The sequence below is a fragment of the Miscanthus floridulus genome, chromosome 9, assembly GCF_019320115.1.
Source record: "Miscanthus floridulus cultivar M001 chromosome 9, ASM1932011v1, whole genome shotgun sequence".
NCBI classification, from domain to species: domain Eukaryota; kingdom Viridiplantae; phylum Streptophyta; class Magnoliopsida; order Poales; family Poaceae; genus Miscanthus; species Miscanthus floridulus.
In genome coordinates, this window is record NC_089588.1 from 26,540,020 (window position 1) to 26,609,345 (window position 69,326).

The 69,326-nt window shown below is 46.5% G+C and overlaps 7 protein-coding genes, 1 long non-coding RNA gene and 2 pseudogenes across 18 annotated transcripts in view; 5 read left to right on the forward strand and 5 right to left on the reverse strand.

Moving 5' to 3' along the window:
* Positions 1-3,640: 3,640 nt before the first annotated feature.
* LOC136483560 (putative receptor-like protein kinase At3g47110) lies at positions 3,641-13,726 on the forward strand. 11 transcript variants are annotated; one of them, XM_066480668.1, is made up of 5 exons: positions 3,641-4,113; positions 6,068-6,173; positions 6,279-12,881; positions 12,998-13,369; positions 13,457-13,726. In XM_066480668.1, the coding sequence occupies exon 3, from the start codon at positions 6,498-6,500 to the stop codon at positions 7,437-7,439; it is 942 nt and encodes a 313-aa protein (XP_066336765.1). In that variant the 5' UTR covers positions 3,641-4,113; positions 6,068-6,173; positions 6,279-6,497; the 3' UTR covers positions 7,440-12,881; positions 12,998-13,369; positions 13,457-13,726. The 11 variants fall into 11 exon arrangements, with proteins under 11 accessions (XP_066336765.1, XP_066336768.1, XP_066336772.1 ...); XM_066480671.1 differs by lacking the exon at positions 3,641-4,113 and having other exon boundaries at positions 5,945-6,173; positions 6,279-12,466; positions 12,672-12,881; XM_066480675.1 differs by lacking the exon at positions 3,641-4,113 and having other exon boundaries at positions 5,945-6,173; positions 6,279-6,394; positions 6,554-12,881.
* Positions 7,727-8,422, reverse strand: LOC136479529 (secreted RxLR effector protein 161-like). The gene has a single exon (XM_066477370.1). It carries the CDS (start codon positions 8,420-8,422, stop codon positions 7,727-7,729), a length of 696 nt encoding a protein of 231 aa, XP_066333467.1.
* Positions 8,675-9,901, reverse strand: LOC136479530 (uncharacterized). The gene is made up of 3 exons (XM_066477371.1): positions 9,629-9,901; positions 9,274-9,415; positions 8,675-8,931 (listed from the first exon to the last, which is right to left on the reverse strand). Exons 1-3 carry the CDS (start codon positions 9,899-9,901, stop codon positions 8,675-8,677), a joined length of 672 nt encoding a protein of 223 aa, XP_066333468.1.
* LOC136479531 (receptor kinase-like protein Xa21) lies at positions 12,758-13,368 on the forward strand. Its single transcript, XM_066477372.1, has 2 exons — positions 12,758-12,881; positions 12,998-13,368. Exons 1-2 carry the CDS (start codon positions 12,758-12,760, stop codon positions 13,366-13,368), a joined length of 495 nt encoding a protein of 164 aa, XP_066333469.1.
* A 3,007-nt stretch (positions 13,727-16,733) lies between the features above and the next one.
* Positions 16,734-20,666, forward strand: LOC136481602 (putative receptor-like protein kinase At3g47110). Its single transcript, XM_066478941.1, has 5 exons — positions 16,734-16,775; positions 16,873-17,040; positions 17,161-19,916; positions 19,997-20,341; positions 20,432-20,666. The coding sequence occupies exons 3-4, from the start codon at positions 17,237-17,239 to the stop codon at positions 20,338-20,340; spliced, it is 3,024 nt and encodes a 1,007-aa protein (XP_066335038.1). The 5' UTR covers positions 16,734-16,775; positions 16,873-17,040; positions 17,161-17,236; the 3' UTR covers position 20,341; positions 20,432-20,666.
* Positions 20,667-20,986: 320 nt separating this feature from the next.
* LOC136481603 (CBS domain-containing protein CBSCBSPB3-like) lies at positions 20,987-26,095 on the reverse strand. The gene is made up of 14 exons (XM_066478942.1): positions 25,808-26,095; positions 25,558-25,717; positions 24,919-25,051; positions 24,312-24,482; positions 23,907-23,985; positions 23,695-23,808; positions 23,541-23,607; positions 23,342-23,447; positions 23,206-23,264; positions 23,011-23,120; positions 22,800-22,927; positions 22,639-22,721; positions 22,290-22,379; positions 20,987-21,635 (listed from the first exon to the last, which is right to left on the reverse strand). The coding sequence occupies exons 1-14, from the start codon at positions 25,963-25,965 to the stop codon at positions 21,456-21,458; spliced, it is 1,638 nt and encodes a 545-aa protein (XP_066335039.1). The 5' UTR covers positions 25,966-26,095; the 3' UTR covers positions 20,987-21,455.
* Positions 26,096-45,930: 19,835 nt separating this feature from the next.
* Positions 45,931-48,946, forward strand: LOC136479532 (uncharacterized; annotated as a pseudogene).
* An 8,272-nt stretch (positions 48,947-57,218) lies between these two features.
* Positions 57,219-57,872, reverse strand: LOC136479533 (uncharacterized). Its single transcript, XM_066477373.1, has one exon. The coding sequence runs from the start codon at positions 57,870-57,872 to the stop codon at positions 57,219-57,221; it is 654 nt and encodes a 217-aa protein (XP_066333470.1).
* A 3,362-nt stretch (positions 57,873-61,234) lies between these two features.
* LOC136479534 (disease resistance protein RGA4-like) lies at positions 61,235-64,426 on the forward strand (annotated as a pseudogene).
* A 4,381-nt stretch (positions 64,427-68,807) lies between these two features.
* LOC136483563 (uncharacterized) overlaps positions 68,808-69,326 on the reverse strand; it is an 8,271-nt gene continuing 7,752 nt past the window's right edge. The window contains exon 3 of the long non-coding RNA XR_010765516.1: positions 68,808-69,239. This is a non-coding gene — a long non-coding RNA (uncharacterized lncRNA). The remainder of the gene's footprint in view (positions 69,240-69,326) is intronic.

Here is a 69,326-nt window from a genome sequence, read left to right on the forward strand (position 1 = left end):
TTTAATTTCCAACATCCTCTTATTATGATCGATAATTTACGTAACTCAGTTTTCATCTCATTACTAGAAAAAAATAAATACCCCTCAAATCTACATCTAATTTGTCAACATATCCTATTACAAAAAATGTTTAGGTAAAGAATAGAGCATATATATATTTCTATATTACCCCACCTCTATCAATATTAATATATTATAAGATTTGATTAAACTAAATATAGGCGTCATGCCAACATGCATGAACAATAAAATACACATGTTATGCTTCATCACATAAAAATATTTTCCTAATAACTCAAACACTAATGATACTAACAAATCATTTAAAACCATATTAGTGGCCATAACATATACTTTATATAGATTGATATTTTAGATATATTTATCTATTTTAACTTAAATGTTTGACATGTATATATTGGTAGTATAACCATAACTGCAAATATAATTCCTTAATAAGAAAATTCAATCATCTTGAGAAGTGTGAAAGATTAGTGGTGACTATATTTTTCTGGCCCTTTAAAAATACTTTGGAGTAAAAAAAATTGATTATCATAAGGTTTATGTATTAAAATTCTCTTGAGGTTAGCAATGCTACCGGTGTCCGAGATCTCACTTCAAGCTTATGACTTACCTTAAGTGATATGGCGCATGTTTCAAACATAGTTATTAGGGGCCATCGGTTCAATAGTTCATTGGTCCAACCATTTAGAACCGGTTGAACTGCCGGTTCAATTGTTTTGGACCGGTTAAATCGAACCGGTCTCAAATACTTTGAACCGGTATATATAAATATGATATAATTAATAATTGAGCATTATATATATATATATATATATATATATATATATATATATATATATATATGATATAATTTAATAATTGACGAATGGAACAATATAATTTAATTGCACAGCCGTAAAGTACATACATCATGCAAATATAGGATGACATGGTGGAGCAGAGCAGCTCGTTCACCGTCTTCGTGGAGCAGAGCAGTAGCCGTCCTCGTGGAGCAGAGCAGCACCAGCAGCCGTCCACGTGCTCGTGGAACAGAGGCGCAGAGCAGCAGCCGTGGAGGAGCCGCTCGCCCGCAGCAGCCTCCCCCGTCGGCGCCCGCCCGCAGCAGGAGCAAAGCAGCAGCCGCGCCGCCCGCTCGCCCGTAGGCCACAGCAGCCGCCACCGCCGGCGCCTGCCAGCAGCAGGAGCAGAGCAGCAGCCGCCGACCCGTCGCCCGCTCACTGCAGCAGCCGCCCCCCGCCCGCAGCAGCCGCTCGCCCGCTCCCCGCCGGCCGCCGGGCCTGATGCGCCGCCAGCCCGCCCCTGCTCGCGATTTCGCGAATGCATGCGCCGCAAGCCAAAAAGGGATTATTTCCCTCTCTCACGCGCCCAGTAACCTAAAGGGGCACATTGAGACACTTTCCCAATAATACCCCCTGAAAAGATGACCTTCTCTCGAGCACACAGAGGGCATTTTTGGCTAAGTTAAAAAACCGCCCTGGTTCATATGGAACAGGCTGGTTCACCGGTTTCATAAAAAACCGGCTGGTTCAACCGGTTTTTAGCGGTTCGATTGCACGGACGGTCTTTTAAGTGAATCGGACCAGTGTAGGCTCTGATTCGATCTTTTACAGGCCTGACCGCCGGTCCGGTCCAGTTCAAATAACTATGGTTTCAAATAATGGCTTATGCTATTATAGTACTTAGGAACGTACTCTCTATGACCTATTTTAGAAAAATGCAAAAAAGAGAGTTAATGAAAGATACAATAAGCACGAGACTTTCAACTTAACTTGAGGAGAGAAAAATTCCGTAGCAGATGGTAAGAATCAAATTTGAAAAATCAAAATTTAGATTAATGACTTCATAAGATACATGATGCAACAAGATCCGCCATGATTAATGGTAAGGTTTTAAAACTATATAAAGGTGCCATGCAAAGGAAAAATATGGATGTGGATAAAAAAAATATTAGTTCCTCGAAAAAATAGTTATTATTAAGTTTATGATAACTAGATATTAGCTAAGAGTATCTATTATGTTAGAAATAAAAGCAAGTAGTTTAATATAAGTAATTCTTTATTAGTCAGATGTACTCCCTCCATTCCAAATTATAAGATGTTTCGAATTTTGTAAATGCATAGCTTTTGGTTTACACTTAGATGTATTTATCTAGAAACATAGTAAAAACAATATATCTAGAAAAGCCAAAACATCTTATAATTCGAAATGAAGGAATTATTAAATGAAAACTAATAGTTATATGTCCTAAAATTCTAGTCCAGCACGGGTTGATGGACTAGTACCCTTAATCAATATGCATGTAGCGGTCCCTAATAACCAGCGTGCTACTGCAATCCTAATTGGTATGGGTGCTATGGCCCCTAATTAGTATAGATTTTGCAACCCTAACAGATATGCATGAGCATACGAGACCCCTTTTTTTTGGGAATTCTAAAAAATAGTAACATGAGCAAATGGCAAAAACCCTGTAATCCTAATCGATATGCATGTTGTAGGCTTGTAGCCCTAATCGATATGTGTAGTGCGACCTGCAACCATAATCATCAGTACGCGAGTATACATGACCCGTATTTAAAATTTTTACAAAGTAGCAACCTGAACAAGCTGGGGCAAAAGCCATAACTCTAATTAGTATGGCATGGCTTCTAATCAGTATGGGCTCGTTCGGCTGGTTGAGAAACCAGCCGGATTTCACTATACGCGGATGAAAACACTTTACTCTCTCACAAATTTCTACAGATTCATTCAGATTCCTCCAAATTTCTCTCAGCGAACAAGCCCTATGTCTGCTGCAACCCTAATTAGTATGGGGTATTGTGACATCTAACTAGCATGAATTCTAACCCATGTCTGAGAATTCTAATCAGTATGCACGAGTATACGAACCCATGTCTGAGAATTCTAAAATGTACTAGCAACCTGAACAGACGATAAGAAGAATCCTATATCCCAAATTTGTATGCCTATTAATTGCAGCCCTTAATCATGAATCCTGCACGACCATAAATAAAAGGGTGTGTTGTATGTCATCATGATGTAGAAAACAAAAATTGATATTGTCAACATAGTTGCTACAAGTTAAATTACCAGGTTATTTAACGTGTCGACTTAGTCGACTTATGTGCATAATAAATATAAGTTACTATATATTTAATATGTAAGTAGTTGCTATAGATACAGCCTAATAAGTTGCTACAATGAATATATTTTGAAACTTCTACATTATAGGTTTAGTTTTACAAATCGATCTCATTGCAAATAGCAAACTGGTGCAAACCAAATTAGCAACGAACACTTATCACATTTAAAATCTAGGGTGATGAATAGGAGTGAACAACGGACACTCTAGTTATTGGAAACAGTCACAACCCATACCGCAGAAAAAAGAATATGATGCAGCCCACGTAGGCACCAGGCCTGGCGGTAGCGTGTTATATGGGCCAAACCGATGCACACACCCAACCAAGTCGCAGGACAGTCCTTGCCCCCATGGGCAAAAGGCCCAAGAACAAAATAACATTTTCGAACAACTCCCGTTTACTGAATCGCAGTGTCTAATTAGCGACCCGTCGCGCTCAGTTGCGGCCTATTCTACACCCGTGGCAACCACCGGCATCCCAACAGCAACGCCTGCCCGCAAGCCAGTGGTGGAGTCCCGGCAACGGCGGCCGCGTCCCCTACCAGTGCTCCCGCCCGTACGTGCTCGGATCCGGCGCCAGTCACTACGGCCACGGGAGCATCATGCGCAGTGCCGGCATGGCCCCCGCCAGGAGCAGCATTGACTCCTCGTCGTTCCTCGGGCACTCCTCGAGGTCGCCGGCGAGCTTTCCGGCAAGCAATTGGAGCCTCCAGGAGGTGACCCGCTTGGGGAACGAGTGGTACAAAAAGGGATAGTACGGGGAGGCGCTGCGCCACTACGAGCACGCCGTGGTGCTGTGTCCCGAGAGCGCCGCATATGCCACGGCAACCGAGCCGCCGCGCTCATAGGACTCGGCCGCCTTGCCGACACGCTTCGTGAATGCGTGGCTGCTGTCCGCTCGACCCGGTGAGCGGCCGTGCCCACAGCCTCGTCGCAGGCGTTTGTCTCCGGTGAGCTTACTGCAATCTTCCTACCTCCACCATTGTGCTATATCCTGTACTAGAGTTTAGAATTGATGTGCATGCGCCTTTCACTTTTTCCTTTCCATTGAGGCTGTGAAATTTAGTTCTGCGATTGCTCCATCTTCACACTCAATATTCATTTTGTTCGCATCCTCAGGATGCAAGATATTGATGTTTTTTGCAATTCAAAATGATTTGTTTTCTTCTGAATTATCTGTATGTAAGTAAAGCTATAATATTGTCTTGCTTTGATTGTGGGTAAAATTGGCGTTAAACCTTCCCATCACGTAACGCTGATAGAAGGGGGGTGTCTGCTTGCGGTACTATGTAAGGTTGCTTGATGACGATTTCGGTTAGGTTCATTGGATTTAGACCACACAATGCTGATGCATCCTGAATTTCTGTTCCTAATATTGTTTATACTGTATATTGTCCTTACTCTCCAATGGAATTAGGTGTCGAAGACTGATGACATGCTGCAATTATTTGCATTTCTGCTGATATGCTGTGAGAGTTGTTAGGGATGAAAACGATCGGAATCGATTGATAGGAGGCTAAATCACTTTCATTTTCACATTGTTTCTCGAAAACGAAATCGATACGATATTGTCGGAAACAAATACTCCGGCGATATTCCGGTACTTTCGAAAACGATAGTAGTCGATCGAAAAATACATCGATAACGATCGGAATCCATGAGAACGATATCCTCAGAAATGATAAATACGCCAAACCATAGAACATGAGAAGATCTATATAACTCGACCTATCTCACGTGACAATAATAAATAAAACCACAATGGACAAAGACCACACAAGCTGAAATTAAACCACACAGTTCACACCAGAGTCCGTTCATGTACACGGTGACTGGCTAGAGTTACATGTGCAGTAAGTGATTGTTGGCTGATTGCCTTCTTGTTCCTATATGCATGAAATACTTGCCATATAGTTCCTTTCCAAAAAAAATATTTACCTTATGTGCTTGCATGTGCAGTTGGATGGGCATGCTTAGATGTGGGCCAACTGGATCTAAAGTATGTGTTGTATCGGTAATTACCGACGATAAATTATCGGTTAAATACGGTAATCTTCGAAAACGATCGGAAGAGGGTAAAATCGTTTTCATTTTCGTTTCCGATTATTTTTACCATTATCGTTCGACTCATCATGTAGAACACAACGGTGCAAACGGAATTGAAAACGTATCCAACATTGAAAATTTATAGCAACTCAAAGAAAATGTTTTTGTTTTTGTTTTTTGCCTTTGCTTTGCTTCAGCATGACATCAGGGGTGGCATGGCTGGTGGGGCGCATGCACTGCCATCTTGTATGTGGAAGTAGGTTTGTGCGGGGCCGAGTCACTAGTGCCGTAGTGCGGAGGGCTGGGGTTGCCATGTTGAACGTGGAAAGTGGGTCGCTTGTGCGGGTCTGAATCGCGCGTGCGGAAGCCTGGGGTCACGCGCTATCCCAATGCACGACGGGTCGTGCTATAACCACGTCCTTACTGAATTGCCTCTTTGTCTGTCCCTGTCGTCCCCAGCAACGAGCAGACTAGTTGACTGCAAAACAATAGAAGAAAACATGCTACATGGCGGCGTCTAGTTTGGTTGATGTGACCCACCAATTTTGGACCATCCATCCTGTCATGCTCATGGCGCAAGTTGCCATGCTGGGGATCAGTATCTGTCGATTTGGCATGCGTACGTACAAGCACTGATCGATCATCTGTAGAAGAAAGCACCGTGGATGAAAAAATAAAATGGCTGATCGCTGATCATCCACAGAAAAAAATAAACGTTAGTCTGCAGTCCACAAGTCAGAAAAAAATGGCCGATATGGCTGAACCACAGAAAAAAAAATACAGTCTGCAGTCCACATGCCATTCAAGAAGGATCATCATCATCGTCTCTCTCTCTCACTCTTTATAACCAATCATCAGGTATCTCAGCTCTAGCTGCCCTCTAGCTCGATGTGCCGGTGACTTCTTCCTCGCCGGCGATGCCTGCATGTCGATTTTTGTAATCAGGTGTCCCCTTCTTTCTCTGGTATGTGAGTCACGCGGGGCCTTTGTTTTTTCCTCCATATTGTGATCCCCTGTACGCAGCAAGGTTTTGATTTCTGAAGCAGACATTCTCACCTCTGAATGGCAGGATAATAGGATATAATTGATCGTTATCCTGATTTATTCACATTTCCGATAACAGCTGAACAGAAGACCACAAGATCCGTTCTGAGAAGGGAAATGCATGCTGGGGTAGAGGAAAAGGTATTATTTTAATGTTAGGCACAACACAAGCAAACAAATTTCAGACACTAGTGCATTATTATTTTCTGAAATTTTAATTTTAGGAGTATTTAAAGTTTCCATCATGGTTACTACTTTGCTCGGAATTGGTGTTCATCTTCAGCTCCTTGCATGTAACAGAACAGAAAGCCGAAGAAGCTGGAATTCCGCCTCGCTTCTAAATTTTTCACCCCCCTTGCTTATTATTATCAACATGAAGGTTACCGCACCTGGACAGTTTCTGCTTGTGCTCATGGCTTGCAGTGTCCATGTTGTCACCTGCAGCAGCACACCTGAAAATCAAATAGATCAACTGTCTCTTCTTGAATTCAAGAAGGCGATCAGTTTGGATCCACAACAAGCATTGGCTTCTTGGAATGACAGCACTCATTTCTGCAACTGGGAAGGTGTCATGTGCAGGACGAGGAGCCATCGTGTCACTAATCTTGACCTTGCAAATCGAGGTTTAGTCGGACAAATATTTCCTTCACTTGGAAACCTGACATTGCTGAAACACCTGTCCCTAGAAACAAACAGATTAAGTGCAGATATCCCAGCATCCCTTGGCGAGTTGCATCACCTCCAGACCCCCTACTTGAGTAACAACACGTTACATGGAGTTATACCAACCTTCCAAAACTGCTCTAGTCTGCAAAAACTCTGGCTCAACGGGAACAATCTCGTTGGAGGATTTCCAGATCTGCCTCTTGGACTTAAACATCTGAAGCTTCGATATAACAATCTTTCTGGAACCATTCTTATTTCTGTTGCCAATATCACAAAACTACAACTGCTAGACTTAAGTTTCAATAATATTGCGGGGAACATCCCATATGAGTTTGCCAAGTTGCCGGAGCTACAGGGTCTGGACGCTATTGGTCCAGAGATCTCCGGCACGGGTGAACCGACCGCTCACCGTCGTTGCCGACCACAAACATTACGGCTGGAGGTAGAAGGGAGGGAGAACAGAGCGCGCACGCACACAACACAAGCATCAGCGTTGGCTGGAGCTCTGCAGAGGAGATGACAAAACTGAACTCGCTCTCCTTTACTGAGTTGCAGTGGGAAGCTATATATATAACTTTACCCATCTAATCCTAGTACATAGACATACCAGGTGCCAGGCTGCTACAGTGACTAGATGTAACAGCAGGGCTGACTTTGGCGTCTGCCCTTACTGTGGCTACAGGGCGCAGAGAGCCTTTCGACGCCTGCCCCTGCCGCGGCTACAGTGCAGCAGCAGGGGAGCCCTTTCGGCGTCTGCCCCTGCTGCGCGTACAGGCGAGAAGCAGTAGATTACTTTACATTTCTTCTTCAGCTCCGTGAACCGAAGACGGCCGCGCGGCTTGGTGAGGACGTCCGCGAGTTGCCGACCAGTTTCGACGAACTCGATGATGATCTGCTCTTCATCGACAGTCCCTGAGGAAGTGGAACTTGACGTCGATGTGCTTGCTCCGGTCGTGGAGAACCGAATTCTTCGCGAAGGCGGTGGCGGGCTGGTTGTCCACAATCAGTGCTGGTGGGTGAGCTTCCACACCGATCAACTCGCCCCAGCAGCCGGCGCAGCCACACAACTTGGCACGCTGCTGTGGTTGCCGCCACGTACTTTGCCTTGCACGTGGACAGCGCCACCACCTTCTGTTTCAGCGACAGCCATGAGATTGGAGCCGACCCGAGGAAGACGAGCACGCCAGAGGTGCTCCACCGTCCGTCGATGTCACCCGCCATGTCTGCATCGCTGAACACAGTGAGCTGCAGCCCACTTCCGTCGGTCTTGGGGAAGACGATCACCTGATCCACCGTCTCCTTGACGTAGCGCAACAGCCGCTTCACCACGGCCCAGTCATCCTCTTGGAGATCCTCCATGAAGCAGTTGACGTAGCCCATGACGAACGCAATGTCCGGCCTGGTATGGACTAGGTAGCGTAGACTACCGATGATGCTCCGGCAGAGTGTTGCATCTACCTTCGCTGCGGTACTAGCCTTCGTCAGCTTCAGCCGCTCATCCATCGGAGTCATGCACGGCTTGCACTTAGCCATGCTGCTCCGCTCCAACAGCTTTGAGGCCTACGCGCTCTGACCGACCGTGAGCTCCTCCTTCTCCTGTCTCACCTCGATGCTGAGGTAGTAGGAGAGCGCGCCGAGATCGCCTATTCGAAAATGAGTCGCCATCTAGCGCTTGAAGCTACCGATGTCCTCTACACACGTGCCGATGATGATCAAGTCGTCCATATACACGCCGACAACAAGATCCTCCTTTCCCTATTGCCGCGTGTAGAGCGCGTGCCTGGTTGCGCACCACGTGAACCCAAGCTCACCCAGCGTGGCATTAAGCTTGGCGTTCCACGCTCGTGGGGCCTGTTGCAGCTCATAGAGCGCCTTGCGTAGTCGGAGCATCCTGTGCTCCACTCCCTTGATAGTGAAACCCGAAGGTTGCCTGACGAAGACCGTCTCTGCCAGCTCGTCGTAGAGGAAGGCCGATTTTATGTCCAGGTGATGGACGCGCCAGTCCTTCACTGCTGCCAAAGCCAGCAGCAGTCGGATAGACTCCATGCGCGCTACCGGCGCAAAGACTTTCTCGAAGTCGATGCCCTCACGCTGGACAAAGCCTCGGGCGACGAGGTGCGCCTTGTGCTTGACAATGGCACTGCGCTCGTCCCGCTTGACCTTGTACACCCACTTCAGGCCGATCGGACGGCATCCTGGAGGTGGATCGACGAGCTCCCAAGTCTCGTTTTCCTCGATCGCCTTCGTCTCCTCCGGCATCACCCGTCACCAATTTGCATCGCGCTTGGCCAGTGCGAACATGGGTGGTTCCTCTGCACTGACGAGAAGCAGCTCTGGGTCATTGAGCAGCCGACCCGCTAGGCCTAAGGACCCTGTGCCGCCGACGATGTCGTCCAGCCTGCGGAACCGCACCTTCTCACCGTCGTGGAAGGCATCCACAAACTCAGTGATGTCCCTTGGTGGTGAGACGAACTCGATCGACGTCGATGGAGTCCTCTGTTCCGCCAGAGTGGTCGGCACAGCACCTGGAGTGCTCGGCACCCCGGTTGAAGTGCATGGTACTATTCCTAGACCGCTCGTCGCCACTCCTGGAGTGGTTGGCACCACTGCAGGAGTGCTTGGCACCAGTCTTGGAGTGGTCGGCACCACTTCAAGACCTCTCGTCTCCGCTACGGGAGCGTTTGGCACCCATCATGGAGTGGTCGTCACCATTGCAGGACTGCTCGGCACCGCCTCAGGAGTGCTCAGCTCTGTTGTTGGAGTGGTCGGCACCTCCTCTCCAGCGTCTCCACCACCGTGGATGACCAAATGCTCGACAACGAAGGTGCTGGTGAAGCTGCCAGCTTTCGCCGTGCCCGGACTATCCCAGTCCCAAGCCGCCTTCTCGTTGAACACGATGTCGCGTGAGACAACCACCTTACCTTCGCGTGGGTCGTAGAGCTGGTACGCCTTGGTACCTTCCTCGTAGCCCAGGAGCACCATCGGTGTGCTCCTGTCCTCCAGCTTGGTGAGGACCGGCTTCGTCTTCCTGACGTGGCCGATGCAGCCGAATGTCCGGAGGAAGGACACGCTCGGCTTGGGCCCATACCAAGCTTCAAACGGCATCTTGCCCTTTAGGGCCTTGGTGGGTGCGTGGTTGAGGATGAACACCGCCGTGGTCACCGCCTCACCCCAGAACCTTGCTGGCATGCTCTTGGCCTTCATCATGGATCGAGCCATGCCGACCACCGTCTGGTTCCGCCGCTCCACCACACCATTCTACTGTGGCGAGTACGGTGCGGTGTGGTGTCGCAGCACACCCTGATCCGCGCAATACGTATTGAACTCCACCGAAGTGAATTCGCCAGCGCGATCAGTCCACAGCATGCGTAGCTTCTTGCCGCTCTTCGCCTCTGCGTGTGCCTTGAACTTCTTGATCGCCTCCGCTGCCTCATCCTTGCTCGTCAGGAGTTGTAGCCACATATAGCGACTGCAATCATCCATGAGCAGGAGGAAGTACCGCCGACCACCGTTTGTGGCTGGCGTGATTGGCCCGCAGAGATCACCGTGGACGAGCTCCAGAGCGTCCGCCGTGCGATACTTGGCCGCCTTTGGGAACGACAGCCAGCCTTCTCTGCTTCCCGGCCAGGCAGCTGTCACACAGCTCGCCTCCGTGTTTGATGTGGGGCAGCCCTCGGACCATCTTCTCTAGCTGACCGAGCACGTCGAAGCTGAGATGGCCAAACCGGGCATGCCACAACCATGGCTTCTCGGTGTGCCGTGTTGCCAGGCACACCGGCTGCTCCACCTTCAAGTCGAGCAGGTACAATCAATTACATGAGCAATTTACCTTCGCGAGAAGACGCCGCTCCTGATCCCGAATCTTCAGGATCTCGCTCTCGATCAGTACCTCGCATCCGCGCTCGTCCAGCTGCCCGAGGCTGACGATGCTTGAACGCAGCTGTGGGATGTAGTACACATCCGTCAGCGCGCGGTGTTCACCGTTCTGGTACCTGAAGATGATGGTGTCGCGCCCTCGGATCGCCACCCTTGAGCCGTCATCGAACTTCACCGTGCCGGTCACGTTGCCGTCGAGCTCAAAGAAGGTTTCCTTGGAGCCCGTCATGTGGTTGCTGGCGCCGGAGTCCAGGTACCACCGCTGCTCCTGTTCGCCGTTCACACGTCCGAGGTGGACTTGGGCGCGCGGTTCATCGAGGTTGACAGCCTTCAGAGCCTTGCCGTGCCCTTCCACCACCATCACCTCTCCCTTCTTCTTGGCCTCAACGTTGTGCAGTGCACAGAATGTCGCCATCAGGAGAGTGGCCTCATCATTCTCATCAGCCTACGGTAAATGAGCCTCAGCCTTCTTCTCCTGCTTAAGATTTGGACACTCCTTTGCCCAATGGCTCGTCTTCCCACAGCGCCGGCATGCGTTGGGGTCGACCTTCTTCTTCTTCTTCTCCGAAAAAGCCTTGCCGCGGTGCTTGCCATCACCCCCGCGGCTGAAGGAGGCTTCCCCGGACTTCTTCCAGGTAGCCCACTCCTCCTCTGTCGGCAGTAGCTTACCACTGTCCGTCGTTGTTGTGGCCTACTCCATGCGCTTGTCCACCGCCCGCAAACGGCCTGTCACATTCTCAATGGTGAGGGTGGACAAGTACAACATCGTCTCTATGGAGAGAGCGATCTAGATGTACTTCACCGGAGGTACTTGGAGACCACCTCTTCTTCGTCGATGGTGACACCGTGGCTCCTCAGCTTGCTGATGAGCGACTGTAGGCGGAGGGAGAAGTCCTCCACCGACTCACCATCCTTGAACTTGAGGGTGGCGTACTCCTGTTTTAGCAGCTGGGCCGTCGCCTTCTTTGTGCGGTCGAAGCCGACGCGCATCGCTGCAATGGCCTCTCACGCCTCCTTGGCAGAGTTCTTCACCCCCAATGGCTCCTTGTACTCCGCTGACATAGCAGTGAGGACAACCTCCAACGCTGACATGTCGTCTTCTTCGTTGTCGGTGCCCTTGTCAATAGCATTCCAGAGCCGTCGGGCTCTGAGCTTGACCTTCATGGTCACCGCCCACTTGCCATAGTTGGTGCGAGTCAGCGTCGGCCAACTGGTGCCGCTAACCTCCCGCACCGTGCGCACGATGACCTCCTGTCGTAGCTAGACAGCCACAACAACGCCGTCGCCGGACTAACTGCTGGCAATGTCGTGCTTGTTAATTCAAGTAAGCAGAGGCATTCCATTGTACAAAGAGTGGTCATCCCCTTATCCAGCATTTTGTTACTTGCTATAGTTATAACTGTAATGCTTGTCTGGAGAGGGAAACCAAAGAGAAACCTATTATCTTTGCCCTCATTTGGTAGAAAATTTCCCAAAGTTTCTTACAACGATCTAGCCAGAGCAACATGTGGGTTCTCATCATCCAATTTGATTGGCAAAGGAACATATTCTTCTGTGTATAAAGGAAAACTCTTCCAAGGTAGAACCATGGTTGCTGTCAAAGTTTTTTGCCTAGAGACGAGGGGAGCACATCAAAAGAGCTTCATTGCAGAATGCAACGCTCTACAAAAGGTGCGGCATAGAAATCTAGTTCCTATAGTCACTGCATGCTCCAGTATTGATTCCAATGGAAATGATTTCAAAGCCTTAGTCTATGAGTTCATGGCACAAGGTGACTTGCACGAGCTACTGTACTCAACTAGATGTGATGGTAACAGTTGAACTCAAATCCACATCACAATGGCTCAAAGGTTAAGTATTGAAGTGGATGTCGCAGATGCATTGGAGTAGCTTCACCATGGCAACCAAGGAACTATCGTCCATTGTGATCTGAAGCCTAGCAATATTCTTTTGGATGACAATATGACAGCACATGTTGGAGACTTTGGTCTTGCAAGGTTCAAATTTGACTCAGCAGCAACATCGTCCACTCACTCGATCTCGACTTCAGACTCTATTCTGGGAACAATAGGGTATATTGCTCCAGGTAATACGAAGTTTCATAGTACTTCATTTTTTCATGTATGTTCAGGTAATACAAAGTTTCATACTGCGTCATTTTTTCATGTTTGCAGTAAACGATTATTTTGTGCAAATATGCAGAGTGTGCTGAGGGTGGAGCAGTTTCGAGTGCTGCCGATGTTTACAGCGTTGGGATTGTTCTACTTGAAATATTTTTGAGGAGGAGGCCAACTGACGATATGTTCAATGGCGGGATGAACATTACAAAATTTGTTGAGATGAACTTTCCTGACATGATACCACGGATTATTGATGCTGAACTACTAGAAGAGCAACAAGATTTATCTCAAGAAACTTCATTTGCCATGAAGGAGAAAAGCTTAGAGTGTTTGCTTTCAGTTCTAAACATTGGGCTTCTCTGCACTAAGCCATCCCCGAATGAGCGCATCAGCATGCAGGAAGTGGCTGCAAGGTTGCACGAAATCAAGAAGGCATATCCAAGAGAAAACTGAGGTATTGCAAGCAACGGCCTCTATACTTTGATATAGTATAGTTTAAAAATTCTTCTAGCTGAACCTCACCCTTTTTTTCGTCTTCCAGGTTGTGTCACTTTTACCCTAGTGGCTACTGCTGACATAATAAAGTTTATCTCCTTGCACCATAACGGCAGTTTAAGGAGAAAAAAAAAGTGTATTTGCACTTCCCGTCTTCACTGCACGCCACACTAGCATGCAAGTCATTGAATTTTCTCACGTTTGCTTTCTGAAAACAAGGGATTTGTTGTACTGTTGCCAGTTGTGATTCTGACATTTGGTGAATTTTCTCCTGTTTGCTTTTGCTTTCTGAAAAGGAGGGATTTGTTGTACTGTTGCCATGCATAGCAATACCAGTTGTGTTCATTTGGCACGTTAGAATTGAAAAACCGTTGTGTGATAAAGCTTCTACCCATGGAGTTTAAAGTTTCGTGAATCTATCACGACCTTAATGTGAACTGGCTGTCTGAAAAGATCACTCCAGAGTCCAGAATTCTGAGGCGATCCAGTTCAATTGTTCAGCAGCAAGCTGACATGGAATAAACAGGGGCAACATAGGGGAGATTCACTATAGGTTTCACAGTCACAGCATTCCAGATGATATTTTACTTGCGGCACCGCCACTGAATACGTGATGATAAAAAATGAGTCTGTCTACTGCACAACCATGTGTTTTATATAATTCTAACACATGAATTTTTTTGCACCATAAGATTAAGATCCAACAGCCTCCATCCTTCTTCTACCTCTAGCCTTCTTCTACCTATAGACAATCACAAGATCACAGATCCACATATCACAAATCACATATTAGAGAAAACAATTTTTTTCTATGGAAGGACAAATTACAGTAGGGTTGGTTTCATTGCTGCCCGTTCGTCATGGGTCGTCAGATTCGCGTTCGCGTCATGCGTCGTAGGGCCCTGGCCATCGCGTCATGGGTCGTCAGATTCGCGTTCGCGTCAGATTCGCGTTCGCATACGCGCATACCTGGAAGTCTCTGGCTTGGCAGATCTGACGGACGCAAACAAACCCATGCAACGATCCAGTTGACTAAAATCCATGTGTTTTTTTTGTGCTAAAACACACGTGTGTTGTATAGCATTTCTGTAAAAAAAAATAGTATTAACAACCTCATGTTTCACAAAATTAGTGAAAACTGCAAATTCTCATGAAAAGTCAAAGAACAAAGATTGCAATTGGCCCTTTTTTTAGCCCACATGAGAGCTACGCACCTTCTGGCGCGTGCACCAGCGACAGTTCCCTTCTCTGTAATCCTTTTGTCCTCTTAATGAAACACGTTTAAAACGCTTGTTTGCAAAAAAGAGAGAGAGAGAGAGAGAGAGGGGGAGGGAGTCCATACAAAGTTCATATCAGACATGTTGATCATTGATGTTTTATAGGCAATATAAGATCACATAGAGTACGACAAGATTTTAAAAAAAAAAACTAGATTATCTATTTTTTTTATCTATCATCGGTTACTGTGTATGTTTCATGACATCTTATATTTTGCTTAACGGGTACATGACTAGTTAAAACTCGGTGGCCATGATGTATGTCGACTGTGTTTAACTAGCTATGATGGGCTAGTAATAGATAGAATATAGCCGGCCGCCGGCCGCCGGCAGCCGCCTGGTGAGGTGAGACCATGACAGCGCAACGACGGAACAGAAGCGCAAAAGACATTTGGCGGATCGGACGGAAGCCGCCTTCATGGACGACATGGCCCGCGAAAAGGAAAAGGCATCCATCTATTCTATCTACGCCCTGTGGCTGTGTATAACCGTCACCACCATCAGATATATATATGCAGGCTCAGCCAGCTGCCCATCAGTACATGCGTGTGTCGTCCCGTGGTGGTGGCTGCTTCCTCGATCACCGGCGATCTCTCCGACACCTTGGCCGTCGACGATCAGGCAAGCACCTCCATTTCTGTAACCTGATGCCCCCCCTTATCCCTCTTCTTTCTTATTTACGATACTAGTCTATCAACCCGTGCTCTCGCACGGGCGAGAGTTTTAGAAGATATAAGTATTAGACTATTAGTTATTGTTTAATATAAAAGATGGATAAAAAAATATTTACATTAAATTGTATGTTTTTCTTTTTGTTTATTTTCTAACATAATAGATACTTGTAATCTATATCCACTTATCATAAACTTATTAATTTTTTTGCATGAGGTCGATCTCTAATTTTTTCATTCATATTCATACTTTTTTACACGGCACTTTTGTATATTTAAATATAAATTAGTTTAAAACCTTACCATTAGTTATGGCGGTTATTATTGCATCATATATCTTACGAAGTCATGAATCTAAATTTTGATTCAAATTTTATTCTTATGGACTACTATAAATTCTTTTTATAATCAAATTAAGTTAAAACTCTTGTGGTTGTTGTAACCTTACCATTAGTTGAGGGGACATATATTTTTTCTAATAATGAAATGAAAATTAGGTTACATAAACTATATATCTTTCGTAATAGGAGGACACAGGTAATTAGATGTAATTTTAGGGCCACTTTAGATCATATTTCTTAATAACATAGGCGGGTAATTGAAACATAGAGTCATTGGTTACTTTATGTTGTTTTTCGCAATAGCAAGTAGTTAATTATTTAGAAATATATATATGTTCCATACTTTATGAATATTAATTTCTTTTCTATAATAACATATATTAGTATTTAAATGTAAATTTGATAAATATTTTTGTTTTTTTTATAATGGCTAAGGTACATACAAATATTTGTCTTCCATAATGATACATATGGGTAGGTTAAATGCACACTTAGGAGGTTATTATGAATAATCCTTTGTAATGACAAAGATGGGTAACTTATAAAATCATTAGGAGTATTTTAAATTATCTTTCATAACAGTAGATTTGGATAATTTAGATAGAAAGTTAGATGGTTATTTGAAATTATCTTTCATAATAATAAAGATGGGCAATTTATTTTTTAAAACGTAAAGTGGTGTAATTTAGATGCAATGTTATGAGGTTATTTGGAATTATGTTTCATAATGACAAAATTGTGTAATTTAGATGCAAATTTAGGGGGTTATTTGTGTGGATAATTTATATACAAATTTAGGAGGTTATTTTGAATTATCTTGCATAATGGCAGATGTGGGTAATTTATATGCAAAAATTAGGGGGTTCTTTACGTATTTCCATACTGGCAGTGGTGGTTAATTTTTATTCTAAATTACAATAGATCCAATGGCTATTATCAGTGATGATGATTCGAGTCTACCAAAATAATCTACCAAAATAAATGCTAGATGTTTCTGATTATTCTGACAATTTATAGGATTTATCTTTTTTCCTAGCGCATCTGGTGTAAATTAACGTGGTGCCTCCGTTGGGGCAGTAAGATAAAATAGTTTCTTGAAATATTTCTTTCTTATTATTTACCATATCTTCAGTTCCATCGTCATCCTTTATATGCAACATCAACTTTATGCAGAAGAACCGCAAGGTTTTTGAAGTTGAAGCAAACGTTCTTATCATACGTCTGTATGGAAGTACATACTTGACAGTTATACTGCTGTTCAAATCACTTGCGGTTCAGATCACTGCTGCACACAGAAGAACACTGGGGGTAGAGAAAGAGACATCATCATTTTAGTTCCAGGTACTCCATGCACTTGACTACATTATTTTCAGATATTTTGACTTAAGAAGTAATATTTCATGATTTTTCTCCGTTAGTATTTTGATTGCAACACTTGTCTTGGTGCCCATGCCTCTGCAGTTCCTTACATTGAAACAGAACAGAAAGCTGAAGACGCTGTAGTTCCTCACTTCTTCTGAATCTCTCAATCAATCCCATGCTTATCACCATGAAGGCTGCTGCAACTGGTCAGCTTCTGCTGGTGCTCATGGCTTGCAGCCTGCATGCTGTCACCTGCACCTCCACACCTGAAAATCAAATAGATCGACTGTCTCTTCTTGAATTCAAGAAGGCGATCAGTTTGGATCCACAGCAAGCATTGGCCTCTTGGAATGACAGCAATCATTTCTGCAATTGGGAAGGTGTCAAGTGCAGGATGACGAGCAATCGTGTCACTCATCTCGACCTTGCAAACCGAGGTTTAGTCAGCCAAATATCTCCTTCGCTCGGAAACCTGACATTCCTGAAACACCTGTCCCTAGCAACAAACAGATTCAGTGGACAAATCCCTGCATCCCTTGGCCACTTGCATCGCCTCCAAACCCTCCAATTGAGTAACAACACGTTGCATGGAGTTATCCCAACTTTCCAAAACTGTTCTCGTCTGCAGAAACTAGCGCTCGACAGGAACAATCTCGTTGGAGGATTGCCTGATCTGCCACTTGGACTTCAACTGCTGGAGATTGGATCTAACAATCTCTCTGGAAACATTCCTTCTTCTCTTGGCAATACCACAACATTAGAAGGGCTTGACTTGACGTTCAATAACATTGCCGGAAACATCCCAGATGAGTTTGCCAAGTTGCTGAAGCTACAGTCTCTGCTCGCTAGTAGCAACCATTTGGCAGGAACTTTTCCACTTGCCGTCCTTAATCTTTCAACTCTTGTTTCCTTTTGTATTGCAATAAATCAGTTTAGCGGCGAGGTGCCACCTGGTGTCGGTACCTCTCTTCCCAACCTCCAAATGCTTGCGATAGGCTCCAATTTTTTTCATGGCCACATCCCTTCCTCATTGGTCAATGCGTCGGATTTGAGCTTGATTGACGTCCCAAACAACAATTTCACGGGGGCGGTGCCTAGATACATTGGCAAACTTAGCAAACTCTACTGGTTGAATCTTGGGTATAATAAACTTGAAGCTCGTAACAAGCAAGACTGGGAGTTTGTTTACAGCTTAGGCAACTGTAGTAAGCTGCGATTTTTGGCGGTACAGTCGAATCAGCTACAAGGAAATGTACCAACTTCATTAGGTAACCTTTCTGTTGAACTGCAGGCATTATATCTGGGGCAAAATCAACTATCAGGTGGTTTCCCTTCTGGCATTGCAAACCTTCACAACCTGGTAGAGCTAGGACTAGATTGGAACCAATTTACAGGCCAGGTTCCAGAATGGCTTGGGACTCTAAAAAGTTTACAAGCAATGACTTTAGCTAACAACAGTTTCTCCGGGTTTATTCCATCATCCCTTTCGAACTTGTCTCAGTTATTAGAACTTTCTGTAAAATCCAACAAATTCGAAGGGCATTTACCTGCAAGCATAGGAAATCTTCAGAATCTTGAGCAGTGCAGCTTTTCAAATAATCTTCTTCATGGCGGTGTTCCCAAAGAGATGTTTGGAATTCTATCGATCATCTATATTGATTTATCTGCAAACCACCTTCACGGGCAACTTCCTTATGAAGTAGGCAATGCCAAGGCGCTCGTACATCTGAACATTTCCTCAAACATGCTGTTTGGAGACATTCCAATCACTATAGGTAATTGTGAAAACTTGGAATACATTGGGCTTCAACGTAATAGTTTCGGAGGAAGCATCCCCACTACACTAGGCAACATAAGTAACCTACAAGTTCTGGACTTGTCTCGCAATAATTTGACCGGGTCAATACCAATGTCCCTCAGCAACCTCCAATACCTTGAGCAACTAGATCTGTCATTCAACAACATCAGTGGTGAGGTCCCAGTGAAAGGAATATTCAGTAACAAAACTGCTGTGCAGATTGATGGAAATCCAGGGCTTTGTGGTGGGCCATTGGAATTACACCTACTCGCATGCCATGTCGTGCCTGTTAATTCAAGTAAGCAGAGGCATTCCGTTGTACAAAGAGTGGTCATCCCCTTATCCAGCATTTTGTTACTTGCTATAGTCATAACTGTAATGCTTGTCTGGAGAGGGAAACCAAAGAGAAACCTATTATCTTTGCCCTCATTTGGTAGAAATTTTCCCAAAGTTTCTTACAACGATCTAGCCAGAGCAACATGTGGGCTCTCATCATCCAATTTGATTGGCAAAGGAACATATTCTTCCGTGTATAAAGGAAAACTCTTCCAAGGTAGAACCATGGTTGCTGTCAAAGTTTTTTGCCTAGAGACGAGGGGAGCACAAAAGAGCTTCATTGCAGAATGCAACGCTCTACGAAAGGTGCGGCATAGAAATCTAGTTCCTATAGTCACTGCATGCTCCAGTATTGATTCCAATGGAAATGATTTCAAAGCCTTAGTCTATGAGTTCATGGCACAAGGTGACTTGCATGAGCTACTGTACTCAACTAGATGTGATGGTAACACTTCAACTCAAATCCACATCACAATGGCTCAAAGGTTAAGTATTGCAGTGGATGTCGCAGATGCATTGGAGTACCTTCACCATGGCAACCAAGGAACCATTGTCCATTGTGATCTGAAGCCTAGCAACATTCTTTTGGATGACAATATGACAGCACATGTTGGAGACTTTGGTCTTGCAAGGTTCAAATTTGACTCAGCAGCATCATCGTCCACTCACTCGATCTCGACTTCGGCCGCTATTATGGGAACAATAGGGTATATTGCTCCAGGTAATACAGAGTTTCATACTGCGTAATTGTTTCAAGTATGTTTACCTTTGGAGTACACAATTCTTTTGTGCAATCTGCAGAGTGTGCTGCGGGTGGAGCAGTGTCAAGTGCTGCCGATGTTTACAGCTTCGGGATTGTTCTAACTGATGATATGTTCAATGGCGGGATGAACATTACAAATTTTGTTGAGATGAACATTCCTGACATGATACCGCAGATTATAGATCCTGAACTACTAGAAGAGCAACAAGATTTATCTCAAGAAACTTCATTTGCCATGAAGGAGAAAAGCTTAGAGTGTTTGCTTTCAGTTCTAAACATTGGGCTTCTCTGCACTAAGGCATCCCCAAATGAGCGCATCTGCATGCAGGAAGTGGCTGCAAGGTTGCACGAAATCAAGAAGGCATTTCTAAGAGAAACCTAAGGTAATATAAACAACGTCCTCTATACCTTGATAAGGTATATACTTTAAAAATTGTTCTAGATGTACCTCACTCTTTTTTTCCCTCTTCCAGGTTTTGTCACTTTTACCCTAGTGGCTACTGCTGACACAATAAAGCTTATCTTCTTGCACCATAACGGCAGTTCAAGAAGGAAAAAAAAAACGTCACACTAGCATGCAAGTTCTTGAATTTCTCGTGTTTGATTTCTGAAAAGAAGGGATTTGTTGTACTGTTGCCAGATGTGATTCTGACATTTGGTGAATTTTCTCGTGTTTACTTTCTGAAAAGAAGGGACTTGTACTCTTGCCATAGCAATACCAGTTGTTTTGTGACAGTTTGCACGTTAGAATTGAAACCGTTATGCGATAAAGCTTCTACCCATGGAGTTAAGTTTCATGAATCTATCACCACCTTAATATGAACTGGCTGCCTGAAAAGATCACTCCAGAATTTCTGAGGATTCAGTTCAATCGTTCTGCAATAAGCTGACACAGAATAAACAGCAGGGCAAATTAACATCAAACTTGGCTGACCAGACACACTGAATAAAACAGTAGGGCAACCTAGGGGAGATTCACTCTAGGTTTCATAGTCACAGATGCACACATGCTAATACAGCATTCCAGATGATCACCATATGCTATGCTAAATAAATAGTAGTAACAACCTCATGTTTCACCAAATTAGTGAAACTTGGGATCTGATGACCATATAGGCGAGATTCATTCTTGGTTTTCATGCTTAGAGATGCATATACATGGTTACAGGATTACTTGAGGCATCACTGAATTCATGGTTACCAACCATAAGGGTTACTATTTCACTGCATCATGAAATTGCGGGTACTTGTCAAAAATGATCGGGAAATACCATATCATAGGCTTCCCTCCCACCATAAGAACTGACTTCAGTTAACTGGGGAACATGACATTCGTAGTCAGCATATTTCTCTTGGACCAACAATGTAATCGAGTGTATATCGTCATCAGCCCATGATTACTTCACTATTACCCTTCTCATGGGCCAAAGTGTGTGATCCTTCTATGCATATTAGTTGTATATATAAGCTTTGCAAAATTCTTTGTTCTCCAGAAGTTCAAGCTTTTGAGTGTCTCAAGTAAACCATCACAGCTACCCCTGTCAGAGCAATCGCACAAGCCATCAATCCATAATGAACATGCATTGACTGACTTCCGTGGGATGATGATGCCAGCTCTGGCAATGGCTGTGTTACTTCATTGCTGGAATCTGAGTCGTCAATATGCAACCTCAAGGCCTGAAATTGCAAATTTAATTACAGCAGTTAGGAAATGGAGGTAAACAATGCCAACTAGACTGTTACTGAGCAACCTGGACTGAGACTTTCCAGACTGACTGGTACAGCCTTATAGGCCTGTTCCATGGGTCCATTAGCCTAGGCCAATTTAGCCCAAAGTATTGGTGCAAATAATATTGAATGTCTAAACATACAGGGCATCAGCATTATTCTATATAGAAAATGGATACAACTGAATGATGTTTTCAGGGAAACCAATGAAGTTAGTATTTCTATGCTCCAGCTTTGCATTTCATCATGAGTATATGAATATGTGATCATATGTCATGGCTATGTCATCCACTATTTAGCTGAAGCATAAAAACCAAGCTAAGTGCAACTGTGCGGTGTTTAACTAAGATGGTAAGTGTTCGGTTGGCAACTAAAATTTAGGCAAGATTCCTTGGGCTCCACATGCCATCATAGAGTAAAAAAAGTGTGGCAAGATTCCCTTAGTCATGACAAAGTGTTGCTCCAAATTTCTTAGCCACACTTGCCTAAGGTTAGTTGCGGCAAACTATGGTTACGAACTAAACAGCACCACAGTATGATAAATAATCAAATGGTAGTTTTTTAAGCGAACAAAAGGGGGTCCACATCAGAGAAGTGAAAGACCTTCAATCCAGATGATTTCGCATAAAACACAGCACCAGTAAGATCAGAATTGGTTGTCAACAGCACCTTGTCGCCTTCATCATCTTCATACTGCATAGAGCAACACATGGAATTTTAGCTGGTACAATTGTTCAGTATGCAGGGTATTCTAAATAAGCTAAGCCCACAGATTAATTCAACAGTGCTTGACAACAACAGATACTGAATGCGATACATGATTATTCCATTCCATGAACATAAAAGTGATATCTTGTATTTGAAGGTCAGACACAGAACATCCTATTCTTACCCTGCAATATATAAGTTCTAAAAGTTGGAAACAATGGGATGTCAAATTATTCAAGCTTACCAACAGTTGAATCACCCTCTTCTCATCACCCATGCCTAACCTTTGGATTACAGAAGACATCAGCTCATCTAAACTCTCAGAGCCTGAAATTAAACAAATAAGTTGTTAGCTGAAGCATTCAGCCAGTCAACTCTATGACTAACATCATATTCAGTACCTACCACAAGTAAATCTATGCATACGTCCCTTCTTGTCCTGAAGCTTAAAGACAAATGAATTATCAACAGCAGGAGGATAAATACTACTCCTGCCATCCCTGGCATCTGATGGCATCACCAACGATAATTCACTGTAAAATGCAATAATTCAGGCAAGCATTGCATTTCAGAGGGAAGACAAATAAAAAGAACACAAAAGAAACATTAACTAAACCTGTGACTATCAAAATCCTCATCTGGAGGCTCTAGAGCAAGTGCAGAGTCCCAGAATTTCTGCATTATCGTGTTTGCCACATCATTTGCAGCACCAGGACCTCCTTCAACCTTCAGGGGGAAAAAACATTTCAGATGGACTAAGATTACTAGGATGGATTAAGAGATGGAGGGCATGGGCCATGGAGAGGGAGACCATTGAAATGGCAGCATGGGTAATTTGCAGAACGTCCAAACAAGCAGCAACCCGCCCATCTGTTCATGGAAAAAGGAAAATCAGATACACAATAGAAGTACCAAAGGACCTTAGGCTGGAAGAATCAATTGTTTACCTCCATCAAGAACAGGAATATGCAAGAATTTGCCATCATGCATGATATGTAGTGCATCAAGGATTGTTGTGTCCAATGTAGCACAGTCGGGGTGTGCAGTCATTACCTGGATCAAAATAGTAGCAGACACTGTGTGTCTAGGATGAATACAAAATTCAACAACTTTTGGAATAGAGAATCATAAATCTCAAGAAGAAACCTTTTCTACTAGAGTTAACTCAGGAGAAAGATTTTGCGCCACAACACGCATCAGCACATCCTTTGAGCTGAAATGCACGACCATATATTCATTATTAACTTCAAAAATATCTAAAAAATGGGAAAATTAAAGGGTACAAGGTTGGAATGCTTACGTAAAGATCCCGTGAAGCGAATTTCCAGCAGTAACAATGACTGAATTAACTCGTAACTCACGCATTTTCTGTGTTGCTACGCAAACAGGATCCGAAAGGGAAACAGTTGCTACTCTGCAAGTAAATACAGACATAAGCATTCTTATCTAGATCAACTTTTGCTAAAAAATTACAGAAGAATAGCAAGGAATAAAAGAAAAGTGACAACATACTTTGTGTTCTCTGTGATAATGGTTGACAAAGAAGGTTTAAACATCCGTTCTCGCAGAGTCTCTATGAGATTGTGTGGACCTGCATCCAAAAACATTTAATTAATTCTCTAGGCAAGTGCATAAAGCAATAACTAGTTTAGTACATGTACATCCAACTGGAAAGACACATATGCATTACAACATTCAAGTTCACAACAAAAGAATTGGCTTCAAGTGATTGCAAAGTTAAAACCATTTTTTTTTCTTCAGAAAAACTAAATAGCATAACTTACTGATAAAAATTGGTGTATATGACTAAAATATGCATGTTCCAATGTTCAGTGAATTCTTGTGCATTGGTGAACATCTGGTGATAAAAAAGAAAAAGCAGGGATGAAGCAAGAGCTGACACAACAATATGGATACCTGAGAAGTTGCCACCCAACTGGCGCTCAACCCCTTCTACAGCAGCTGCTAGTGCACTTCCTTGCTCTGCTGCCTTTTCCAGTCTCGATATTGCATCATAGAGGCATTTTGCAATGTCCAGCATCGCAATAACCTCACCATTTTCCACAACTGGAAGGTGTCTAAATTTCCCTATAATAAGAAAAATACCATATTAACTTCAGAGAGAGGAATAACATATCTCAAAGTAAGTTTATTCAAGGAACATGGAAATAATGAGGGTTAGCCTATGCAGCACTAAATCTTATGATGTCATTAGGACGTTAAAGAAATTTGGATGCTGGACCACATTGAAAAATGCTGGCCCTCTTTTTCCTTATAAAACACAGAAGCAACGGAAGTTGTCATTACTTCACCCCACTAGACTAATACAGTTGCTAAGATATAGCGTGATCTGTTAAAGTCAGTCCCAAGTCATTGTAGTAAGCAGGGACCAAATAATAACTTTCTACTATTAACAAAATAAAATGTTCCTTTACCTGTAAAAACAAAATTAAATAAGGCATCTATGTTTTCCATTATTTCTTTTCTTGACTGTGAAATTATATTAACAGTAGTCCGCATATACCTTGGACCATTTTCTGCAGTGCCTCAATAGCAGGTGTGTCCCCCGTGACATATAAAGGGTTCCTTGTCATAATCTTGGAGATGATTGTTTGCTCAACCCGCAGCCCCTCGGCAATGACCCTTGTAGCTATGTCCTATATCCCAGTTCAAAGGAAAAGAATGAAGTATGAGGGTATATTTTGACTAACGGTTCATACTGCTGAGTCAGTGTCAGATTTGTTCAAACCAAATACAGATGAACACATTAATAGCCAACTGCGTTACATTCAATGATTCAAGCAGTGATATCCATGTATACACAGTTTCAGCTCCAGAAGAAATAAGGACATGCATAGTGGCATCAGTTGCAAATTTCAATCATATAGCAATTTAAATTTAAACAAAGAATATAGCATTAGCTAAAGTTGCAATGTTGCAAAGCGTCCAACACTAAAGAAATGCATTCTGTTCAGGCACTTGATTGAGACACAAGCAAGCTTTATGGGAGCGAGTGGAGTACAATCCAAAGCAGCCACTACCACAACTATGACATTTTTACACATAAAGATGATACCTTTTAAGCTCCAAACAACTTATCAACCAATCATAACCTGTTTGGTACAATAGATTCGAAACTGATGTAACTGAAGGAACACGATACCTTGTCGGTGACGATGCCGGAGAGCAGGCCACCGGCGTCGGTGAGCAGCACGGCATCGACCCGCCTCGCCGCCATCCTTCGGCACGCCTCCGAGACCGTGGTCCCCTCCGGGATCGTCAGCGCCTTGGACAGCCGCAGCTTTTTGACCGTCCTCTCCCCTCTGACGAAACCAAACCAACCCAGCACCTTTAGTGACAGCTGAGGCGGAGGAGGAGAATCCGCGAGAGGAGGAAGCTTATGGCGGCCTTACGAGGCGTGGTCGGGGGTGGCTGGCCTGGTGGAGACTTTGCCGTTGCCGTTGGCGGCGGCGGCGCCGGCCGTGGGATCATCGGACCTGCGGGAGGACGCGACCGACGGTGGCCGGCTGCGAGTGCGGCGATTAAGGGGCACAGCGGCGGTGGAGCTCATGACCGCGGCCACGTAGGTGGCGGCGGATTCTCGACCGGGGTAGGGACACGACGGCGGCGGCCGCGAATGTTGGAGGGGAAGGATCGCTGGCTCTTTTGGGCTTCCTTTGCCTGTGGGCCCCCTGTTACTCTTCGGTCCCTGATACATACTGCAAAATTGCAAATGATTTCTTCCAGGCTTTGCAAATTGCAACCGGGTGAACTTGAACATCGTGGTCTATTCGAAATTCTGGAATTGAATTCGCATTCATTTGTTTGTTCCAGATTATACGTCTGTTTTGTCATATGTCGAATTTCTCTAACTTGACTATTTTTTGAGGAAAACATAATAACGTACGCACAGAGAACTTAATGAAATTAATTTGAATTTGAAGGCGTTTTTTGTCTTTTCCTAAAATTCGTCAAAATTATAGAGATTTGGCTAACTGGTCTATATCCTTCATTCCAAACTCTTAAGTCGCTTCATGCTTTACTAGACACATAGTTTTTTTACACATCTAGATATATATTATGTCTATGTACATAATAAAAAACTATGTATCTTGGAAATAAAGAACGATTTCTAATTTGGAGTGAAGGGAGTAGAACTGAGGAATGGGGGAGTTGTCGTTTCGATAGGAGAAAAATGCTCAAATCTACATTGAAAATTTTCTAACATACTAGGAACTATAGTCAATGATTTATGTTTTGGTTAACATGTGTTTATGGCAATAAGAGTTTGTTTCCTCTGTGCCGGACGTTGAAACCCAAATTGTGCAAGACCTAAAGATGCCTAAAGCACTATGGATCATAGCAGCCGTGTTCCTGTTTTTGTTCCCGCTCCCGAAACGAGAATGAGAACTTAGGGTATCATTTTATAACGTGGGAACGGGAACATTCATGTTTCCGGGACATGTTCCCATTCCCCGGCTGCTAAGCTATGGATTCAGCAAGCTATGCTACGTATAAAAAGCTCGAGCTTTGCAAAGTATAGAAATGTTGTCCTCCGTTACATAACTTACCCCCGAAAAACAACTAAAAAATGGTTGTTGGTGATGACAATTCACAAAAAGGACTAGTTCGGAATAACCTCATAACAGGTGGGGTTTGGCGAAATGTCCTACAGTGTGTGTGCGTTCTCGTTCTTTCAACGCTCTGACTGCGACTGCGCCCGCACCGTCCGTCGGGCAGGTGGAGTGACGCCGCTGGCAGGTGGGCCAGGTTCTCCATGCGTGTGGGACCTCGGACTGGCTGCAGGTGCCTGGTCGCTCGTGCGCTGGCCGTTCCCGGATTCGATCGAATCTCGGCCTCGGTGTACGAAAACAGGCTGAATTCGCGACCAGAGCCTCGACATTCACGTGCGCGTGCCATCGTTCTAGTAGGATGCAACTCATGATGACAGGCTAAAAAAGGCCGCCGACGAGTGCAGCCCGCCTGTAGCTGCTCCCACATTGGGCCTCCTCACTTGGGCCCAACATGAACTCCGACCTAAACGAGGCCCATAAAAAAAAGGTCCAGGGCCTTCACGCGACCTCCACTATCCTCTGTCCTTCTACAACAGAGACAAGGCTTTCTCAAAAAAAAAAAAAAAAAGACAAGGTTTGCTCAAAAAAAAAAAAAAAAAAGAGACAAGGCCTTGGAACACTCCCCGTGGATGAAAAAGCTGGATCAGCATCCCAGGCATGGTAAAAAAAGTTGAATGCGCTTCATACGGTCTTACCCCACGAACTAATTTGCTCTGTAGTTGTACTGTCGAGGGGACAAACACTAGTGCCTGGATCACGAATTACCTTGGCGAGTAAAAACCGCCAATGAAAATACCAAAAGCATAAAGAAAATAATCCTTGGCAGCCAACTGCTAAGAATAGAGCTTTTGTGAACCACGTTAACATGATTTAGTGCGAAGAATTGAGTGTTAAGATTTCCGTCTATGTTAATAATTACTATAGGCCAGCCTTTTTCCCTGGAAGGCCCTTTCCATTAACAGATGTGACACCCATTTATGCTCATCTCTGTTAACAGAGACCACTAGAATGGAGTATTAACATAGACCACTAGAATGGAGTGTTAATCTAGTGGTCTGTCTCCTAAAATCCTTTTTTTATAGTGTCTTCTTCTATCTTACTTTCTGTTTTCTTTCTTCTTTTTTTTGGGAAGAAATTACTACCAACCCGGCGGGTTTGCAGGATTCTATAAAGAAACGAATCGCATGTTACAAAAAAAAACCTACTGAAACAAGTTCTTATGTTCTGGCAGTCTTGCTACCACACAATAATATTACAACAAGGACAACACAAAAGGAGCACAACTCATGTGACAATACAATCAGTGGTTCTTCCAATCTTCAACGACACCTATCGGTTTCTGAAACAACTGAAGCATGAGCAACCCTGCAAGGAAGCGGCAGAACAGTGAATTCAACAAGGTCCTATAATGTTTCTTTCAACATATGGTAGTGTTTCATACAACATAGTTAAATTCTAGAAAGTTTCTTCTAAAAGCAGTTGTGAAATACAATGTAGTGTGTGGTTACTGGAAATAAACAACAAAAAAACATGGATAGTAAATACTAGTATAGCTACTATAGCACTGACTTTATGAGCCGTACTATTTCAGCAAATGAACAGTGTTTCTCTCTCACAACAAATCAGCGAACAGTACTTTCAGCTATGACTTTTGAGAAGGCCTAGCAAAAGGTAACAATGCTATCAGTATACTTAACTCTGCTCTGTTTCTGCTTAGAACATGTAGTCTGTGCCATGTAGAGAATTTTCAACTATTGTTGAAGTAATCATGAGGCAATGAAAGATAAAACCAGTAATGGTGCGTCAAGCAGTTGAATTAAGTGATTCTGCTACTTGGTGCTAATGATGGTCAGTGCCCTGAAATCGATTGGCACCCATTTTCTGGTTTTAGAAGGACATCAAAAGGCATGAAAAAAAATCAAAACTATAAGAAGCACATGCAAATAAATGCTTTAACCTGAATATTAGATCAAGAAATAGTTTAAGTCAGAAGTGGACTCACTGAGGATTCGTTTTTGCGGCCTTGATTGGAGCGGTCATAACCTGTAATTTGGAGAGGCCGTCCAACATAATAACCGACAGGACCATCACCCGGCCGTTTTTCCTCCCTCAATTTGTTCAATATGTCGGTGTAACCTTCACCAGTGGAGGGATTATGAGCCCACTCTCCAAACTTGGGCAAGGCTGATCCTCTCTCAGGCTGGAGTATGTGCAAGAAAATAACAGTACATCTCTTCAGAAATTATACAGATAAGACAATTTCAAATGCAGTTTCAACTTAATTGCTTCAGTTTCCTTCACACTCAAGAATCAATATATCATAAGCACATTAGGAATTATGCTTTACTTAAAAGACATTAAGATTATACCCTTCATCTCCGCGGCAACTTGATCTCATTTTGGACCGTCCAGGTGTGGTTGGCGCAGTTCCATGGTTTTCTTCGGATGAACCCCTGCGTTCCCATGAAGGAGATTTACCCTTACGAGCATTTCCAAATTTAGGAACTCCTTGATGCTGGTACAGCAGAATAAATAAATCCGCATCAGACACTGGTTGGCAAATTGATCTAACACCTAGTACCATATTAGGTGAAGTCTACACTGGCATAGTTCCATACGAGAATCTATTGATCCATCAAGGCTGCAGGGAGCCACTGACAATACTAAATATAGATTCAGACAAGCGGAGAACAAACAATTACTAGTTTTTCAGCACGTCATGGTTAAACATACTAGTAACATGCAGCCATCATTGAGATTGGGAAAATCCCAAACACATAGGTAAACAGAGCAATAGACTCTACCACATCCCACATCTCCCACATCAGTATGGAGGTCACAAGATCAAAGTTGATGCTACCACAGTCGGGTGCTAGCTGACGAAACATCATCAAAAGATAAAAAATAAACATACATAAAAGTTCTTAGCGATAAATCAACATCATTGACTGGGCTATGAGCCTATGACACCAAACATTTTAATGGCACACGTTCAGCAGCTACCACAGTCCAGAGCTAGTTGACGAAACATCATCAGCCTAATCTAACCATAATACAATTCCCGACAGCTATGGTGTGCCTAACAATGCATATGGTATACGGTTGTGTTTCGGACGGTGGAAAACCAAAACAATCAAACTACCTGCATCAGCCAATCTGCTTCCTGTTCTCAGCATATTCATCGTGCCTATGTCTGTCCAGAGCAGCACATGTGGTGCGGAATGTGGATTGGCAGGAGCTGTAGGCAACAGTAAACTGCTGCTGCAAGGCCTGCTGACCCTGCCTGATTCTGCACCGTAAATCGCGTTGGAATATAATTGCTGATATGATGATGTTCTACAGTATATTCTAAGTTGAAAGTTCTTTTAAGGCCAGAATTGAAGAATGTGTGTGTGGCCAAGGCCAATTGGAACACCAGAGTCTAGGATCATCAACATCAAGAATTTTAAGGACTTATATGCATGTTTATTTTTTATCACAATCGATGCTCACTCTATCCACGAGATGGATCCAGTCGATGCTGCCACCATTGACTGGGTTATGACAAAGTATTAGGCTTATTGTATAGCTAGCGTATTGTATACACTGTATTGTATACTCTCAGGAGTAACTACTCCCTCTATGTAACTCACGTGGGCTTTATCCTCATGAGGTTTGCGGATTATGTCAGGCGGCAAACCCGGCCCGATAATGAATGCGTGAACTTCGATCCGTGGCTGCGTTAAAAAAATTTCAAATATACGTGTGGCAAGTGGCTCTGCATGTTCCAGACGCCGTTGGTGGGTATGCTCATATACGTACATTTCAGAGTATGTATGTATGCATACTAAAGTAGGTATGTGTGGGGCTTGCGCATTATAAAGTATGTATTCATACTTTATTTTCAAGTATGTATTTGTACTTTAATTTCATAATATAAGGAGTACATATTCATACTTTTTTAAATAGAGTATATATGCATACTTTTTTCATGAAAGGAGTATTGTCGGCTTCATAAACCCAGGGACCCAGGGTCCCCGATGGGCCCGCTTCCCAGGAAAAGTCCGGCCCAGCGAACGGCATTGAGAACGACGCACAACTCCTGGGCCGACCCAGCTACCTAACGACAAGTCGAAAGAGCGATCTAGTTTCCGACAGGAAGGCCTGGCTCACTTCCGACTCTGACCCGCTTCTTCTGACTGGAAGGCCTGGCTCACTTCTAACTCCGACCCGCTTCTTCCGGGCAGAAGGCCTGGCTCGCTTCCGACTCCGACCCGCTTCTTCCGACCAGAAGGCCTGGCTCGCTTTCGACTCCGACCGGGAATACACCAAACCTCTGCTTACGGCTCTTCTCCGACCGATGCGGTCGGAGTCAACTGGAACGACCGACCGGGGACGCCCGCTCGGTAGGGACCCAAGAGTCAGGCGGAGCAGATAAGGCAAGGCGCTCAGGTCAACCGCAATACCGAGGACTGTACCCTGCACACCTACAGGACAGTACCGCCAGAAGGCTGCTCTGCAACCTTCTAGGCATGTCATAACCCGAACAGTGTTGTGGGCACCAACGTTTGCCCTATAGTGTTGTGGGTGCCGTCCTTTGCCATACCAGGCAAATACGGTAAAGCTTGCCACATACGTCTGACATAAACAGTGTTATGGGCACCGACGACCTTCTTGTACCCGACAACGTGGGCAACAAGACTAAGAAACACACTCTCTCTTAAAACTTATAAGGTTGTCCCCTTCATCTATAAAAGGGGATGCGCTCTCTCCCAACTAGGACGATTCATTCCGACTCTCTCTCTTGGCTAGCTTTAGATATTCAGAGCACTCGGATAGCTCCACGGCTCTAGAACTCTAAAGCTACATGGAGCACACGTTCTAATACTTAGCACACGTAGGAGCTCCCGTCACTCTTGGCCCTTCAATCCAGAGTCCGACCGGACCTCTTGCACCCCCATCTTATTCTCATTCGTTTGTAACCCCACAGCAAACGAGCACCTAGGCTCAGGAATAAAGTCTCCGACCGACTCAGACTGGACGTAGGACACGTTGTTTGAACCAGTATAAACCCTGTGTTATTGAGTGCTAGGCCACATCCGATCACAACGTACGGCAAAACTACAAATATTTACTTGTTGGTCACTTTTTGCACCAACAGTTGGCGCCGTCCGTGGGGAGAACCTGGCCCACCTGCCAACGGCGTCCCGACACCCGACGGAGGAGGAGCGCCCTCCGTCGGATCCGGGCCACCCGACGACCTCAACGATGAGATGCCTGTGCTTCGCTCCGAGCCCATGCTGGGCTCAAACCCCACTGTGAGTAACGTACATATTGTTCTTTACTCGCTATTTAATATCTTCCGCCGACTCTCCGGAGAGACCCCGTCGTCCCCACCACGACCACCATGTGACCGGTTCCCCTATGGGCTCACGTCCCCCGTGGACGCGTACGCATGGGGGCTCCAAAAGATGCTGACGCCGCCCCCTCTCACATCCTAATTCGTGGGGATGGCGGGCTATGCTCCTGGCTCTTTCCACAGCCTCGTGGATGACGAGGTTGAAAGAGACGGCTCCAGCATCGGCGACGTCGTGGCACCTAGCCACCCTCTATCCTAGAAGTGCACTATGGCGAACGCTCCGAGATAGCCGTCGGTGGTAGCGGAATCTCTACAGACGCACACCCCTCCGGACCCTCGTGCAAAGGCCCTCGCGCATGCGCAGGAGCATAGCGAGGAGTTACGGCAAAGGCGACAGAGCCAGCTGCCACCTACGCCGGCGCGCTCGGTGCAGCACGCTGCGCCACATGCGCATAACCCGGCAAGCGGTGCCCGGGGTCACGCCCGTCAGGTCCAGCGCAACATCCTGGACGGAGGAAACGATCCCCCGCAGTTCGCTCGGGCTGGCCAGAACATCGCCGCGGCAGTGATGATTTTGCGCGGCTTTCCCAAGCCTGTCGACCCCTAGGAGCAGGTGATCCATAGGAAACTCCGGGCGCTAGTGGAAACTGCCGCCGTTCAATAGGCGGAGAGCTCCGTGTCACGACATCGACTCACGGTCTCTCTCCCCACAGAGGGAATGGGGTGCACCAGTCAAATCACTCTGTCCGCTCACCACTACAGTCGTCGGGCACGGAACAGGAGGCCATAGCTGCACCACAGCCTGACCCGACACCCGCTCCACACCGACCACCTATACGTGAATGCCTCGAGATGAATCGAGACGCTCGCAGCATCATCAACAATCGGTGTCAAGCCCCGCGCAATGATGACGTCCATCGAGGGGCGGTGAGAGCAGGCGGCGAGGGCCCTGGCCAGACCATCTAGGGGAGCAGGGAATTGCACCCCAGGTATAGTCGCCGACCGAACGACTATAGTCTCAGCCCGGACGGCCCGGGACCACGGGCCTTTGGCCATCTTATCCAGATAGTGCCGTCCCCACAGCGCTTTCGACCACCTACCAACATCGCCAAATACACCGGGGAAACGAATCTCGGTATATGGCTCAAAGACTTCTAGCTCGCCTGCCGAGTTGAAGGGGTGGATGATGACCCCTTCATCATTCAATACCTCCTCATCTGCGTGGGGAACATGTTCGAGCATGGCTCGAATTCCTCCCACCTGACAGCATCCACGACTGGGTGGGGCTCAAGAGGATCTTCATCGGGAATTTCCAAGGGATCTATGTCCACCCTGGGAATTCCTAGGACCTCAAGAGCTGCCAGCAGGAGCCCAACGAGTCCCTACGGGATTACATCCATAGGTTTTCAAAACAATGCAACTCCCTTCCTGATGTCGTTGACGCGGACGTCATCAGCACGTTCCTCTCCGGGACAACCTGTGAGTCCTTGATCCACAAGCCCGGCTATCTAAAGCCCCGTACCACCCATGACCTGCTCGACATCGCCACGAACCACGCCTCCAGCGAGGAGGCAGTCGGAGCGGTCTTTAGTGGAGGCCGGGACAAGGGCAAGGCCAATCGTGAGGACCAAGACGAGGGCCCCTCCACGCAAAGGGGCAAAAAGAACAAGAAGGATCAGCGCCGACCGGCCAACTCCGCTCTAGTCGCCGCGGTGGATCACACGGACAAATAGCCCTAGTAGGGCTAGCCTGGTCACTTCGACAAGCTCATGGAGAGTCCATGCACCAACCATGCCTACCCCATCAAACACCTCTATAAGAACCGCGAACTCCTCAAGCGCTTTCTGCAACAGACCGACGGATCAAATGAAGGAAAGGGCAAGGAGGCAGCGGCCAAGAAAGGAGGTGTGGCGGGCAAGGATAGGGACAACTTTCCTGATCCCGAGGAATGCCTCATGATCTTCGGGGGATCTGATGCCATCTACTATAAGCGCCAGCAAAAGTACGCTACAGAGAGGCATGCGTCGCTGAAACGTTCGTCCCCTCTTTCCTTAGCTGGTCAGAATCTCCGATCACTTTTGACCAGAGGGACCATCCTTCCCACGTCGCCAGACCGGGTCGCTACTCGCTCATCGTAGACCCCATTGTCCGCAAGAAGCGCCTCACCAAGGTGCTGATGGATGGAGGCAGTGGCTTCAACATCCTCTACATCGACACCCTCGACTCCATGAGCATCCCCCGGTCGGAGCTCCGCCCAGTGAGCTCTCCCTTCCACGGCGTGATCTCGGGAACATAGGCATACCCGCTCGAGCAGATCGACCTACCCATCATGTTTGGCGACCGAGCCAACTTCCATTCGGAGGTCCTCACCTTTGAGGTGGTGGACTTCCCAGGGTCCTACCACGCCTTCTTGGGGCGGCCATGCTACGCCAAGTTCATGGTGATTCCCAACTACACCTACCTCAAGTTGAAGATGTGTAGGGTCGAGATGGCGGACTAGAGGGGGTGAATAGTCCTTTCTAAAATTAATCACGTCGGCTAACCGAAACAAGTGCGGAATTAAAACTATCGGTCTAGCCAAGACTACACCCCTCTATCTATGTTCTCTAGCACCTTCCAAAGATACTATTTAAGCAACAAAGGTGCCGGGCTAGCTATAGCTCACCTAACCAATTCTAGAAGCAAGGTCACACAAACCTATGCCATTAGTACTTCAAGCAACAAGGGAGCTCCTACACATGCTAGTAAGCAAAAGCACAAAGCCACCTAAGCTCACTAGCAATGCTCAATAACAAAGCAACCAATGCCAAATTAGAGAGCGCAAATACTTAGCTACACAAACTAAGCAAAGTGACTAACAAGGTTACACAAACCAAATTAGCTACGCAAGGGAGCTACTTCTATGCTACACAAGTAAGAAGGTAACTAGTGAGCTACACAAGCTAACTAATTACAAGAGCAACTACACAAGCATAATGTATATGAAAGTAAATACAAGCTTGTGTAACGAGGATGCAAACCAACGGGAAGAACAAGGTTGACACGGTGATTTTTCTCCCGAGGTTCACATGTTTGCCAACACGCTAGTCCCCGTTGTGTCGACCGCTCACTTGGTGGTTCGGAGGCTAATTGGCATCACCTACCAAGCCCGCACGTCGGGCACTGCAAGAACCTACCCCGAAAGTGAGGGTAGCTCAATGACACGCTCAACTAGAGTTGCTCTTCATGGCTCCTGCGGGGCGAGCACAATGCCCCTCACAAAGCTCTTCTCCGGAGCACCGCACAAGCTTCTTGCGGGCTTCGATGGAGACCACCACCAAGCTGTCTAGGAGGTGGCAACCTCCAAGAGTAACAAGCACCACCGGCTTGCAACTCGATCACCTAGTGCCACTCGATGCAACCTCATGATGCAATCGCACTAGAATCGCTCTATCACACAATCGAATGATCACTATCAAGTATATGTGAGATGGAGGGCTCCCAAGCACTAATACACAAGCCACCAAGGCTCTAGTGTGCTCAGCTACCGGCCCAAGGCCGACCATGGCTTCTATTTATAACCCCATGAACAAATAGAGTCGTTACCCCTTCACTGGGCAAAAATTGGGCCAACCGGACGCTCTGGTCAAGTTGACCGGACGCTGAAGCTCAGCGTCTAGTCGCTCGATGACAGCCACGTGTCACCTGCTTCAAATACAGTACGCTCGATCTCAACGGTCATATGATGACCGGACGCTGCAGCATGAACTGACCGGACGCTGAGCCTCCAGCGTCCGGTCGTTTCTAGTAAGGTTCCAGAAATGACATTTCACGACCGGACGCGTCCAGTCGATCGCGATCGGACGCAGCACCACCGTTCGGTCACTCTCCAGCTTCTGCTCTGCCTGCGTCACCATACGTCAGCCCTGACCGGACGCACATAACCAGCGTCCGGTCACTTCTAGAGCCAGCGTCCGGTCAATTGACCGACGCTGCACGCTGCCTGCCACCACTGACTGGACGCTGCAACCCAGCGTCCGGTCACTGCGTGACCAGAGTCCGGTCCACTCTGTGAGACCCTGTCTTTTCTGTATAGGGCGCCGGTGGCACCGCCAGTGGAGTTTCTAACCCTTCTTGCTTCCGTTCCATCACCGAGTTGATCCACATCAACTCCAACTTCTTCTCCTTTGTAAATGTGCCAACACCACCAAGTGTATGTGTGTTAGATTTTCACAATCATTTTCCAAAGGATTAGCCACTCAACTTGCCACGCCATTCAATCCTAGCGACAATGCAAAGTTAGATCACTCGAGTGGCACTAGATGACCGATATGCAAACAAGTTTGCCCCTCTTGATAGTACGGCCATCTATCCTAAACCCGGTCATAAACTTCTCTACACACCTATGACCGGTGAAATAAAATGCCCTAGGTTATGCCTTTGCCTTGCGCATTCCATTTCATCTCCTCCAATATCGATGCAACACATGCACCAACATGATCAACAATGATATGATCCACTTCATATCATAACGTGATCATATTGGTTCATCGATCTTGACTTCACTTGCTTTTCACCGTTGCCTTCGTCCATCGGTGCCAAGTCTTGCTCAAGCTTCACCGCCACGCGGTCCATCACTCCAAAGCCTCCGACTTGCCCTTCACGCTTGCAACCGGTCCATCAAGCCAAGTCTTGTCTTGATCTTCTCCACCTTGATCACATGACTCAATGTCATGTCTCATGTGCAATGAGCTCCTTCATCATCACATGTGTGAGCTTTGCAACATCTCCAAGCCATTTTCACCTTCATGGCATATGTTGCTCACACATATGTGTCTATGGACTAATCACCTGTGTATCTCACATAAACACAATTAGTCCACCTAGGTTGTCACTCAATTACCAAAACCACACAGGGACCTTTCAAGATGCTAGGACCAAACGGCGTCATCACTGTGGGTAGCACCTTTTCGCACGCCTACACGTGCGAATGCGAGCATTACGAGCTCACCACTACCATCATCAACTTAGCCGAGCTCCCTCAGCTCAGAGAACATCAGCCTCAGCAATCCTGAACTGCAACAAGACAACCTCCTCTACTGCCTTCCACCCACTCGAGGAAACTAGGACGGTGGGGATCGACCCCACCGACCCAACCAAGACGATGCGGATCGGGACCCAGCTCCCGACCAAATTGGAATGTGAGCTCGCCGACTTCCTATGCGCCAATCATGTTGTCTTCACATGGAAACCTTCTAACATGCCTGGCATACCACGGGAGGTCGCCGAGCACGCATTACGCCTCATCCCAGACTCAAAGCCCGCCAAGCAATGACTGTGCCACTTTGACGATGAGAGGCGCAGGGCCATAGGTGAGGAGGTCACCAAACTCCTGGCAGCCGGTTTTATCAAAGAGGTATACCACTCTGACTGGCTCGCCAATCCTGTTCTTGTTAAAAAGAAGACTGAGAAATGGAGAATGTGCGTTAATTATACTAGCCTCAACAAGGCATGTCTGAATGACCATTTTCCTTTGCCACGCATAGACCAGATAGTCATCTCCACCTTAGGATGTGAAATCCTCTTCTTTCTAGATGCCTACTCAGGCTACCACCAGATCACGATGAAAGAGTCCGACCAACTCACAACTTCGTTCCTCACCCCATATGGTTCATATTGCTATGTAACCATGCCTTTCAGTCTAAAGAACACTGGTGCCACCTATCAACGGTGCATGTAGTGCTTCGCCTACCAAATCGACCCACTCGACCAGCCTGACCAAGTCGAGCGGTTAAAACCAACAATCGCCGTCTATGTTGATGACATAGTGGTCAAAATGGCTCAAGCTTGCGACCTGATCGCGAACTTGGTCGCAACGTTCACGAAACTCTTAAGGTTCAACATCAAATTGAATCTCGAAAAAAGGTGTTTTGGGGGTTTTGAAGGGGAAGCTGCTTGGATACATCGTGTCCGAATGCGGTATCGAGGCCAACCCCCAAAAAAATCATGGCCATCTCCAACATGGGCCCAATACGCAACGTCAAGGGCGTGCAAAGGCTCACCGGTTGTTTGGTCACCCTAATCCGGTTCATCACCCGGCTAGGCGAGTAGGTGATGCCTCTCTACAAGCTTCTCAAAAATACGGACGTGTTCGTCTGGACTGAGGAAGCACAATAGGCTTTGGAGAGCCTCAAAGCGTCACTGACGTCAGCCCCAATCCTCATCGCTCCCGAACGAGGAGAACCCATCCTCCTCTATATTGTGGCAAGCAACCACGTGGTGAGCGCTACCCTGGTCATCGAAAGGGAGGAGCTAGGACACCACCTTAAGGTCCAATGACCCATACTTCATCGGGGAGGTACTCATCGACGCTAAGATTCGGTACCCCTAGGTACAGAAACTTCTATACGCCATGCTAATGGCGACCCGGAAGCTCCTACACTACTTCACCGACCATAAAGTCTCGGTCGTCACTTCATACCCGCTGGGAGACATTGTCCACAACCACGATGTCGTAGGACGGATCTCCAAGTGGGCACTCGAACTAATGGGCTACGACATCAGGTATATCCCCCACACCGCTATTAAATCTCAGGCTCTCACGGACTTTGTCACCGAATGGATAGATGTACTTCGATGGGTCGGTGATGGCGCCCGGCTCGGGGGCTAGAGTGGTTCTGATCTCCCCGGATGGGAGTAGACTCCGCTACGTGATCCGTCTCCACTTTTTGGCCTCAAACAACGCTGCGGAATACTAGGCCCTCATCAACAGACTGCGCATCACCATCGAGCTCGGTGCTACATGGTTGTACATCCGCGGTGACTCAGAGTTGGTCGTCGACCAGGTCATGAAGGAGTCCTCTTGCAAAAGCCCCCTCATGGTAGATTTCGGGGGATCGAACTACATCATGTCCCTCGAAAGGACAACGATGCCGCCGATTTTCTCGCAAAATTGGCTGCCAGACGGGTTCCATCTCCAGAGGGGGTCTTCATCGATGACCTTCATGAGCTGTTCGCCCGCATCCTGGAAGGTCCGATCCAGACACACCCCGATGCCAACCTGGCGCTCGGGGGCTTCGACCTCGGTGCCTCTGTGACGACGTTGTCCATCGACGTCGCCGTGGTAGCACTCGATCAAGCCGACTGGCAAGCACCGCTACTTGCCTACCTCCTCGAGGAGATTCTCCCACCCAAAAGGACTGAAGCACGATAGATCGCTCGACACGCCAAGACGTTCGTCACATATGGTAACGAACTTTACAAGCGAAGTCCATCAGGAATACTCATGAAGTGCATCCCTATCGACTAAGGGAAACAGCTCCTCGAGATCCATGCCAGAATCTACGGACACCATGTGGCCCCGAGGTCACTAGTTGGAAAGGCCTTTCGCCAAGGTTTTTACTGGCCCACCGCGCTACGAGATGTAGAGGAGGTCGTCCGCAAGTGTGAGGGATGCCAGTTCTACGCTTGGCAAACTCATTTGCCAGCACAGGAGCTTCAAACCATCCCCATCACCTGGCTGTTCACGGTCTGGGGCCTCGACATGATAGGACCCCTCAAAAAGGGCCCGGGTGGCTTCACTCACCTACTCGTAGCAGTGGACAAATTCACCAAGCGGATAGAGGCGAAGCCCATCACCAACTTTCGCTCGGAAGAGGCGGTCAAATTCTTCCTTGACATCATCTACCGTTTTGGCGTTCCTAACTATATCATCACTGACCATGGAACTAACTTCACTGGCAAGAAGTTCCTGGACTTTTGCGATGGATACGGCATCAGGATCGACTGGGCCTCGATCGGACATCCACGTACTAACGGTCAGGTCGAGCAGGCCAATGGCATGGTCCTCCAAGGACTCAAGCCACGCATCTTCGACCGACTCAATAAGTATACCGGACGATGGGTTGCCGAGGTCCCAGCGATCCTCTGAAGCCTAAGAACAACCCCAAACCGATCCACAGGGTTCACACCTTTCTTCCTAGCCTACGGAGCTGAAGCGATGCCCCAAGACCGAGCCGCGGAGGCTCAGCAGGATGTGGTTGACCTGCTCGAGGAGGCTCTTGAGACGACCGTCATCCGCTCCGCTCGCTACCAGCAAACTCTCCATAGGTACCATGAAAGAAGAATCAAGGGGAGGATCCTCGAGGTCGGCGACCTCGTGCTCCGGAGAACCCAGTCAACCAAGGAGAAACACAAACTCTCTCCACCATGGGAAGGACCCTATACGGTGACTAAGGTGATCTGACCGGGCGCCTACCGACTGAAGGACGACAACGACAACGTTCTCACCAACACTTGGAACATCGAACAGTTACGTCGTTTCTTCCCCTAAAAATTCGGTCTTGTCGCTTTCTTTCATTTAACGTTTGCTCCTACAAGCACCCCGGCCCGAACACTTTCGGCCTGGGTCGCTCGGGGGCTCCACGAGGGTGCGATACCACCTTTTTTTTACTATCATATAATAAATACTTTTTACCCAAACGAAAGGGTAGTCCGTTCCTTTAAATTACCCTATGTGACTTTGTTCCAAGCTCCCGACCGATCACACCCCGCCACGACCTACAGTTATGAGCAGCTGAGCCTCGCGGGCCACGCCCGGGTTTTTAAAGTTGCATCCTATGGGTCGAACGGGCAGGTGCGGAAAAGAAAGGATAAAAAACTAAGCTATGCTTGGGTAAAAACAAGGAACCGATAGGCATGCGGTGGGACACGTCCTATTTGTATGATAATCATGTTCTATTTCCTGGATGTTGTACTTCTCTTGTACCTAATCCCTGGTGGGTTAGTGGAGTTGATTTTTCTCCCTCAGTTTCTCAATGAGTAACAATAGAATTTTAACATTCTAGTGTGGAACATAAGAGGTATCAACTCAAAGGAAAAGTGGGATGCAATCAGATCCAAAATCAATGAAAGTTCCTGTCACATTCCCTGTATGTAGGAAACAAAAGGGGAACAGTTTGACTCCTTCTACCTCAAGAAGTTCTGTCCAAAACAGCTGAATAGTTTTGCCTACTTCACCTCAGTTGGTGCCTCGGGTGGTATTATAACAATTTGGAATAGCTCTGTTTACAAGTGTGAAACAATTCAGTCCAATGCCTTTTGTGTCACTGTGAAATTCACCAACAATTTTGGCAACAGTTGTTTCTTTCTGAGTAATGTTTATGGGCCTTCAAATGCCACTGGAAAACTAGCTTTCATAACCTGGTTTCTCAATCTGGACTATAGTGACTTTGAAGAATGGATCATTGCTGGTGATTTCAACTTGTATAGATCTGCAGAGGACAGAAACAAACCAGGTGGTGATGCAAACGACATGAGTCTTTTCAATGATTTCATCTCAGACTAGAATTGGTTGATATACCCTTCAGTGGTAGGTACACTTGGAGCAATATGTAAAGTGATCCCCTGCTAATCAAATTGGATTGGGTGTTCTGCAATGCCAGCTGGAGCATGCAGTACCCCTCAACTTCTGTTCAACCACTATCCAAACCTATCTCTAATCATGTCCCTTATGTGATTAGCTTTGGTAGCAACATCCCTAGATCTGGTATCTTAAGGTTTGAAAACTTCTGGGCTGATCATCCTGATTTCTTGAAAGTGGTGGATTTACACTGGAATAGTACATCCTATTTTTCCAATGCTTCTAGAACCCTTTCTGCTAAATTCAAGCAAACAAGGTCAGGTCTTAAGCAGTGGAGGAAAAAATTCCAAAGCTTCAGCAAATTGTTACACAATTGTGACTGGGTCTTGCTCCTGCTTGATGGCCTAGAGGAACAGAGACCTCTCTCCAATCTGGAATCTTCCTTCAGGGGTTTGATTAAAACACATATTGCAAAATTGCTAGAGGCTAAGAGGATCTATTGGAAACAACGAAACTCTGTCAGATGGGTCATGTTGGGTGATGAGAATACCGGTTTTTTCCAAGCCATGGCCTCTATTTCTCATAGAAGAAACAAAATTGCCAGTTTGAGCATCTCAGATGACACCCTAGTGACAAGCCATGAGCATAAAGTAGGTATTCTTTGGGAGGCTTTCAAAAATAGATTGGGAGTCAGTGAGTTTCAGGGCATTTCCTATGACCTATCCTCCATGCTTCAAAGACATCAGTTAGACCACCTTTCAGACGATTTCAGTGCTGATGAAATTAAATTTGTAATCTCTGATATGCCCCTCAACCATGCCCCTGGACTTGATGGCTTCAATGACAAGTTCATCAGGAAATGCTGGTCCATTATTAAACCAGATTTTTTTAAGACTGTTCAATAACACCATTGACCTTTCAAATATCAACTCCTCCTACATTGCCCTCATTCCCAAGAAAAATAACCCTGAAACAGTGGATGATTACAAGCCTATTTCCCTGCTTAACTATTATATCAAAAGCATCACCAAACTGCTATCTATAAGGCTTCAGAGTGTCATTCTCAATTTGGTTCATGCTAATCAGTATGGGTTCATGAGGGGTAGGACCATACAGGATTGCCTGGCCTGGGCTTTTCAATTTCTTCATCTGTGCCATCATTCCAAGAAAGAGATTGTGATACTTAAGCTTGACTTTGAGAAGGCTTTTGATAAAATAGAACATCAGGTAATTCTTGAGGTGCTCAAGCACAAAGGGTTCTCTGTGAAATGGATAAAATGGATTGAAGCCATCCTAAAATCTGGCACCTCTTCTGTTCTCCTAAATGGTATTCCTGGCAAACCTTTTTCTTGCAAAAGAGGTGTGAGACAAGGAGATCCCCTCTCTCCCCTCCTCTTTGTCCTAGCTGCTGATTTGCTTCAAACCATCATCAACAAAGCATGGAATTCTGGCATTCTAAAGTATCCTATTTCTAATGACTTTGAGGAGAACTTTCCATTGTCCAGTATGCAGATGACACCTTACTTATCCTACCAGCAGATGCAATGCAGTTATTCACTCTGAAAGGCCTACTTAGATCTTTTCAGACTCTACAGGATTACATGTCAACTTCAGAAAAAGCTTCCTAGTTCCTATCAATGTTTCAACTGAGAAGACACTACACCTTGCTCAGACTTTTGGTTGTGCAGTAGGAAACATGCCCTTCACATATCTGGGATTGCCCCTGGGTACTACCAGACCAACAGTCCAAGACTTCACCCCTTTGATATCTAAGATGGAAAGAAGGCTTTCTGGAGTAAGTAAATTCATATCCTATCAAGGGAGATTAACTTTGGTCAATTCTGTTTTCTCTGCCCTCCCCACCTACTATATGTGTAGCCTTCTAATTCCTGCGAACACAAGGTTGACAAGTACCCTTGTGTGTTCGTTTTGTGATGAGTGATTGTCAATGTGATCCACGAAGTGGGTTGAGTGGTGACTAACCTTACCATGGCGAAAGCTATGTGTGCGACATGTCTTTTGGCTTGTGTTGTGCAGGTGTGGAGCTTGGATGTGGTGGTCGACGGCGAGGTGAAGGTCAAAGAGGACGTGCCGTGCCGACTGTAACGTCTCGCCTCTCCGAGGCCGGGCCCGCTTACATCTGGCAGCTTCTCTAGGATATAGACTGCCCTCACAGACCAACACAGGTCTTTTCTGCGCACTTTGTCCTCACTCGTGTGCACCCGGGAAGAACTTCCCAGTCGGTCACCCATCGCTCCAGGCCAAGCACGCTTAACCTCGGAGTTATTTGCAGATGGGCTTCCGGAAAAGAAGTTGCAACTTATTGGTATAAGTATCCTATTAATCCTGTTAAGCCCTGGGCCGGGATGTTACACCGACAGACCGGGAGCGGTGAAGGACGGACGTGAGGCTTGGACCGAGAGACCCAGAGGCCGGGTGACTAGCCGTGGTGGCTGACACTTGGGACATCGACAAGTGCAAGAAGACATGGAGTGACGGTGTTGACCGGGTCAAGACGGCGGACGCGTGAGTCGAGCGAGGCTCAGGAGGACTTGGCGGGCCGGCCGGTCGAGGATGGCGGTGACACGTGTCGGATGGCGGGGGACGCGTATGGAGTACGCTACCCGCGGACGGCTTGATGGTTTGGGTCTCAAAACCATCGGATGGACGGTTTACGGGTTTGGGCCTCAAAACCCGGGCGGAGGTTCCGAGGAGGGACGGACGGCACGTGGCGGCATCGGGGAGTTCGCGTCGAGGCGAAGCTACCGGTGAGTAGGCGCGGTGGCCGTCGGATCTAGATTATACCGGGTTGGACAACAACGCCCTTGGGCTTAGCGGTTCAACTCATTTGTATCTAGGGGCAAAACTGGGAATGTATAATAGCCCTGTTAAATAGGATGAGGGAGCCCCCATCTCCCTCACCTCTCCCATTTTTCGTTTTATCATTTTAGGCTAGGTTTTCTTCCTCACTTGGCTCTTGAGAGAGGTCCCCAAACTGAAAAATTCATGGGTGTATTCTGTGATTTTTTGTGTGGGAATGGAGGCCCAAATCCTCCTCGTGCCCTCTGGGATTCGTCAATTTTTTCTGTGATTTTTGTTGCTCTTGTTTTCACTGTGTTCATCTATTTTCGTTCTTGGCCGTGATCTGAAATTTCCATGGATTGACCAAACTTTGGGCGATGATTTCTTAGGGATAGCCCATCTACTGCCTTCGGATTACCTGGATTTGTTTTCGTGGCAGTTGGATTTGGCTTGGGTCATAAATCGAGAAGTTTTGTGTCCGCCTGTTGTTCTGTTCTTGCAGCGTGACTTCTCTGTTCTTCGTTGTTCTTCACGTGGGGATGTGTTTCAACTGCAGCGCTACCAGAGCCGGTGTGAAAGCGCCGAGCTTGCTTGTTTGAGCAGCGCCTGCTCTGACCATTTGATTCATTGCTGCCTGTCTCTCCCCTCAGTTAATTCTTTCAGTTCGTGTTGTGGTATCCAGCAGCCGTACGCAGAGCACCAGAGGAAGCGAAGGCCACTCATGGGTACTGCATCTCTTGAGCAAATCGGCGTACACTGCCTGTGCGTCGAGCAGATTACCGGTGGTGGCCTCCCCTTCCATGCTTGTAGTATCTCTGGTCTGATCTCTTGCAAGTAACGCCATCATGGACAGAAGCAAGAGATTCGCTTGATCGTGATTTGCTTTTTCCAATTTATGAGGAGTCACTTTTGATCTACAGGAACCAAAACTTTCTTTGATTATTAAATCATTGTCATGGTCGTAGTGCACTACTAGCATTCATTTGGCTGGTGGAGTACTACTTGCGAGCTGCATTGTTCTCGTTCCATCAGTGCAGCACTTGTTTAGTTCTCGTTCTTGCAGGATTGGTTATCGCTCCAGTATACAGGCAGTGAGTTTTTGTAGGAGCCGTTCCTAGCCGTGTGGTTTTGCTGCAGTACTGTTATCCAGTTGCAAAAATAGAGTGTGCCGGTCCAGATTTTTGTTTATCTGAAATTTGCGTGTTTGAGCTTCGATTTGACTTTCGATTGTTGCGATTGGCTTTGTGGTGTCCCGCTGTGTTCTTAGAGAATATCCACCCACTCATTTGGGTCGTGGACATCACGGTGTTTTATTTGCACGTTTGGCGGTGAACTTGGGACAGTGGCCGAAATATTTCACGAGAAATTTTACGGCTCCCATTCACCCCCCCCTCTGGGCCGCCATTTCCGGTCCTTTCAATTGGTATCGGAGCCGGTTAAGGATCATTCCACCTTAATCGGTCCGTGATCCATGAAGGCGACATGGAGCGTGGTTCCGGCAAACCACCGCACTTCGATTGGGTCCAACTATCCTTATTGGAAGATCCGCATGTCTGCGCATCTCCAGGGGATTGATTGGCTCGTCTGGGAAATTTGCGAGGATGCTACTTACGTTGTGCTCCCTGTCGCGGCCCGTACCACCCAGGATCACAAGGATCGGCACAACGCAAATAGCAAAGCTCGCAGTGTGCTTTTCTCGAGTCTTTCGCTTTCTGAGTTCGAGCGTGTCTCCGATTGTACTACAGCTCGAGAGATCTGGGTGAGGCTTCAGAGCTATCATGAGGGGACCACACAGGTCAAGACCAGACTCTACGATACGTACAAGCGCGAGTACGAGAACTTCTCTCAGCTTGATGGCGAGTCCATCGATGCCATGTTTTCCTGCTTTCAGACTATCGTCAACAAAATGAAAGCGAACAAGGCCAACCTACCTTATGATGATCATGAGAGGGTGCTCAAGCTTCTCTATGCCCTTGATCGGAAGGTATGGGATGTGAAGGTGTCGGTGATCATTGAGTCGTCCAACTACGACACTCTCACCATCGACAAGCTTTTCAGCAAGCTCAAGTCCACGGAGATCGACTACCAAACCCAAGCCAAGCTCAAGAATCCTTCTGCACCAACCATGGCTTTGGTCTCAGGTAATGGTTCAAGTTCATTGACTAACCCTTCACAAGCTTCTTTCTCCTGTCGTGCTTGATGTCAGTCATAGAGGAGCAGCTGGAGTCTCTTGGGGATGATGAGTTGGCGCTCGTCATCAGTCGGTTCTCTCGGTTTCACAACAACCGTTTGAACCGCTGACGCAGTGGTGGCCCGAAGGAGGGATGCTATGGATGTGGAGATCCGGACCACTTCGTCGCGCACTGCCCCAAGAAGAAGCCCTTCACCAACAAGTACGACTCCGGCAAGCGCAAGGATAAGCGCGACTACACCTCCGGCAAGCACAAGGCCAAGGGTGGCTTCGACAAGGAGGCAATCAAGAAGGCATACCGCAGGAAGGCCAAAGCTCAAGAACGCGCCTTCCTCGCCTCCCTCAGCGACCTCGACGATGACTCCGACGATGATCACTCTTCTTCTCCCTCGACCGACGATGAGTCCGAGAAGAAGCACGAGGACAAGCTCAACGGTCTTTGCTTTGTCGCCGGTGCAAACCGTGGTGGGTTTTGCACTATGGCGGTTGATGGTGGAGCAAAGCTCAAAAAGGACGTCGACGTCGACGACGACGAAAACGAGGTACCGCTCACACTTGACTCACTTATGCTTGAGCTTGATACTATGAATGATACATTGATGAGTCAAGATAAGTTGCTTAAGCGTGCTGCCCACGAGAGAAAAGAGTTTAAGGACCAGCTAGAGGTTGCTTTGAAGGAGCTGGAACTTGCCAAGAGTGGTGTAGTGGTGTTAGAGGAGGAGGAGTGTGATGAGTGCGCTATACACATGTCTAACCTCTCTGACTTGCAATCTAAGTATGATGTCTTGTTAGATGAGAACGATGAGCTGAAGGCTAGGTCTAGCTTGTTGGGTGCGTGCAAGTCCTGTTCGGGCTTGCAATCTGAGCTGGTAGAGAAGAATGCCAAGATCCTTGCTTTTGAGAAGGCCAGTTCAGATAGCACGGTTGTTGAGTGTGCACGTTGTGAGAGCTTGGTGTTGGAGCTTGAGTCTTGCAGGTAGGACAAGATGAGATCCGAGGAAGACAACACATACCTTCGGTCCATCTTGAATTGGGTGTCTTGTAGTGAGCCGCAGTTGGGCATGATGATGAGCCAGTTCAGGCGAGGAACTAGGACATCGGGAGTAGGCTTTGCTTTAGGTGGGAAGGGTGAACATGTCTATGGCAAAGTTGGTGAGTTCAGTGGTTTAAGCCCAAGTGAGAAACCTTCCACTAATCCTAAATTGATCAAGATCAATCCACCTAAGCCTACCGAACCCACTGTAAAAGATGGAGTGTTAGAAGAACCTCCAAGAGCTCCACCCCAGAAACAAGTTTGGGTTCCAAAACCGAACTATCTCAGGAACCCACTTGACACTCTACCGAACATCTCTAAGGATCCCCTTCCTAAAGTCAAAAAGCTACCAAGAGTGACACATACCCACAAGAAAGTGAGCCAACACCCACCCAAGAGAGAGGTGAGGTATCACTGTGACTATTGCCATAGGGATGGTCACCTTGTTGAGTTTTGCTTTAGGAGGAAGAGAGATGAGCGGCGGGAGTGTGAGTTGAACAACCGGAACATGTACCGCCCACCCCATGGCGTACATGTACCGCCTATTCAGAGGCGCAGTGTTAGGCCTAGAGGTGCAATGCCTCAAGGTGCTAGGCCTCAGGTGGTGAGACCACGAGGTGGTCATGCCCAGCGTGGCCCAAGTCATGATCTATATGACTCTGGACCTCGCGACGGTGGCTTTCAGTCCCACACTCCTAGCGGACCACGTTTTCCCCCACGTGGTGATCGCTTCTCTCCAATGGGACATGGCATGTATGGTGTTTTTCCTAACACTTTTCCAGTGCAAATGACTCAACACTGGTATTCTCCTCATTTCACTAACCCCAGTGTTGTGCCATTTGCTCACCCCCTGTCTTTCTATTGATGCAGAGCGGAGGCCTAGAGAACACGTGGCTTGTTGATTCCGGCTGTTCGCGCCACATGACCGGAAGTTCCCAATGGTTCTCCAGCCTCGACCCCATGCAATACAAGGAGTACATCACATTTGGGGACAATAGCAAAGGTAAGGTTCTGTCTCGTGGGACCATTCGGCTTAACGAGTCTTTTATCTTGAAGGACGTTGCTTTGGATTCAAGCCTGCATTTCAATTTGCCCTCTGTTTCGCAACTCCTTCAAGATGGGTTTGAGGTGCGCTTTAAGACTGGACTTTCTTGTGTGCTCGATTCTCAGGGACATCTAGTTTGTCAGATTGTTCCTTTCGGCCGAGTTTTCAGAGCTGATTTCTCTCAGTCTTTTTGTTCTTCTCGTTGTTTGGTTGCCAGATCTTCTTCTGATTTGTGGAAGTGGCATAGGAGACTTGGTCACTTGAGCTTCGATCTCCTAGTGAGGTTGAGTTCTCTTGACATGATCCGAGGATTGCCCAAACTTAAGTTTGAGAAGGATCTGGTATGCCATCCCTGTCGCCACGGGAAGATGGTGGCTGCTTCCCATCCTCCAGTGACTCAGGTCATGACCACGAGACCACGAGACACTATGACTCAGGTCAGAGGGAGGGAAGTGGTATGTTCTTGTGATCGTGGATGATTTTTCTCGCTATTCTTGGGTGTTTTTCATGGAGGGCAAGGACGAAGCATTTTCTCATGCTCGTGACTTGATCTTGAGGTTGCAAACTGAGTTACCAAAGAATGCCATACGAGTTGTCCGCAGTGACAATGGCACTGAGTTCAAAAACTCACAGTTTGACACCTTCTGTGCTTCGTTGGGTCTTGAACATCAGTTTTCTTCGCCCTATGTCCCTCAGCAGAATGGTGTTGTTGAGCGCAAAAATCGGACTTTGGTTGAAATGGCCAGGACGATGCTCGATGAGCATAGGACTCCTAGGCGTTACTAGGCCGAAGCCATCATCACCGCTTGCCATGTTTCAAACCGCATTTTTCTTCGTGCTTTCTTGAAGAAGACATCCTACGAGTTGCGGTTTGGGCGTCCACCCAAGGTGAGTCATTTTCGAGTCTTCGGTTGTAGGTGCTTCATTCTTAAGCAAGGTAATCTTGATAAGTTTGAATCTAGATCTTCGGACGGTATATTTCTCGGTTACGCTTCTCATTCACATGCGTACCGTGTGCTTAATCTTGAGACTAACCGTGTCGTGGAGACTTGTGAAGTCACCTTCGATGAAACCATGCCCTCTTCTATTTCTGTCTTTGAACGTGCAGGTGATGAAGAGATGGGTGACAGCATTTTCGTTGAGGATGACGATGACGTCGATTGGGATGATCCCAAGCCATCTCAACCGGCTGCCCCGATCGAGCCAGCTTCGACCACTTCGGCTCATGGCCCTGAGCCCTCCACCTCTACTTCATGGGGTCCATGCGAGCCGCTTCCTTAATCGACTGAGGAGGCCCTAGCTGTGGATGAGGGGGAGGCGACTTCGTCTTTGGGTGCACCTCGACATATCCAGCGACGCCATCCTCCTCAGACCATGATCGGCGACATCGACGAAAGGGTAACGTGTTCCAAGTCTTATCATATTTCCCATTTCGCTCATTCTGCTTTCGTAGCTTCTTTTGAGCCTCGAGATATTGGACACGCACTATCTAATGCCGATTGGGTTAATGCTATGCACGAGGAGTTAGAGAGCTTTGAGCAGAACCAAGTGTGGGTTTTAGTTCCACCTCCACTAGAGTGCCACCCCATAGGTACAAAGTGGGTTTACAAGAACAAGCAGAGTGAGGATGGGGTGGTGGTGAGAAACAAGGTGAGATTAGTGGCTCAGGGTTTTTGCCAAAAAGAGGGAATAGACTATGAAGAAACCTTTGCTCCTGTTGCCCATCTAGAAGCCATTAGGATTCTTTTAGCATTTGCAGCTTCGAAAGGGTTCAAGCTGTATCAGATGGATGTAAAGAGTGCCTTCTTGAATGGGTACATGGAAGAGGTTTATGTGAGGCAACCCCCTAGCTTTGAAAATCCAAAGTACCCCAACCATGTTTTTAAACTCCACAAAGCCTTGTATGGTTTGAAACAAGCCCCGAGAGCCTGGTATGAGCGTTTAAAAGCTTTCTTGCTTGATAAGGGTTTTAGGATGGGTTCCGTAGATAAGACTTTGTTCCTCCTCAAGCAAGGCACAGACATCCTTTTGGTTCAGATATACGTGGATGATATAATCTTTGGTGGCTCTTCTCATGCTCTTGTTGCCAAGTTTTCAGATACTATGAGCAGGGAATTTGAGATGAGCATGATGGGCGAATTGACTTTCTTCCTCGGGCTGCAAATCAAGCAAACTCGTGAGGGGACGTTCGTGCACCAAGGCAAGTACACCAAGGACGTGCTCAAGAAATTTGATATGGGTGAGGCCAAGCCTCTTTCGACGCCCATGTCAACCATGACGGCCCTGGATGAGGACAAGGAGGGAGAAGCCGTGGACCAGAAGGAATACCGAAGCATGATCGGGTCCCTGCTGTACCTAACAGCTACGAGACCGGACATCCAGTTCACAGTCTGCTTGTGCGCGCGCTTTCAGTCTTCGCCGCGCATGTCTCATCGTCAAGCCATCAAGCGGATCCTCAGGTACCTTCGTTTCACACTCGAGTTTGGTCTTTGGTTTTCAGCCTCCTCCTCTCTTTCTCTTTGCGGGTATTCTGATGCGGATTATGCTGGTTGTCATGTTGAGAGGAAGTCCACTTCGGGGACTTGTCAGTTTCTTAGATCTTCTCTTGTGTCTTGGTCTTCTCGCAAGCAGTCTAGCGTCGCCCAATCCACCACAGAAGCTGAGTATGTTGCTGCTGCTGCTTGTTGTTCCCAGTTGCTTTGGATGATAGCTACTCTAAGAGACTTTGGGTTAGAGTTTAGGCGAGTGCCTTTGTTTTGTGACAGCACCAGTGCCATAAGTGTAGCCAAAAACCCAGTCCTTCACTCAAAGACAAAGCACATAGAAGTTCGCTTTCACTTCTTGCGTGACCACTATGAGAAAGGTGATATCGATCTGCACCACATTGATACCCAAAACCAGCTCGCAGATATCTTCACCAAACCACTTGACCAAGCCCAGTTTGCTCGCTTGTGAGGGGAGCTTGGAGTTTGTTTCCCTTTTTAGAGGAGGGGAACTTTGGTTGTTGTATTCTAGTTTTGCTTTTCTTTGTAGTTTAGCCTTTGTTTTTGTTTTTATATCATACTTGCATATCATATCATCATGTATCATATTGCATCCTGAGCTTCATCCTTATAGTAGCTAGATTGACACTATGCTCTTGTTGGGGATGTTATGGATATACATGATGTGCTTTTGGCTTAGGCTCCTTTTGATCAATTGATGCATGTTATGAGCTAAGCTTGTTTTCCAAACTATGAACTTGATTAAAACTTGTTGAAACATGAAATGTGTTCACCACTACTTGTGGCACTAGCATGTGTAGAATGTGTCGAGATCTTTTTCTTGCTTCATATATATGCTTAGTTGCTACGGCTCATACCTTGAGTTACACACTTGCTTGAGAAACTTGAATTTGTGCTAAAACTTGAAAATCAAACTAAGTGATTTGAAAAGATCGGGATGGATCTGTACTATCCTATGTCAGAGTATCGAGACAGCTCCAAATTGCACTTATTGGTGAACTTGAGCTCTGTAATGGATACCGAGATCATTGTCTTAAGCTTCTGATTGCCTTTGGCATAGGCTTGACATGGTCGCTAAGTCAGGTTTTGATGGCACAGATAACCTCCCGCACACACTTGTCTGACAAACTTTGGTAATAAGCTGCATAACTCCGATAAATTTCAATTGGTGTCTAAAATTTGATTAAACCACAAGTTTGTCTCATGACATGATGTGTGAACTTTGTTTGGGGTAGTTCACTTTGCATACATGTGTAGCACAAGGTCGATCTCCTGTCTATTTTTGCTATGTGCTCCTTTGGTGGTGAACCCTCTTTTAAAATTGCTCAAACTTGATCAAACTTGCTTAAATGCCATATTTCGTCTCATTTGGTCACCTTGAGCATTTGCTAGCACTTGTATGTGTTGCTATATACATGACAACATCCACTAGAGCATCCTTTCAATCTACTTGCTATAATCTTGAAGCTTCTGCATTTGTGCATTTCTGCATTCATAGCTTGTTTTGAGGGGGAGTTGCAATCCTTGGGCTTTAGCTTGATAAGTGCATGTGTCAACAAGGGGGAGAAGTTTCCACACTCACAATGTCACAAGGGACACAAGGGGAGAAATATTCAGAAAAGGGGAAGAAACTTCCAATTCCACCTAAAGTTGAGAGATATGCATTCATTTGAGAGAAATTGCACTTGTTCAGGGGGAGTTGCATTTGAGGCGTTTTGCTAGATGTGTTGAGCCTTTGCCTCTTCTGGAGGGTCTAGCAGTTTTTCGGCTTTTTGAGCTTTGCTAGTGGTGTTGAGCCTGTTGCCTCTTCTTGAGGGCTAGCTTTGTTTTACTTGGTTGCGTCGAGCCGTTGCCCATGTCTTTGGGGACCAAGTTTTGCTCATTTTCAAATGACCCGGTTCTTGGCTTTTCTTTGGCTTTTGGTCATTTGGGTGAGTTCTTTGTTTTCTCTTCTTCTTCTTTTTCTTTTGCTCAAGCTGTTCGTGTATTGGTGTTGACAATGCACTCATCAAGGGGGAGATTGCGAACACAAGGTTGACAAGTACCCTTGTGTGTTCGTTTTGTGATGAGTGATTGTCAATGTGATCCACGAAGTGGGTTGAGTGGTGACTAACCTTACCATGGCAAAAGCTATGTGTGCGACATGTCTTTTGGCTGGTGTTGTGCAGGTGTGGAGCTCGGATGTGGTGGTCGACGGCGAGGTGAAGGTCAAAGAGGACGTGCCGTGCCGACAGACCGGGAGCGGTGAAGGACGGACGTGAGGCTTGGACCGAGGGACCCAGAGGCCAGGTGACTAGCCGTGGTGGCTGACACTTGGGACATCGACAAGTGTAAGAAGACATGGAGTGACGGTGTTGACCGGGTCAAGACGGCGGACGCGTGAGTCGAGCGAGGCTCAGGAGGACTTGGCGGGCCGACCGGTCGAGGACGGCGGTGACACATGTCGGATGGCGGGGGACGCGTATGGAGTACGCTACCCGCGGACGGCTTGATGGTTTGGGTCTCAAAACCATCGGATGGACGGTTTACGGGTTTGAGCCTCAAAACCCAGGCGGAGGTTCCGAGGAGGGACGGACGGCACGTGGCGGCATCGGGGAGTTCGTGTCGAGGCGAAGCTACCGGTGAGTAGGCGCGGTGGCCGTCGGATCTAGATTATACCGGGTTGGACAACAACGCCCTTGGGCTTAGCGGTTCAACTCATTTGTATCCAGGGGCAAAACTGGGAATGTGTAATAGCCCTGTTAAATAGGATGAGGGAGCCCCCATCTCCCTCACCTCTCCCATTTTTCGTTTTATCATTTTAGGCTAGGTTTTCTTCCTCACTTGGCTCTTGAGAGAGGTCCCCCAAACTGAAAAATTCGTGGGTGTATTCTGTGATTTTTGGTGTGAGAATGGAGGCCCAAATCCTGCTCGTGCCCTCTGGGATTCGTCAATTTTTTCTGTGATTTTTGTTGCTCTTGTTTTCACTGTGTTCATCTATTTTCGTTCTTGGCCGTGATCTGAAATTTCCATGGATTGACCAAACTTTGGGCGATGATTTCTTAGGGATAGCCCATCTACTGCCTTCGGATTACCTGGATTTGTTTTCGTGGCAGTTGGATTTGGCTTGGGTCATAAATCGAGAAGTTTTGTGTCCGCCTGTTGTTCTGTTCTTACAGCGTGACTTCTCTGTTCTTCGTTGTTCTTCACGTGGGGATGTGTTTCAACTGCAGCGCTACCAGAGCCGGTGTGAAAGCGCCGAGCTTGCTTGTTTGAGCAGCGCCTGCTCTGACCGTTTGATTCATTGCTGCCTGTCTCTCCCCTCAGTTAATTCTTTCAGTTCGTGTTGTGGTATCCAGCAGCCGTACGCAGAGCACCAGAGGAAGCGATGGCCACTCATGGGTACTGCATCTCTTGAGCAAATCGGCGTACACTGCCTGTGCGTCGAGCAAATTACCGGTGGTGGCCTCCCCTTCCATGCTTGTAGTATCTCTTGTCTGATCTCTTGCAAGTAACGCCATCATGGACAGAAGCAAAAGATTCGCTTGATAGGGGATTTGCTTTTTCCAATTTATGAGTAGTCACTTTCGATCTACAGGAACCAAAACTTTCTTTGATTATTAAATCATTGTCATGGTCGTAGTGGACTACTAGCATTCATTTGGCTGGTGGAGTACTACTTGCGAGCTGCATTGTTCTCGTTCCATCTAGTTCTCGTTCCTGCAGGATTGGTTATCGTTCCAGTATACAGACAGTGAGTTTTTGTAGAAGCCGTTCCTAGCCGTGTGGTTTTGCTGCAGTACTGTTATCCAGTTGCAAAAATAGAGTGTGCCGGTCCAGATTTTTGTTTATCTGAAATTTGCGTGTTTGAGCTTTGATTTGACTTTCGATTGTTGCGATTGGCTTTGTGGTGTCCCGCTGTGTTCTTAGAGAATATCCACCCACTCATTTGGGTCGTGGACATCACGGTGTTTTATTTGCACGTTTGGCGGTGAACTTGGGACAGTGGCCGAAATATTTCACGAGAAATTTTACGGCTCCCATTCACCCCCCTCTGGTCGCCATTTCCGGTCCTTCAATTCCACCTACAGTCATCCAACAAATTGATAAATTCAGAAAACATTGTTTGTGGAGTACTCCCTCTGTCCCTTATTGTGTGTCGTTTCCGGTTTTCGTGCCACAAGTTTGACTCGATTTGTAGAAAATACGTGCAACATTTGTATCTCCAAATAAATTTATTAAAAAACTAGATTCAAATATCTTTCCAACGATACTAATTATGTACTATAAATATTAATATTTTTTAATATATATTTAATCAAAGTTGTTTCTTGGGAAGCGCAAACGACAGATAAAAAGGGACGGAGGGAGTAAAGGTGACATTAACAGGAGGGGCACCTGTCTGGCTGCTTGGGACCCAGCCTGCAGACCTAAGGAAGAAGGAGGACTTGGCATCATCAACATGAAAAATCAAAATATAGCTTTTCTTATGAAATTTCTTGACAAGTTCTATAATCATGCAGAGATACCCTGGGTTAAACTCACTTGGAAGAAGCTGTACTGTAATGACAACACCCCTCCTCACAACAGTGGATCATTTTGGTGGAAAGATATCATAAAGCTATTTGGAAAATTCAAAGCTTTTGCAGACAATTGGACAGGTCAGACCCTTGAGATCAGTGCTCCTCACCTTTTCTCCTTCACCAGAAAGCCAAAGTGCTCAGTTAAATTCTTTATTAACAATGAGCCAAACAGAGTGTTTTTCCTTCCACTGTCTGCTCAAGCTTCTGATCAGTTTAGTGCTCTACAAGATACTATCTCCTCGAGTGACAGGAATCACATACTGAATGATACTTGGACTTATAGCTGGGGCTCTACCTATTATTCAAAGAAAGCTTATACTTTCCTCCAAGGCACCATAGAGGCCTCCCCTATTTTCACTTGGATCTGGAAGTCAGGAAATCTGGGCAAACACAAGTTCTTTGCTTGGCTACTAATCAAGGATAGACTAAATACAAGAAATCTCTTAAGAAGGAAAAATATGTTTCTAGAGAGCTATGCTTGTGTCTTGTGCAGCACCGGTTCTGAAGAAACCAGCTTCCACCTTTTCTTTGAATGCCCCTTTAGCTCAGACTGCTGGAATTCGATTGGCATTCACTACGCTTTAACTATGCAGCGGTTGGACATGATCATCCAAGCTAGAACAGTGTTTGGTAGTCATATATTCAGAGAGGTTTTTATTTCTGCATGTTGGATGATTTGGAATGCTTAGAATGGGATTATTTTTTACAACAAAACCTGTTCTCTGTCTGACTGGAGAGCAGCTCTCAAAGAGGATCTTGGCCTGGTGTGTATCAAAGCCAAGAAGAGCATTTCAGAACCCCTATGTTTGTGGAGAGAGAACCATTTGTAATTTCCTTTCTTGTTTTTCTTTGGGCTTTGTGAGAGCGAATAGGTCTCGGGAATTGATTGATAGATTAGCAGCAGTACAGGGTACAATATATAGGCAAGGATCAATAGAGTTTATAGAAACACCCAATCAACGGTGATCCTTGCCTTATCAATGTAATCTATCTATCTAAACCCCTAAGGCAGCCAGCCTAACAGGCTAGGCGTCAGGCCCAAGGCCAGCCCATTAGGGCGCCTATTCTAACACGCCCCCGCAGTCGAATCGTCAGCCACTCTGCACGTTTAGACTGGACCTAAACTCCGTGAAGACTGAAGTAGGCAACCCTTTGGTGAAGATATCTGCATATTGCGAAGAGGTGGGAACATGCAGAACACGTAGATCACCAACGACGACTCGCTCCCGGACGAAGTGAAGATCGATCTCAATATGCTTGGTGCGCTGATGCTGAACCGGGTTGGAGGTCATGTAGACGGCACTGATGTTGTCACAATACACCAGTGTGGCGCGTCGTAGAGGGGCATGCAGCTCTGCGCCTGCAGGTGAGGAGGCACTGGGATGGGTGCCAGCGGTGGACGAGGTCCCCCTGGCCACATCTGAATGGTTCCGGTCTAGGGGTTGTAGACGCTGGGCCATGGCCGCCCGCCGGCCAGCTGTTGCTGCTGCTGCTGCTGTGCGCCACCAGTGGGGCGTGACCCCTGTCCAGGAGGGCCACCGCCGCTGTTGCCTTTGCCGCCACCGCCGCAGCGAGCGCGGCGGTTGTTAGGCGGCTTGGAGTGCCCACCAGCGCCCCTGCCGGAGGACGCAGGGGCAGGGCTGGGAGTGGTGGAGGCGGCGAGCGCAGTGGCAGGTGCGTCCTTGCGGGTCTCCATGATGAGTTCATCGAGGATGAGGTCGTCACGAGCCTCCAGGAAGGTGGGGAACGGTCGAGCTCGACGAAGAAGCGTCCCAACATGGCTGAAGCGCTCGTTGAGGCCGCGGATCACGTTGAGGACGAGCGTGCGGTCAGTGACGATCTCGCCAAGGGCCGTGAGATCATCGGCCATCTTTTTCAGCTTGCGGCAGTAGTCGGTGACGGAGAGGTCGCCCTGGACGAAGTTGCGAAACCGTGTCTCGAGGTGGATGGAACGAGCCTCATGGTTGCCAAGGAACTGTGACTCAACGGCGAGCCAGGCATGCCGAGCGGTGGAGCCCTGGGCGGAGATGATCTCGCCAAGGTCGTGGGTGAGCGTGGCGACGATCCAGGACTTGACGACGCAATCCATCCGGGCCCAATCAGGAGGAATTGGGGCTGGAGGTTCCTCTCGAACGTGATCCTGGAGGGAGAACTTGCCAATGATGAGAAGGAACTGATCACGCTAGTGGTTGAAGTTACCGGAATCGATGTCGAGGATGGTGGTGACGTGGTTCCGGATGTTGCTAACCGCAATAGCCTGAGCATGGAGCTGTAGAAGGGCAACGGCCTCGTGATGCAGCATGGCAGCCCGAAGATCAGGTGGAGGCGCTGAAGTGCCTCCAGGTGCGGCGCCAGAGGGTTCCGGAGCAACGGCGGCAGCAGCGGCCGCCCGCTCCTTGGCAGCGCGCGCCAGTGCCTCGCTAGCGCGCTGGGCGGCGGCGTCGCGATCCTTAGCCGCGGCTGTGCCCTCCTCCTCGGCCTGTAGGGCGCGTGCTAGGGCAGCATCACGCGCAGCCTGACGCTCGCGCTCGAGACGCTGAGCAGCGGCGGCAGCCTCGTTGGCCTTCTCCGCGGCGAGGCGTTGGGCGACGACGTCTTCCTGGATGGTGGCAGAGGAGGCGGCCAGATCGTCCCTAGCCCTGGGGGTTGCTGGAGGGGTGGACGGCATGGTGGCGCAGCATGGTGGGTACCGGCGCGCGGAGGGGCGCAGCACGGCGAGGGGCCGGCGCGCGTGGAGTGGGCAGCGGAAGAGGAGACCTAAACCTTGGCGGCTGATACCATGAGAGCGAATAGGTCTCGGGAATTGATTGATAGATTAGCAGCAGTACATGGTACAATATATAGGCAATGATCAATAGGGTTTATAGAAACACCCAATCAACGGTGATCCTTGCCTTATCAATGTAATCTATCTATCTTAACCCCTAACAGGCTAGGCGCCAGGCCCAAGGCCAGCCCATTAGGGCGCCTATTCTAACACTTTGGAAGCCTTGTGAACTGTGCATATGTACTTTTGTATTCTTTCTGTACATATTAATAGAAAAAACAAAAAAAAAAGGTAGGGAGCTTCCCTGCCGGTTCCTCAAAAAAAAAAAAAAAACTAGTAGTATTTAGTTTGGATCTGAGAACAATTATGTTTAACTAGCTATAGATTATTAGAGATGCCTTTTGCCCCCAAGTGCGCATATGTATATAGACTTCATTTCATATTTGTCCCTTTGCTGTTAAATAGATTATGTTTAAGTTAGCATGGATGCATGCTAACTTTTAAACTTCAACCACTAATATATAAAAAATTTAAAAAGTTCACAAGGAAATAATAATATAAAATTTCAAACAGAATAAACTGTTGGACCTGTATTTCGAACAACTTTAAATGACTATTTAATTTCATCAACTTCTTATGAAAGATTTCAGAAACAACGGCGTCTGTAAAGAAGGTGTCATGTGGATGCAACTGAGTCCTGATACTTTTTCTACAGCATCCCATTATGTCATTTTGTGCCCTCTTTATTATTCCTTTATAATTAGGGGCTATTGCGTTCTTGCTCTTATTTTGAACCCAAATTGTGATTTTACCCCTATTTTCTTCCACTTTGCGGTTTTACCCCTGTTTTTCCAAAACGAAGTTTCAGTTTACCCCTACTCCATGAACAGCAGGTAACGGTGTTAAAAAAGTTGAAAGATGACAAGTTTGCCCTTCCGAAAATTACGTTTTTGCCCCTATTTCAAACCCCAATTGAGATTTTACCCCCACTTTCTTCCACTTTGTGTTTTTACCCCTACTTTTCCAAAACGAAGGCTCCGTTTACCCCAATTCTTAACTCAGTTATCTACATCCGGATCAAAGCAATTAAAAATTATCAAAAGCCCAAGTGAAGAGACAAACTTACCCCTTATCTCTCGGTCGTCTCTCTCAGGGCCGTCCCTCTCAACGCTAGCAGGCAGCGGGCGGCTGGGTGCGGCGGCGGCGGAAGGGCAGCGTTCGGCGGGCGCGTGCGGCTAGGCGGAGGAAGCGGCGCGGGCGCATGCGGCTTAGCCTGACGTGGGCGCGCAGCTAGGCACACGGCTCTGCTTGGCGCGGGCGCGCGCAGCCAGACACGTGGCTCTGCTTGGCGTGGGTGCGCGCGGCTTGGCAGGCGTCGCGAGCGCGCGTCTCATGAAAGCAGCCGACCATGGAGTCGAAGACCCGCCTCTCTCTCTCAACTCTAGCGGATGGCTGGTTGCGGCGGCGGCGGAAGGCCAACAGCGGGCCAACAGCACACCGCCCGACGGGCCCGCTGTTGGCCTTCCGCCGCCGCCGCGCCCAGCCATCCGCTAGAGTTGAGAGAGAGAGGCGGGTCTTCGGCTCCATGGTCGGCTGCTTTCACGAGACGCGCGCTCGCGACGCCGGCCAAGCCGCGCGCGCCCGCGCCAAGCAGAGCCGCGTGCCTAGCTGCGCACCCACGTCAGGCTAAGCCGCGCGCGCCCGCGCCGCTTCCTCCGCCTGGCCACACTCGCCCGCCCGACGGCCCGACGCTGCCCTTCCGCCGCCACCGCCGCCGCACCCAGCCGCCCGCTGCCTGCTAGCGTTGAGAGGGACGACCATGAGAGAGACTACCGAGAGATAAGGGGTAAGTTTGTCTTTTCACAGGGCTTTTGTTAATTTTTAATTGCTTTGATCCGGATGTAGATAACTGAGTTAAGAATTGGGGTAAACGGAGCATTCGTTTTGGAAAAGTAGGGGTAAAAACATAAAGTAGAAGAAAGTGGGGTAAAATCACAATTGAGGTTTGAAATAGGGGCAAAAACACAATATTCAGAAGGGCAAACTTGTCATCTTTCAACTTTTTTAACACCGTTACCTGCTGTTTACGGAGTAGGGGTAAACTGAACCTTCGTTTTGGAAAAGCAGGGGTAAAAACACAAAGTGAAAGAAAATGGGGGTAAAATCACAATTGAGGTTCAAAATAGGGGCAAAAACGCAATAGCCCCTTATAATTAAATCCTCAGGAAATACTTTTGATGAAAATTAGAAGTTTCTTAGTATCCTTACGATGAAAAGATTATGTATTATACTCCTTCCAGTAAGTAACAATGTCTTGGGGCATCGATATGTTTTTTTTTTTCAAAACATAGCTTTAACTGGTAGTTTTTGTTATAAAATATTTATAAAACGTAGCAAAAGATACTCTACCCTTTTCAAGTATCTAAACTCAACGTATTAAATGTAACATGCAACTAGAGTTTAGAGTTGTTGACTTAAAAGAAACATCACCTCAGTTGTGTTTGGAGGAGTAAGTAGTAGTAATTGATAGCTGAAAGTGGACAGATCACTAGTTAGCATTTCCATGTTTAAAATTTTATCCTTTTCCAAATTTGCAGGAAATGGTATCAAACTTCAGCTACTGAATCTGTGTGGTCATTAGCTCGTTCAACCTGCTTTGTCAAGAAATGCTGAACGTGAGGTAGATGGACGCTGTCGTGTTGAGTGCATTTATAAACAATCTTGTGGCAAGGTTGTTTGTGCTCGCAGATCAGAACTACAAGCTGTACAAGGACTTTGAAGAGGACGTTCATTTCCTAACCGAAGAGCTCCGTATGATCACTAGTGCCATCGATGATCAGCTGTCAGGGCGGAGTGATCGTGCATTGCAATTTAAGGTCAATGAATTGCATGAATTGGCCCTACAAATGGAGGACTGCATAGCATCATGTACCGTGCCTCTAAAGAACAGCAACCATGGTACCATATAAATCAAGCATCCGGGCGCAGAATAAGGTCTCGCTTGCAGTTAGCAAAAGAAATGCAGCGGCTGAAAAAGAGGTTGCTAGAGGCCCACCAGAGCAAGGAGAGATACTCTGTGCCCCGTCTGTCCCATCCCGAGCTGGCTCCATCGGCCTCAGATCGTCACATCGCTCGGGATGATCTTGTCGGCATTGACGCGCCTCTGAAGGAGATTCTGGAGCACTTGTCAGAAGCAAAAGGCCAACCGGAGCAACTGAAAGTGATCTCCATCGTTGGGTTTAGTGGACTGGGGAAGACTGTTCTTGCCGAAGAGTTGTATGACAGTGAGGTTGGCAGGCAATTCGAGAAAAGGGCATGGGTATCCGCAGGGCAACGGAATCTAGAGGAAGTCTTAACCGAGATACTCCGGCAAGTGCATGAGCCACTATCACTAGTTAACTGCAATGCTCGTCAGCTTAGCACTACTCTCAGGAACCATCTGAATAACAAGAGGTAACAAAAATCTCTACTTATTTGTCTCATTAATTCAATTTTACTATCATTACATTACTGGAGAGGGGTATATATCGAATAAGTGATGCAGAATGCACTCCGATGTGAAAATACCTTACCTTCCTGTGCACATTTATTATTGTGGTTGTGGAATAGGAAACTAATGCTACCTGTATGCGCATTTCAAATTAATGCAGGTATTTCATTGTAATTGATGACATGCGATCAACAGATCAATGGAATAGTATAAAATCCTCCTTCCCACGGTCGCGTGATGTTAGCAGCAGAATTGTGGTGACAACGAAAATCCAGTCAGTGGCTAATACCTGCAGCTCTACTAATGGCTACATGCACAAAATGCGAAGACTTGACGAAGAATACTCAAAGCAACTGTTACTAAAGGCAATATTGGATTCCAAGGCAATATTGGATAAATGTGATGGTCAACCACTTGCTTTGACTTCTGTAGGCCAATTCATTCAAAGTAGAAATTGGTCAGAATGGGATGGTGTTTGCAAGGAGGTACGCAGTCATCTGGATAGCGATGATACCTTAAAGAGAATGTACCAGATGCTGACCCATGAATACAGCAGCCTGCCAAGCCATGAACTCAAAGCTTGCTTGTTATATTTTGCTATGTTCCCCAGTGATTGTCGAGTCAGGGTGAAAAGACTAATGAGGCGATGGTTAGCTGAGGGATTTCTAATACCAACAGTTTTATGCAGTGCTCCTGCAACTCAAAGTTTAAAGGAGCTCATGGATCGCAACATCATCCAGTCCATTGATGTAATAATCAACAGTATGAAGGTAAAAACATGCAAAACCTATGGCATGATGCATGAGTACATTATGTGCAAGTCTCTGTCTGAAAAAATGATTGCTCTGTTTTATGATGGGAAGCTTCAACCCAGAGCTGCTCGTCGCCTTTCCCTCCATGACAGCAATATTACAGATGCCACCAAATTGGAATTTGATCTCTCCCTCGTCAGATCTCTGATAGTGATTGGACAGGCAGGTAAAGCTATTTTGGATTTCAGAAAGTATCAGTTGCTGAGAGTCTTGGATCTTGAACAGTGTACCGACTTACATAATGATCATCTCAATGAAGTATGCAACCTATTACTTATAAAATATCTAAGCCCGGGGGGCAGGGTTACCAGCCTTCCAAAGGAGATAAAAAGACTAAAACTTCTGGAGACACTTGACCTAAGGAGAGCAGATGTAAAGATCCAATCTCCAGAAGTTATCCAGCTGCCCAACTTAATTCATCTCTTTGGAAAGTTCAAGCTTCCAAATACAGTCGTGCTAAGCAAACTGCAGAAATTTCTTTCTTCACGACAATGTAAGTTAGAGACGCTAGCAGGATTTATGGTTGATGAAAGTGAGGGATTTGCAGAACTTATGGTTCATATGAAAAGACTACGGAAGGTGAAGATCTGGTGTGAATCATCGGCAACAAGTAGTAGCTTGAGTAATGTTGAGAAGGCCATACATAAGTTCATTCATGATGTAAACGACTCAGCGGATGACCCTCGTTCATTGTCAGTGCATTTTGATGGATGCTCTGAAGATTTGCTAGAAGGCTTGAAGGCTCCCTGCTATCTCAAGTCCTTAAAGCTACAGGGTAGGTTACTGAAATTGCCTGAGTTTGTCACGGCTCTTCGTCGACTCAGGGAATTGTGCCTTGAATCAACTAGATTGACAGCTGATCTTCTAACAGCATTGGGTGATTTGAAAGATCTGCTATACCTGAAGCTGATTGCAGATGAACTTGATCAGATCACCTTTAGGAACAGTGCGTTGCCCAAACTGCTCAGCTTTGTTTTGTGGTGAAACATCCGACATTTCCCAAGATTGAAGGAGGTGCTTGGCCACATCTCATATCACTTCAGCTGACATGTGAAAAAATGGATGGCCAGTGCAGCATCCAGATCAAAGGCTTTAAATGTCTGAGGGAAGTAGTTCTTGACGATGAAGTCAACACTGATACTAAGGCAAAATGGGTACAGGCAGCCACAGAACACGAAAACAGGCCGAAAGTTCTTCTGCTCAAAAGGGCTGCTCCACCCCAGGGTGCAACTGAAACTGAGATTACAGAATGCTCTGTTGTGTCAGAGGGACCAGTACCACAAACTGACATCCAAATGCCGCCAGAGGATTCACTGAGTGCTCCAGTCACGGTGGGCCCTGGCGCTGGACTGCAAGGGGCCCAGGAGGCGGTGCCATCTACTGTGGCTCCACCGCAGGTACACGATGGCAGTTACAGCTCCAATGGTTCAACAGCATCGGTTCCATCGGTCACGACTACAGCTACAGCTCTAACGGGTCTAGGTGTAACACATGCGACTGCCTTGGATGCCACAGAGGTCAACCACATGGACATGAGCGAAGCCAACTCTAAATTCATGGTGGTGCACCGCTAAGGAGATATATATTAATAATTTTTTTTGTTACCTTGGTGCCTAGGCACCGGACAAAATCAACGTGGCTTCGCCCCTGCACATGGACTTCCCCGAATCCTCAGCACAAGGTGCGGCAAGAGAGGTGATTCCATGTTAAGTGATGATGATGCCACCACCACTTGGGTAGTCAATTTCTACTGGACTCTATTCTCTATTACGGTGTACGGATACCTTTTATATTTGACTCGTCTGGACAGAGTCCGTGGAGGATACATTACTCTGCTGGCTGTATATATATTACACATAAATAAATTCTTTCCATGTAAATATACGTGATCAGTATAACGTTGATGTAACAATCTTGAAATCAATAAAACTTCCCTTTTCGAAAAAAATGTATGGGATCTTGTACTTGCTGTCGAAGTATTCCAAACACTACAAGACAGGGGATGGGCCGGTGGGGTGTCTTCCATTCTTACCTTTTCCTAAAATGCATTTAGATGCGCCAAATACTCGAGTACATGACGTGCAGCATGTATATGGAGTCTTTGGTAAACCAACAAACCCTCGTCTAGAAGGGTCCTCGTCCAGACAAGCACACTTTTAGTTGTTCTAACACCGGTTTACCAGTTAGAACACCGTTATTGTTGTTGTATCAGGCGGTATATAATTTTTTTTTACTATTGTGGCCAGGCTAACTCTCGCCGACCCCATCACGAATATAGGTTTAAGTATGAAGGAACAAGAGATTGTGGTCTGGGTAGAGATAAATAAAGAGTAAAACAACTAAAAAGAGTAATAGGTCGATTTTGTGTGTGACTGAATTCCATAGTTGACCGTGGCCTTTATATTGATAGAGTGGGGTGAACTTGTCTCATTAGGGATCGAAAAATCCTTACAAATCTGTGAGAAAATACAACTTCAATTCATTTTCATGATAACCAGAAATGAACTTACTATAGCTAGCATTTATAGAGGTGGCTGTAGATACTTTGTAAAGGCGGATTGGCTAATCGCCTCTAGGCTTATATATGTTGCTAGAAATAAGTAATTTGTAGAGGCGGCTACTCAATCGCCCCTAGAAATCGGATTTGTAGAGGCGGCTAGCAACAACAGTTGCCCCCTAGAAATCAATTTCTATAGGTGGCTGACAACAACATCCGCCCCTACAAATCGTTTTCAGACATATGACCTGGTTTTAAGCGATTAGATAGAGGAGCTTTTAATTTGCAGATGCTCTTTTTGATAGAATCGGGTAGCCACGTAGATGGATGCCAAGCGCCTACAATACAATCTGATATAGCCTTGTAAGATGGTGACCACGATCGGAGAAAAATGAAAAATGAGCCGGAGGCGGTAAGAATCAGGTAGGCGTGTTTTACTTGAAGCCCTCCTTCTCCTAGGTTGTAATCTGGCTACAGGAACCCGGAATCGGAGACCTGAGAGCCATGCTTGAGATAGGAAGTTTTTTCTTTAAACAGCCACAGGCAGTTTTGCTTGAGGGTGAAGCAATCAGTTCCCCCTGATGCGTGAGACCTGGACAAATTAAAGAAAAAAACTGAAAACCTCGTTGCTGGAGTAGATGCCAGGGACCAGAATAACAAAGGGGGAAAACATACAGGGAAGTTCAATTCATTGCCAGACGGTCACCCCCCATTCTTATATATACAGTACAAATTTATTAGCTCGGTTTCAGCGTTGCTTTTGTTTTAGCATCGTCACTTGCAGTTGGGTATGTGACATATACAGACGAGCTTGACTTTACCAGTTGTCACAAAACACATCCCATCGTCGTAGCCCTTCTGCTTGCACTCATTCTTGCAATGTGCTATGTCCTGCTTCGACCAGACAGAGCAAGATATCATCTTACCTAACAGGGTCCAGCAAAGCAGACTGGAAGGATTAGCCTCGCAATCTTTGAAATCTGTTCCCGGGGAGATGGGTGTCACGGCAGGGATAAGATCACATAATCAATATTTAGTAACACATAAAAACGATGCAAAATAAAGATAAGTAAACAAGTTGTGGTTGTGTCTGTGCTAGAGAGAGTACTTGATGCAAACACCAGTATAAGAAGCATGCAGCATATCGGCTGCTTCGTGGCTTCCATCTCCAGATCAGCTTATGAATCTGTGCTGGGTAACTAGTATTGTGCTATGGGTCTAGACCAAGAGGTCCTCAATTTATAATGGGGGACAAGCAATGTACTCTTTTCTTTATCGAAAAATCGAAAAATATACTCATTTTCATTCTACTTTTTCTTTAGAATGAGACTTGGTCTCTAGCTTATTATTAGAGATATAGATGGAATTATAGCTTCTTCTATCTATATATCTCTATCTCTATCATCTATATCTCTGTTGGAGATGTAGAATGAGACTTCGTCTAGTAGCTAGCATAAAAACGTGTTCGCTTTTAGAGAAGATATAGAACGAGACTTCGTCTACTGAGCAGGAACTAGGGTGATGTTTGGTAGGACACTGTAAACACAAGCACAAAGGGAAATGAAAAACAATGCTAATGGCAACAGATGGATTAAATCTCTGATTTTGTTTGGTTCAACACTGTAATAAACAAAAATAAATGTACAGCTGCCGATGGCCATGTCCCATGGCACAACCGTACAAGAGCTCGACGGACACCTTGGTGTCCACCGTCACCAGGGGACCTGCTAGGTGGCATGCAGCCTGCTGTCGCTAGCTTATTCTTTTTGGCAAATTACAAAGTAAATTACAAGGTACAACGCAGATGTTTACAACGTACGCACACTTAAATTCTCGAGATTGATGAAGTCATCATTGACGCCTCGCTGTCTCGACGGGAACATCGCCTGCCACTGAAAGCACAATGCAGTTAAATCCTAGAATATTCGCTCCCACGGGGAGTCAAACACACACCTATGGTGCTACTAAAGCTCTCGTAATCAATAGCAGGCTACAAGCACTTTGGCTCGTCGCTAGCTTATTCTCGGCAACTATGATGCGATTACAGCCGATGATGAGCGGTATCAACTTTGAATGCTGGTATCCGATTACAAGGCACCAAATTACGGACCAAGCTGAACCTGTAGGCATCCTGTTAAAAAATAAAAAAACAAAAAAATGTGTTTGCTAGGATTTGAACCCCTATACTGCTACATTACACATGCGCTAGTAGAAGTATTGGATGATATCCTTTTGTACTAACATTTGGTGATTTTGTACTAAATATTTTGGTTTCTAAATGATCTCAGATAAAAAAAAATCACCTACAAAGTGTTAGACCGTCTTATCGAGCACTACAACATTGATATAGGGCATATATCCATCTAAGATTGCTTAAAAATTTGAAAACTTAAAACGATCATTTCACATGTGAGGACCCGAGGCCTCCACCGCCACTGGTGCACTTCCAAACTCTTGAGATGCCATCACCGCCCATAGTCTTTTTTTTGCAACGAAAGAAGAATTATATTATATGATAGCTGGGTACATCAACACGTTACAAGTACTCTGGATTACAAAAATAGTACCCACGCTGCCTAACTATTAGATGCTTTGCAGTATGGATGACCGCACAGGCAAACACTCGGCAAATGGCCTGAGAACAAATGCCCAACGAACGACGACCAACATTCCTATAGGTGGAAGTGAGGAACTTCTTCTTTCTGATGTCTTCCTTCTTCTTTCTGCTACCGAAGAGTGAGGAAGACTGATCTGAAAATTATTCTCCCTAGTCCTTGATCATGGCCAGATCTAACCACAACAAAACAGAGAAGAGACCGGAGAAAATTATTCCATGGCGGCGACATTATCTCCGCCTTGATGCCGCCATCCGGAAACAGAAGTCTCCATGTCATCATGTCGATGAAGATGTTGACGCCGAAGTTGTCGTCCTCATCTTCAACGGAGACGCCATGGAGAAGACGATTCCACCATTCCCCTTCACCGTCGCTGGAGAGGAGGAGAAGATAAAACTCCAATACCAAAAAATTTGACATGGAGAAACACTAACCCTAATGACTCGATCTACTAGGAAAAACTTATTAAAAACAATGGATCCCTACTCCCTTCAGCCCCTAGCGAGATGCCGGAGGGGAAGGGAGGGGGACCAGCGGTGGTAGATGGCGGGGGGCGGCGCGCGGCACTAGGGCAGGAGTCGCCTGACTCGTAGTACTTGGGAATTACTTTATCACCGCCCATAGTCATGCAACGGCCTTGCACCGTAGGACACCACGTCATGCCGACCTGCAACCCAGCTGCGCATGTGTCCGACTTCAAGGTTGGCGGCACAACAAATCTAGATGGTGGAGATGGGGATCCAGCTAGACTGGTGGGTGAGGAGAGCCACTTTGTGTTGTCCTCATCGACGCCGGGGCATGGGAAAAAGAGCCCTTGGCCGTTGGAGGCGAACAACATGGAGAGGAAGCATTGGGACAACATGGAGTCATTGCTGCTTGCTAGCGAGAGCCCTATGACCGGTCGAAGTTCTTCATTGGCAACAAACGTTTGGATCAAGCGCCAATAGCCGCATCAACCACGACATCTACAAGCATTTGATGCGGCCATGGAAATGGTGTGTATCCCAAGAGCGCGATGAGGCCAAGTGTTACAAGATCTGGTGAGTTGCATCACCTCTCGAATGCCACCTCCCCTTGTCTCCTATTTCTCTTTCCATCATAGTACGGGGCACCAACGTGGCCCGTGCAAATCTGGCCTGGCAACAAAGTAGCGTGACAAGGTTTTCTATGTCTGAAACGTTGTCCAACGTGGCATATCTTGCCGCGCCGACGCATGTGGCACGACAACATTATTTGGTCGCGCCAGCAGAACTAGTGCAACCAAAAGGGTTAGATCTGCAAAAAAAAATTTAGACGTGGTTATTATTAAAATATTAAATAAAAAAAGATTAAAAATATAAAATACTCCGTTGTCTTTTCACA

Bases quoted from the DNA above. Each gene is read 5' to 3' on its own strand.
- LOC136483560 (XM_066480668.1), top strand. From the start codon at position 6,498: ATGGTTACTACTTTGCTCGGAATTGGTGTTCATCTTCAGCTCCTTGCA.
- LOC136479529 (XM_066477370.1), bottom strand. From the start codon at position 8,422: ATGGATGAGCGGCTGAAGCTGACGAAGGCTAGTACCGCAGCGAAGGTA.
- LOC136479530 (XM_066477371.1), bottom strand. From the start codon at position 9,901: ATGGTGCTCCTGGGCTACGAGGAAGGTACCAAGGCGTACCAGCTCTAC. The intron at 9,416-9,628 runs GTGACGACCACT...CTGGCGGAACAG, and splicing joins TGCCGAGCAGTCCTGCAATG to AGGACTCCATCGACGTCGAT. The intron at 8,932-9,273 runs GTCGGCTGCTCA...TGGCTTTGGCAG, and splicing joins AGGGTCCTTAGGCCTAGCGG to CAGTGAAGGACTGGCGCGTC.
- LOC136479531 (XM_066477372.1), top strand. From the start codon at position 12,758: ATGACAGCACATGTTGGAGACTTTGGTCTTGCAAGGTTCAAATTTGAC. The intron at 12,882-12,997 runs GTAATACGAAGT...GCAAATATGCAG, and splicing joins AATAGGGTATATTGCTCCAG to AGTGTGCTGAGGGTGGAGCA.
- LOC136481602 (XM_066478941.1), top strand. From the start codon at position 17,237: ATGCTTATCACCATGAAGGCTGCTGCAACTGGTCAGCTTCTGCTGGTG. The intron at 19,917-19,996 runs GTAATACAGAGT...TGCAATCTGCAG, and splicing joins AATAGGGTATATTGCTCCAG to AGTGTGCTGCGGGTGGAGCA.
- LOC136481603 (XM_066478942.1), bottom strand. From the start codon at position 25,965: ATGAGCTCCACCGCCGCTGTGCCCCTTAATCGCCGCACTCGCAGCCGG. The intron at 23,265-23,341 runs GTAAACAATTGA...TTCCATGAACAG, and splicing joins TATTCCTGTTCTTGATGGAG to ATGGGCGGGTTGCTGCTTGT. The intron at 22,380-22,638 runs GTAAGCTTGAAT...TGCTCTATGCAG, and splicing joins AGAGGGTGATTCAACTGTTG to TATGAAGATGATGAAGGCGA.
- LOC136479533 (XM_066477373.1), bottom strand. From the start codon at position 57,872: ATGGATTGCGTCGTCAAGTCCTGGATCGTCGCCACGCTCACCCACGAC.